The sequence below is a fragment of the Tasmannia lanceolata genome, unplaced genomic scaffold (assembly GCF_043159265.1).
Source record: "Tasmannia lanceolata isolate RefF3 unplaced genomic scaffold, GAP_Taslan_0.1 ptg000015l, whole genome shotgun sequence".
Classification (NCBI taxonomy): Eukaryota; Viridiplantae; Streptophyta; class Magnoliopsida; order Canellales; family Winteraceae; genus Tasmannia; species Tasmannia lanceolata.
This window is the reverse complement of record NW_027518692.1, coordinates 19,397,490-19,468,990: the sequence shown is the minus strand read 5'-3', so window position 1 is coordinate 19,468,990 and position 71,501 is coordinate 19,397,490. Positions and strand designations below refer to the sequence as shown.

The window sequence follows — 71,501 nt, the reverse complement described above, 5'->3', positions numbered from 1 at the left end:
CTGATATCCCTGGACGTGATACAGGGCTCTGAGCCTCTTCTCATCAATCATCTGCAACTCCTGATACCGGGCCCTTGCCCACTCTGATTCTGGCAAATCAGCTTCCATCATTACCCTTAACGAAGGAATTCTCAGCTCAACTGGTAGGACCGCTTCCATCCCATACACTAATGAATATGGCGTAGCTCCCGTAGAGGCCCTGATCGACGTTCTATAAGCCCACAAAGCATATGGTAACTTATTTGACCAGTCCTTATACGTCTCTGTCATCTTGCTGATGATGGCTTTGATGTTCTTGTTTGCGGCTTCGACGGCTCCATTTGTCTGAGGCCTGTATGGTGAGGACTTGTGATGCTTGATCTTGAACTCCTCACAGAGGTGTACCACTTCTTTCTTGAAGTGCGATCCATTGTCTGAGATCAGCTCATGCGGTACCCCATATCTGCAGATGATGTTTGTTCGAATGAATTTGGCAACTGAGGCTGAAGTCAGCGATGCGAAGGATGCGGCTTCGATCCACTTAGTGAAGTAATCGATGGCTACCAGGATGTACTCATGCCCACTTGAAGATTTTGGAAACACCTTTCCAATAATATCGATTCCCCAGACTGAAAACGGCCACGGCGAAGTCAGAGAATGTAACTCAGAAGGCGGCACATGAATGAGATTCGCATAAACCTGACATTTATGACACTTTTTCACAAAAGCAAAGCAGTCAGCTTCCATGGTTGGCCAGTAGTACCCAAGTCTCAGGATCTTTCTCGACAGCATCTTCCCGTTCATGTGAGGCCCACAGACTCCTTCATGCGTCTGCTCTATGAGATTAGCTGCTCGATCTTCATCTACACAAAGAAGTTGGATTCCATCAAACGACCTCCTGAAGAGCTCATTGCCACAGATAATGAAGTTAGCCGCCAACTTCTGGAGAGATCTCCGCTCTTTTCCTGACGCTTCAGGGGGGTGCCCTTGGCCTAAAATGAGATTCTTTATATCAATGTACCAGGGCTTTCCATCTGGACATCGGGCTGCTATCTCTATAGCGTTCACATGCGCTGGAGCCCATTGTAACCGCACTGCTAGAGGCTGAACTTCCATTGATGCAGAGATATCTAACATTGAGGCTAGCGTAGCCAAAGCGTCCGCGAAATGATTTCTTGTCCTCGACAGATGAGTGAATGTAACATTCTTGAACCTCCTGACCAGGGAATCCAGGTGCGTGTGATACGGGATCAATCTATCCTCCTTTGTTTTCCATTGACCATTGATCTGACAAATGATCAAGATCGAGTCCCCAAAAACATCTATCCCTTGAATATGCAGAGCCAAGGCTGCTTCGAGACCAGCAATGCAAGCCTCATACTCGGCCTCATTGTTGGTACACTTGAACTGCAATTTGATGGACACAGGGATGTACTCTTTCTTCGGAGATATCAACACTGCTCCAACTCCTTGACCTCGGTTGTTCACAGCACCATCAAAATACATCAACCATCTGGTGCTTTGGACCTCCTCTTCTACAGCCATGATCTCTTCATCAGGAAAATCTGCCGTTAGAACGGCATTCTCATCTATAGGCGCATCAGCCAACTGCTCAGCTATCACACGCCCTTTAACTGATTTCTGGGTCACATAGGCAATATCGAATTCAGACAATAGCAGCAACCATCTGGATGTTCGCCCGGTGAGAGCGGGCTTCTCGAACAAGTACTTCAACGGATCCATCCGTGAGAGTAAGAGAACCTTGTTCGATAACAGGTAATGCCTAAGCCTCTGAGTTGCCCAAACCAGTGCCAGACAAGTCTTTTCCAAGATAGAATATTTGATTTCATACTCCAGCATTTTCTTGCTGATGTAGTAGATAGGCTTTTCTTTCTTCGACTCAGGGTCTTGCTGGGCTAACATGCAACCCATAGCTGTGTCAGTGACAGACAGGTACAGCAACAGTGGCTGGTCCGGGATAACTGGTGACAGGATAGGAGGCAAAGTTAGACACTGCTTGACTTTCTCAAATGCTTCCTGACACTCATCATTCCACTTCTTCGGAGAATTTTTCTTCAGCAGCTTGAAGATGGGTTCACACGTCATTGTCAACTGATTTATGAACCTTCTGAGGTACTGAACCTTTCCCAGGAAACCCCGGATCTGCCTCTCGGTCCTCGGCGGCTCCATCTCTTGGATTGCTTTGATCTTTTGAGGATCTACCTTGATCCCTCTTTCGCTGACCATGAATCCCAACAACTTCCCTGAAGTGACCCCGAATACACACTTGCTCGGGTTCAAGCGAAGCTTGTACTTCCGGATCCTTTCAAAAAACTTCCCCAGGACTATGGCGTGCTCTGGTCGAGTCTTGGATTTAACAATCATGTCATCGACATAAACCTCGACCTCTTTGTGAATCATGTCATGCAATAAGGTGGTAGCCGCCCTCTGATAGGTTGCCCCTGCATTCTTCAACCCAAACGGCATTACTTTGTAGCAATATGTTCCCCATGGAGTGGTGAACGCAGTTTTTATCATGTCCTCAGGGGCCATCTTGATCTGATTATATCCGGAAAACCCATCCATAAAGGATAACAAAGCGTGACCAGCTGTATTATCCACCAGGCGATCGATGCTCGGCAAAGGAAAGTCATCCTTGGGACTCGCCTTGTTTAAATCTCTGAAATCCACGCACATTCTGACTTTTCCGTCCTTCTTGGGCACCGGTACTATGTTAGCCAGCCATTCCGGATATTCAACCACTTGAATGAAGCCCGCATCTAACAGCTTCTTGACTTCATCATGGACTTTCAATTCCCATTCTGGTTTTAATTTTCGAAGTTTTTGCTTTTTCGGCTTGGCGCCTGGGATTAAGGGAAGACGATGCTGGACTATGTCTTCGCTTAATCCTGGCATGTCATCATAGGACCAAGCAAAAACTTCTTCGTATTCTTTAAGCAAAGTGATTAATTCTTCACGCTCCTCCGGGGATAACGTTTTGCCAATCCGTATTTCCCGAATTAAGGTTTCATCACCTATGTTGACGATTTCAATTTCTTCTTCAAGTGGTTTAGCCCGACGCTGCTCCTCCTGAGTAATCATGTGTTTGATCTCAGGGGGAGTTTCGTCGACATCCTCGTAAGAGGGGGAGTCTTGATCATTGTTATTAGTTTTATCAATTTGAGAAGCAGAAACAGAGACAGGAAGATACTGAAACGAGTCCTTTATTTCATTCATAGAATCAAAGTTTACATCATTGATCAACTGGCCCACAGCAGGCTTTACAGTATGCTCAAAAAGAAAGTTTGCATCGTCAACTGAAATGCTGACACTTGACTCAACTGGACCATGTATGGACTTTGTAGTATATTCCATAACAGACTCATCTTCATAGACAACATCTATACCGGAGGACTCGCCACCCACACCAGGAATGTCTAAGCTTTCTAAGGTACCTGCATCCAAAGAATTGTTAGAAATAGCAGACTTTATATTTGACTCGGAAACAGACACATACTCAGAAACTTGAGACTCTTTTGGAGGAACATGACCACACTGAAGAACTAATTGAGGAATGACCTGAGAAGTCCAGTTATCAAGGGGTACCTCAGCTGGGGTAATTCGGCCCTTCGGATTCAGGAAGCGTGCATCTTTTCCGATCATAGCAATGACCGGTGCCTCAACCTCGAAGAGGGAGTCCAGAAGCTGCGACTCTAAGTTCTTAGCCCAATCAGATTCCTGCTTTTCGACGGCTACAATCTGTCCATGGAAGTATTCATCTGGCAATTCATCAGTGGAGAAGATTTCAAAACCTGGTAACTCTTTTCCAGACTCATCAAACCACGGCTCGGGAAAACCATAGAACGGGCGATCGGCTCCTTCTTTCCTGTACTTACCATTCATCAACAGACTGAACGGCCCCATAGGCAGCTCTAGGCCCCGACGACGCAGCTCTGCCCACTTCAGCATGTACTGCTTTCTCTCCTTGATCTCTTTCTGGGTGGGTTCATATCCTAACCCGAACAAATTGTTTGCAACCTTCAGCTCCGGCCACTCAGTTAAACCTTGCAGGCTTCTCCCCAGACCAGTTCCAGGAATATACCCATACTTGCGCATTATTCGGGCTACCTGCGCATTTGTACTGGACATAAACAAAATTTCCTCATTCATGGCTTCTTCCATAGTAATGGTTGAAACTTCAAGTGAAAATCCAGTCAGACTGACATCTATGGTGCTTGAACCGATCTGCTCTTGGGAAATCTGCCCAACCTCTGGTTCTGGATCCCCTCTAACAGTGATAATTCTGTTATTCTTGATGAACTTGAGCTTCTGATGGACAGTGGAAGGAACTACTCCGACTTTGTGAAGCCAAGGTCGGCCGAGAAGGAGAAAGAAAGAGGTCTTGATATCTAGAACTTGGAATTCTACGTCAAACACTTCACCTCCGATCTCAATTTCGGTGACCAAGGTGCCGATGACGTCTCTCCTAGTCCCATCATAAGCTAGTATCCCCTGCTCCGACGGAATATAGTCATTCGGCCCAAACCCCAAGGCAGTAGCGGTGCTCAAAGGACACACATTCAGAGCTGACCCGTTGTCGACCAAAACCTCTGGCACTTTCTTCTTATTGCACACGACGGTAATTCTGAGAGATTTTGTGTGATTCTTACCCTCCGGGGTCAAATCTTCATCCGAGAAGGACACGGTCATAGCTGATCTGGCCATAGATACGAGCCCAACCAGCTCATCAGGGGTTATATTCACAGACACCTGCGCTGTATTCAATTCACGAAGTATAACCTGCCGATGCTTAGGTGATGACATCAACAGACCCCAGATAGAAATATTAGCTTGGGTCTTTCTAAGCTGCTTCAACAGAATGTCCTCATCTTCCTCAGGACTCAACCTCTGATTCTGATTCTCAACAGCTCTGGCAATCTCAGCGGGATTCTCTGCTCTCAACTCAGGGGGCTTAAAGAAACGTCCACCACGGGTAACATGGCGAACCTCATCACACGGATCGTTCAACAGCAGCAAGTCCTCGTCCTCAAGCTTAAGGACATATGGGACTTCGCTTTTCTCCTCCTCCCCCTCGAATCTGAGGACATAAGGACATCCAGAGGATTCCCCAACTTCTTGCGCAGAGGACAAGACATAAGGCTCTTCGCGCTTTAATTCTTCATCATCGGATTCCCATCGTAAGATATACGGCTCATCAGAGATAACGGCGCATATACGAGAATGGTCCAGGACAACCTCTTCAGTGAGAATAGCGTAGACATTTGGAGGAGGCATAGTATGCGTCGGCAATGGATTCCTGGTGACATTGGGAAGAGCTTCCACCACAATTTCTTTTGTCTCGATCTTATCCTGGATCCTATGCCTTAGTGCCAAACATCTGTCAGTCAAATGCCCAACACTCTGGTGATATTCGCAGTACTGATCTTTTCTCCAGTATTTCGGGAGAGGATTGGGAACTTCCCGGGGTTCTAGTAGAGTGATCTTCTTGTCTCTCAACAGCTTTTTGAGAGCTACAGACAGGGAATAAGGTAAAGGAGTGAACTCTCTGGGCTCATTTCTTTCCGGACGAACTCCTCCGGGACCTTCTCTCCTAACTGGACGAGCAGTATTCATGTTGTTAACTTCCTTCGGAGGCGCCATAGGCCTTTTTCCCTCTCTGACATCTGAAGTGGAGGCCCTAGTTCTCAGGCCGCCCTTAGCCAGTATGTCCTCGATTCTTGTCCCGGTCTTGATCAGGTGATCGAAGTCATTGAAGTACTGGATTGACATATGAGGAAAGTAAAAGGGGGAAAGATTCTTGACGGCAATCTTGATAAGATCGTCATCCGGTAACTTGTGGGTCATTTGTGCTGCCTTTCTCCTCCATCGTCGAATGAAGGAAGTAAATGTCTCATTAGGTCCCTGCTTCAGCGATTTCAGATCCCTTTTTGTCACGTCAATCCCCTCTTCCATGGAGAATTGCTGAACAAATTTGTTAGCTACACCTTCAAGAGTCCTGCTTTCTTCTGGCTTCAGATGCAAAAACCACTTCTTGGCTGTCCCGGTCAAAGTTCTAGGGAACACCAAAGCAATCTGCTCTGGGGATAAACCGTGCTGCTGCAATAGAGGAATGACTGACTTGAGATGGCTACGAGGGCACCCCATTCCGTCGTATTTGTCAAAGTCTGGCATTTTGAACTTGGGCGGAAGTACGACCCCTGGAGCTATCATGAATTCAGACATATCCAAATTTTTGGGACCTTGGCACTTCATGGTTTCCATATCCCGGGTCAGCTTTTCAATTTGGCCAGCCAATTCTTGTGCTTTATCAGGATTTCCCAGGTTGGGAAGACAGTTCTCTGCTGCGTACTGGCCCTCATCAAAGTCTTCGAATTCAGGCAATACAGCCGGCCTGGATGGAACAAGAGGAACGGAAGGTATGACTGGAGACTGCTGATTGGCATGATCTTTAGAGGTAGAAAGATGATCATTTTTCAAGAGGGTTATGTCGTCCTTCATGGCACTCAGCTGAAGAAGGATAGCCTTCATCATCTCATTCGTATCTGGATTGTTGTTTCCGGTACCTTCCATTGATTCAGATGCAAGTGAAATGGGTGAAAGAATTTCTGGACAACCAAGGAGAAGCGGCGCAGGAGAAGTAAAGGATTCTGGGGAAAAAGAAAGTCTATTCAGCCTGGAATCTGAAGACGGACGGGACCAGGCTGGTTTTGAATTGACTTTCTTGGGAGCAATGATGTCCCGCTAAGACTCCTGAATGGAAGTTAATAAGTTAGATTGCACATTTGACAATTGAGATGGAACACTTCACACAAATTCCAGACAAGAGAAATTGAAAAGAACACATTTCCATTAATCACAAATCCGACTGTAGTTACGATTCACAAATCCGACTGTAGTTACGATTGATAAACAAATAGATGAACCAAATGAGCATAATGAAACTTGAAATTAAAATGACAATTGCATGAAAATGGTCTTCAATGTTCCATGATCCGAGCTCTCTTTCCCGCAGGCTTTTCTGGTAACTCCTTCCGATGAACTTTAGATGATAGAGCAAGTCTCTTAGTGGTAACCTTGTTTCCCCAAGCAGCTACTATAGACTTTATGAGACCGGGAGTAAGCTTTTCGCAAGGAGGAGGGGTTATAAATCCGGGAGGACATGGATTTCCCGTGATCTGGTGAAGCAGACGAGTGGGCGCATAAAAGGTTGACTTTTCCAAACCCATAAGATACACAAATGGGTGTGGGTAGGTGCTAGTGATAACATGTAAGCATGAATGACTCACCCAGTGAAATTGATCCTCCTCCACGTGTTGCAACCAATTACGCCACTCATCAATGGATTGAGGTTTATTGGCCATTGGTTGCCACGAAAGATGATCCTTGAGGGTGTACTGAAGGGAACTCTGTGGCCGAAGGATGGTGAGTTTTTCACAGAGCCATAAATAAAGTAACTTGACGCACCCATGGAAATTATCTTTCACCTCTTGCCTAGCAATAAGATCCAGCCCAGAGAAGGTTTCTGCTAGCATGAGGGGGACAGGATTCCTTCCTTCATGAATTTGATCGACTACACTCAATAAGGTCACAGGGGCAATACTGGAGTCTTCACGGACAACGTGACGTGCAAGGACACCAAAGATTAAGGCACTGCGTCGACAATTTTGGAAACGGGAATCGATAGGGTCAACGTTTTTAGAAAAACGCTCAATGAGGTCATCGAATTGCACGTACGTGTCTTTGAAATAGGGCATAGCATCAACAGTTTGGTTCTCGAAAAGCTTACAGAAAATGGAACGAGGAGACGCTATACTCGAAGGTTGGATCCAGAGTCCCTCGGGTGGGAGTTCTAACAGGGCGCACCAATCCTCGAATATAGGACAGATTTCAAAGGGACCAAATTGAAAAACATGAAGAATAGGATCCCAGAGTCTTGCAGCTGCTTGAAGAAATTGCCAATTCACACCGGATGCGCTCAAATTATTAAACGTGCTGATGAACCTGTCGGCCGTACTCCACTGTGCACGCTCGCGCGGGAGAGCTCGAATTGACTCACTTATCCAAACCCTCATCACTTTGTTCGACATGATTTAACCTAATCACAGATAGGATAAGATCAGAAGAGAGTGAAGATAACCCTGAATAATGAAATAATAGGGATAAATTTGACCGATCATGGGAAGGATACAACTGGTGACACAAATTTTGTTCATCAATAAACGTGGACTTTCGAATAGATCAGAAAGGTAGACCACGGCCACAAAATGACAGAAGTAGGTCATAGACTGGGTCTCAAATATGATGATGGACATTGACAACTGTATGATCAAGAGGATCGATAATGATAGATCATGGTCACAGAGACAGCGGACAAGCCGTCGACCACATCTAAGACAGAACATGCAAATAGCAAAAATCTAACCCAATGAGTAATATCTACACACAGTACGGATCTATGACACATCCAAAGAAAGGGTACACAGTCGAAGGGTAATATACATCTATGTCATGGATCTGTGTACACAACATGAATGAACTCATGATAAAAAAGGCAATGAATAGGTCATGGTCACGAGAGTGACGAGTACAGACCACTAATCAGGTGACTCTGAAAGAATGTACATATGATTGATTAAACCAGGAATCCCTCACTGGAAAAGAGGGTCCTAACCTAAACAACCGACAACACTGAATATACAGAAAAGACTCGTACAATCTGAAGACAAAACGACAGACATAATCTCAACAAGGTAAAAGAAATACTATCGACTGCATCGAAGGAGTGCAAATAGGATGGATCAGACTTGGAACGCCTACTGCAAAAGGTGGCCTGATCTGAGCGACTGACTCAACAAATAGGGTACGTACAAGACGATGGCAAAACTGTACATCGACTCAGCGAGTAATACATGTACAAAGAAACAACACCACCATAAACTCTGGAGACAAAACATAGACCATGATCAGGATAAAGACCAGAGAAAATGATTAACCATTTTGAAGACTAGGGAATGAAACTATGTAGCTGATAGTTAGACCAGAAAATTCTATTGATAGACAGACCCCGGTCTAACAGGTTAGCACACAGACCGAACAGGAAAATAAGGAATCAAGGACTGGACCATGACCATGAAAGGTGGTGAACAAAACCGTCGGCCAGACCCAAACTGAAAGAAGGAATAGACTCCACCTGATGATAATGGATCAGAACAATTCGAACACATGAACCCAACACACCGGGGGACCATATGATAAGAGATTACGGGGTAAATCATTGATTTGGCTGACTGCCAAGCAAGAGTAAGGGTCATCGATCAGATCTGAAGGAATGCACGACTGCGACAGACATAGAAACCTAATCTAGGAGACAGGTCCTAATCTGAGAATAAATATAACACGTACACGTACATATATACATACATATCCTAACCAGGGGCACCGGCCCTAACCTGATCTAGCGGAGCCAAAGAGGTCTCGACTCGTGACAGACTGATGAGTGTACTAGGACCGCGCTGTAGCCACACAAGGTGAGCTACCCTAGTCTACAAATCGGACAAGGCTCCTAACTCTAGGCTTCACATGTGTAAGCAACATATGTTCGTCCTATATGAGTACATATATATAGTGTCCTAGCAAGGGTTCCCTAATTTTGGTTCTAAAGGGAGCAACTAATATATATACATAATATAATGAAATGAAAGTAGGGCCCAGGCATTTCTGCAGGGTACTATGCCTATGACCATACCCTTGATGTATAACGCCAGCACACCCAGCATTATACAGAGTATGTTCATTGCTCATCGGCTGCTGTAGAACACCAGCACACCCAGTGTCTACGGCTGCAGCTCCGGCGCATAGCTAGGAAATAGATACAACGGCTCCCATCTGGTGCGCGTCCTATCTATTCCCTGAGGCCAATAAGGAAAATGAAAGAAATAAAGAATATGACAATGCATGATGTGCAGTGTGTGAATCCCTTGTTTTATTTACGCACCTACTTGGTGCCCCTGGATTTCTAACGATAAAGTTCCCATTTAACTCGATTTTGGCCCAAATTTCCTCAAAATTAGTAACAATGGCATTTTTACAGAGTTAGGCAATGTTTCAAGAGTTCCCCAGCAGAGTCGCCAGTCTGTGGAACCAGATCCGGGACGGGCGTGAGGGGACGGGCCCCCGCGCGAGTCTCTCTAGATCGTCCACGTGAAGGAGAGCCCCACCAAGGAACTCTCGAAAGAGTGCCCCTCACAGCATGAGCGGCGATGTAAGGGAGATACCTCTCGATTCGAGGACTAGCCCGGATTCGAGACGCACCTCGAACAAAGAAAGAGTCGCCATCCAAGGAAGTGGGCCCTGGATCCCATGCTGTGCTCTGTTGCAACGGATAACCAGAGATATAAAATAGGGTTCGTGCCTGATGACGAATGGGGAAGGGATTAGGCGCCCCCAATTCGCCCAAGTGCTAGCACCTGGTCTCTTATGCCATTTATTATTAATTTTGAAGAGTTTTGGGCGAAAATCATGCGAAATGGGAACGAATATCTCCGAGATAACGTCTAGCTAATCATGCATGTCTCGGAGATGAATAAGAAGCACACACAAAAGAAATGAAAGATATGTCGCCTAAGAATAGCTAGGTTATGAGTGCCATGCCTAATTGGTGTCTAAGTTCTGGTGGACAAGCACATGCATGTTACAGCTAAAGGTATAGGATCTGTACATAAAAATAAGAAAACACAGCAAAACACACAACACAACACGACTCGACACACGACCCGACACGACAAACCCTAGACTCTAATGCAATACTTGACTCGGACCAGAATGGCCATCCATCCTAGCTGCACTACGTATCCCGGCCTCGGGAAGAATCAGAGCCAACGTAGTTCGGTGGCCTATGCTAAACTACGATGCCTAAAACTCTAGGACCGCTATCCTAGACTCGATCCACTAGACTCGACTGATATTTAAAGCTTTTTGTGCGATTGCTTAAATTCAAGTGGATTGTAATTTTTAGGACTCTATATGCCCTAACTAATGCAAGTTGATTAGCCTTAAGCTAATGCAGGTGGGCCCTATATCCTATGTGTATCTAGGCTGTGCATTCTAAGGAAAACCATGGGTTGACTATATGCTTCCTAGTCTAGCCATCGGTTCGACTAAATGTCTAACCGATCGACTTGAGGCCTCCTAACTCTAGGGACACTCACACGACAGGACACACCATATCAATACAAATCAAGACCGACTCATAACTCTAAAACACCCTAAATATCTAGGACAGACTCCTAACTCTAGGGGAAGATCTTTTTGAAAAGGTTTTGAAGTTTTTTGTATTTTTTGGAGGTTTTGAAGTTATGAAAAATGGTGAAAGTTGTGAGAAATATTTACAAAAAATGGTGACTGAAAATGGTGAAAGGGTGTAAAAATGGTGTCTAAAAATGGTGACTGAACTCACGGTGCCAGCAGCACGCCTGAGCTGCCTACGTACCCCTCAGCTAGGGATCAAGCCATCCGTAGTTCGGACTGAATCCCTAACTACTCTGCAAATGACTCAAGATTTTTTGAAATTTTGATTTTTAAAATGTTTTTGGATTTTGAATTGTTTTTGAGATGTTTTTGAATTTTCAAGTGTTTTTTGGAATGTTTTTGTTGTTTTCAAGTGTTTTTGAAATGTTTTTATTGTTTTTTGACACCAGAGAATAAAATCCTATCATCATAAGGGTAGGGAGACTTCTGGAATCCCGCAAAGGTTGGACATCATCCTATACTTTGCGGGGGAACGAACAGGAAAATAACTCGGCAAGGGTTGGACAGCATCCTATACCTTGCAGGAGCGGGTAAAGATCACAACTTGATGGGAGGATGGACAGAATCCTAACCCCTATGATGACAGGAAAAATTCCTGGACTGACTGAAGGACTGACTCCTGTGCTGAAGACTGTTATAATTACTATTTATAATTACTATACAAGATTACTATTCAAAAATACTATTCATAATTACTATTTATAGGTACTATTCAAAACTACTATTCATAATTACTATTTATAAGTACTATTCAAAACTACTATTCATAATTACTATTTATAAGTACTATTCAAAAACTACTATTCATAGTAGGACCCGCTGATGTGGGACCCGCTGTTGTGGGACCCGCTGATGTGGGACCTGCTGTGGGACCCGCCGATGTGGGACCCGCTGTGGGACCCGCCGATGTGGGACCCATTGATGTGGGACCCGCTGTGGGACCCACTGATGTGGGACCCGCTGTGGGACCCGCTGTTGTGGGACCCGCTGTTGTGGGACCCGCTGTGGGACCCGCTGTGGGACCTACTGATGTGGGACCCGCTGATGTGGGACCCGCTTGTGGGACCCGCTGATGTGGGACCCGCGGATGTGGGACCCGCGGATGTGGGACCCGCTGATGTGGGACCCGCTGTGGGACCCACTGATATGGGACCCGCTGTAGGTCCTACTGATGTGGGACCCGCTGTGGGACCCGTGTAGTGCAAAGAATGAATAATTAAAAAATAAAAAAAATGAACTTACGCCACAAAAGATCCAGGAAGGTGTTGACAGAGTCGTGCTTGTGTGGGGCCCGCTGATGTGGGGCCCGCTGGAGGTGGGGTGGAGGAAATGGGGATGCCGGTGGAGCTCCGGTGGTTGGTTGGGAGGATGCCGGAGAAGGTGGCCGGAATCCGGTTGGGTTGCCGGAGGAGAAGACCCTTCCTCTCTCTCTCTGCAGATCTCTGTCTCTCTCTCCCTCTCTCTGCAGATCTCCCTCTCTCTCTCCCTCTCTATCTCTCTACCTCTCTCTGCAGATCTCTCTCTCTCTCTCTACAGATCTCTCTCTCTCTCTCCCTTTCTCTGCAGATCTCTCTCTCTCTCTACAGATCTCTCTCTCTCTCTCTCCCTTTCTCTGCAGATCTCTCTCTCTCTCTACAGATCTCTCTCTCTCTCTCTCCCTTTCTCTGCAGATCTCTCTCTCTCTCTCTCTGGTTTTTCTTCTACTGTCGTTTCTTCTTTTTCTTTTTTCTGTCTGCAGAGGGTTGGCGACCAGAAGAAGGTGCTTGAATGGTTTTTTTTATTGGGGGGTTTTGGGTTGATTTTTTTATTTTTTTATTGTTTCGTGGTTGGACTTTATGAAAGAAGGCCTGGCCGACGAAGAAAATGCGGAGGAAACGAAGAAACATGAGGAGAGGTGGGGACAGTGACGATGATGATTTTGGCATCTTCTCTGTCTCTCGTCTGTCTTCGTTTTTTTTTTTTTTAATATTATATATATATATATATATATATTTATATATGTAAAAGAAAATGAGGAGGAAATAAAGAAAAATGAGGAGAGGTGGGGACAGTGATGATGATGGCTTTGGCATCTTCGCTGTTTCTTTGATTATCGCACATACTTTGCCTGTCTTTTTCTTCATTTTTCGCCCGATTGCCCTGAAATTTTGCCGGGGGGACTCTCGAGAATACTAACAACCTCTTGGGGAGTTTGTACTCACAAATACGCACAATAAGATGCTCCAAGACTCAAACCTTCTTCTCATTTTGGGCTCAGTCCCCAGGAATTTGCGGAGATTAATTTTGGGATGTCTTGGGACTCGAAATTTGGGAATTTTATTGGATATTCAATTTTGGGGACTTTAGGGCCTTGTCAAAATGGGGTGTCTACAGGCATTCAAGTCCGTTTTCACATGGCATTCAAGTCCGTTTCCACGCGGCATTCAAGTCCGTTTCTACACAGCATTCAAATCCATTTTCTCTCCAAATTTCAAGATCATTTACAATCAAATCTGTCATTTAATGTTTTGCAAGAGAGGCTATCTCGTCAATATGTACTGAGTTAAGAGTTGGAGAGAGGCTATCTCACCAGCGTTCGCAGAGTCAGAGTCTGGTGAAAGGCTATTTCACCATGTATCTTGTGGATATCATTTTCAAAAATCAAAAATCAAAAATTTTAAACTCTTTAATCTTGGGCCAGTCAAAATGTGCTGTCAGTTCAGCTTTGACATTCGCGCGACAAGCACGCTCTGCCAAAGAGGGGCATCTGTAGACACCCCATTTTGACCGTGCCCTAATCCCTTCATGTTTGAGCAAAGCCTCATCAAATAAATGAGATAGAACCCCAAATTTCACCCCAAGCTAGCTTAGGGTCCCAGCTAAGCCCCTGCAAAGTTTCAGGAAGAGCCGAGCGCGTTTGTCCAGCAAACGGGTTGAGAGAGTATATGTAGTGCAATCAAGGGGTGGCCCACTAGGTTTTGATTTTTATCCCAAAATCCTTACTTTTTAATGAAAATCTAGGTCAACCTAATGCTTCAAATGCCCATGAACACATATTTAGAAGCCTTAAGACCCCAGAAAAATCCCTGCAAAATTCCAGAAAGATCCGACGAAAAAATTCGAAAAAGACAAGCGGAGTTAGTGCAGTTATCAAGCTGTAAGGGGGTGAATCATCCGGTCAGGGTCGCACATTTGTGCGCTTATCAGTGGTAGTGCCAATATCATTTCCCAAATTTTCTATAAAAATGAAAAATCACCAGCTTTAAAAAAAAAAGAGAGATTTTCTCATTCTCGTTAAAAACCGAGAAAGAGAGAGAGAAAGAGAGAGAGAAAGAGAGAGGGAGCTTGGGTTTTTCCATCGCCGGCCATCTCCTCCGACCGATCGGCAACCTTCTTCGGCGACTTTCTCCTCCACCATCGCTCAGCCGCATCCGATCCACCTCCTCTCCGGTCATCTCTGCAAGTCCGGCCGACTCCATTCCTTCGTCTCCGGCAATCACAATCTCCGGCAACGATCTTTCTCCGGCCAATCGATCCTCCTCCGGTCTATCTCCGGCACGGCTCCGATTCTCCTTTTTTCCTCTCTGTACACCTTTTTCATCTTCTCCGACTCCTGCTCCGTTCATCTTCTCCGATTGCCTCTCTGGCAATTTGCCAGAGCTCCGATCTGTAATTTTTTCTCCGATCGCGTGTATAAGCCTTCCTAGCTTTACTTTTTTCCTTTTCTATCATTTTTCTCCAAATTACAACCCTAGATCTGAGGTGCGGATCTCCGGATTTGAGTCATCGCTTCTTTGATTTGTTCAAACCTCATCAAGATCTGTAAAAGGAAGCCGAGACGAACTCCTTTTCTCGCCTTCTCCGATCATCTTCTCCAGCGGATCCGGCAAGGCTCCGGTCATATTCTGATCAAATTCCGCCTTCTTCTCCGAGCAGATCTGGTTAGATTCCGGTCAATTTCTGGTAAGCCTCTTGCTAATCTTTCATTGTTTGTTCGTCGTGAAGATTCTCAATATATTTGTTCTTTTGAAATGATAATAATCTGAGATTTGTTGTTTGCCTCTTTGAAACCCTAACTTCTATAAGATCTGTTATTGATTTCATTTTTTCTTTTTCTTTTCTTCTTTCTCTCCTTGCTCTGTTTTGTGAGTAGCTGTTTAATTCAGAAATTTAAATGAATAATGCTTCAGTGATCGCAAGAGATTTTAAATAAGTTTAATTGTTTGAATCCTCATCTGTTGGATTTTTGAGCTTGACTGAAGATGTGGAGTTTTCTGTTCTTTTTTATCTTTGATCTTAACTTGAATTTCTATATGCTATTCCTTAGCTTGGAAAATTTAATCCTCATATTCTGTAATCCATAAGATTAATTTTTGCTTTGTGTATAATCTCTAACATGATGCGTATGTCTATAAAATATATGTATTTTGTAGTTGTACACTCTATTTGTACAAGTTTGACAAAGAAATAATCTTAACTAGGGTATGTCTGGAGAATGATCATTATACGTATGTGCTAGTTGTTGGATGACTCTAAAGAAAAATGTAAGGCTCTGATCTTGTCATTGGTTTTAAAAAAAAAAATTAGTGTTGAGTTCTCGAGTAACACATTTGGATGGCATAATGAAGCAACCGAATATCATGACTTGTTCTTGCATTAATCTCGTGAATCTAATAATGTGCATGCTTTTCTCAATGTGGCTTATATAAAAAAAAATCTTTTGAAAATAACAAATATCATTGGACGACCTTTTGAGTATTAAAAGTTAGGTTGGGACAGTGCAATTTTGGGGGCAAGGTCATGGTGACAATATCAATGTGATGAACTGTCTCATGATATCAGTACCATCTTTTCATTAGTTCCATATTCTTGAATTTGGCTTAATTTGCCTCACTTTGTGAGAGTCTAAAATTTGCTACAAGTCCTAGGCATTTGGTAGGCCAGTCCATTTTCTTTTTATTATTGTTATCATTTTGCTGGAAAGAGGTAGCAGCTATGAAAGAGATGCTTGGGTTTTAATGATCATTTATCCTTCCTGTGTTTAAGATTGAGTTAAGAAAATGTTGCTATTGAATAGTATTATGATTGGAATAAGATATTGTTGGCATATGGGAGTGCAGATGTAGGTGGAGCTTATTTTTTTCATACTCCTACCATAATGTACAGGAAGATACTTTTTGACAAGTTATGGATTGAACTATAGCATAGGTTTATGTTTATAAAAGCTGTTTGGGATTTTAATTTGTTTCAGTTTTGAGGGTAGTCTAGACTAGACTTGTGAGACCAATTAACACCCCTGTTCAATGTCATTTTCTTGGGACTAGTTAGTTCTAATTGGTTACATAATTGTTCGAAGTTAATCCTCATTTTTCATATAGTGTTGAAAAGAGTATAGGTTTCAAATGGCTACACCCACTGATTAGGATTGATTGCTTCTATGGAAACATCTGAAAGGAGTTTATGGTTTTATCTAACTGTACCTTTAAATTGTGCATGTAAAGGAGGTCATGGGTTGCATTATTTTGTGTCGCTGTTCATACTGTTGTAGTTTCTTCTCTCTTTTGATTTGCAAGAACTTGCATGGAGAAACAGCCTTTAGAAATTAAGGCTAAGTCAGTACAATTGTTGGGGCAAGGTCATGATATTTTCATTTCCTCAAGATGATTATGAAGGGTTTGATGAATATTATCCAATTTTTGTAACTGTATTACTAGTAATTCTCTTCCGTCCCTTTTCCTTAAGTAGGGATTTCTTACCCCTTTAGGTACCTTTTGAACTTTAGGTCCCTCATTCATCGCCAGGGCGATGAAGGCGCTAGCCTAAGCCCATCTTTAGATGGATTTACCTGGTCGTGGTAGTCCCCCCTTCTTTCTTCTTCACTCTCTATAGACTTACATAGTCTTTAGAAACCTTTAGAATTTGTCCTTTCATTGCAAGGGCAATGAAAGAGTTATCTAGAGCCTTCTCTTAGGAGACAAGCTGTGTCTCAGAAAAATCAAACTCCTTTTGGAGATAGGCTTTGTCTCATCGGCCCCACTATTTGCACAAATCTGCTTAAATTTCACTCTCACAGTTTTTACATTTAAATCTGCACAAGTTGATGCCCTGTTATGTATTAAAATTTGTACAAATTGAAAATATCATTTAATGTGTTTCTATAATCTGTTGGAAATTTACTACTTCTCTTTCATACTAAACTTTGAGTTAGGGTTCGAAGACGGTAATAAATGGATTGTTCAGGTGAGATTATCTCAAAGCTTATTATATTCATTCCTTATTATTTAAATGAATTGTTAATAGGAAGGAGGAGATCAGATGACTACTCTATTCGATATCATCGACATGAGTACTGTCTGATCTCAAGGCGGGATTAGAAATATTATCATGTGTATTTGATATCAGATGATTACTTTGGCATCATCTGATTTCATTGGAGTCCCCGTATTGGGGTTTGTGGTTGGTTTTGAAGTGTTTGATATTGTTTTTACTTTATTAGGCTATCCAGCGGCTGGTCTGGACTAATTAATGTTGTTTATCATTTTATAATTGCTATAGATCATGTATTATTTTTATTTGAAAATTCTTCTTCGCTTAGCACTTGATTTATTTTTATAAGAATAAAATGGAATTTGTGATTATCTGGTAGCCTTTTCCTCTCTTTTGATAGACTAACACAGTCTTATAGATTTCTGTTAAATTTTTCTAGATACTAGAATCCCCTCTCTTTGCAAGGGCGATGAAGGTGATAGCCCAAGCCCATCCTATGAGACTTGCCCAGTCTTGCTAGCATTTTTCTTTATCCTACCTCTATGTCTAAGAGACTTATCCAGTCTCATTTTCTTGCTAAACCTCCTCTTTGTGCATCATTTGGTTTTGGGAGAACATCCTACTCGGCTTGGCATCATACCCCGACCCTTATGGGTATTGGGTTGCACATTTGTTGCACCCTAGGGCTAGGTAGCTGTCCGGCCCGGCTGGGTGTTTTACCTTTGCCAAATATGCACAAGGTCTCTTTTTCCTTGTTAGCATTTTTCTTTATCTTACCTCTGTGTCTAAGAGACTTACCCAGTCTCATTTTTTTGCTAAACCTCCTCTTTGTGCATCATTTGGTTTTGGGAGAACATCCTACTTGGCTTGGCATCATACCCCGATCCTTATGGGTATTGGGTTGCACATTTGTTGCACCCTAGGGCTAGGTAGCTGTCCGGCCCGGCTGGGTGTTTTACCTTTGCCAAATATGCACAAGGTCTCTTTTTCCTTATTACTTGTTGAGCTTTATCTTAGTCTGATAGTCCACTAGCATAGGAATCCATCCTTAGTCTAGAGAGTCAGTCCTCTTGTTCAGGAATCAAATTCTATCATCATAGGGGTTAGGATTCTTTCCAACCTCTCATCAAATCATGTGTTTTTCTATCCACTCTTGCAAGGTATAGGATGCTGTCCAACCCTTGCAGAGCTGTGTTTCTGTTCTTTTCCCCCGCAAAGCATAGGATGCTGTCCAACCTTTGCGGGATATCCGGAGTCTGTCCTCCCCTTATGATGATAGGATTCAATCCTCTTGTGTAAAAAAAAAACACTATAGAACAACCAAAATATCAAAAATATCTTAAAATCCAAAAATCTCAAAAATTTTGAGTCTTTCAGAGTAGTTAGGGAATTCTGTTCCGAACTACGTTGGCTTGATCCTCTTCCACGAGGTACGTAGTGCAGCTTGGGATCCACATCCCAGGTCCAGCCAAACCTTTAAAAATAAACATTTCGAACCTTCAAAAATACAAAACTTCTTCAAAACCTTTTCAAAAAGATCTTCCCATAGAGTTAGGAGTCCGTCCTAGTTTGTTTGGGATGTTTTAGAGTTAAGAGTCTGTCCTGATTTGTATTGATATGGCGTGTCCTGTCGTGTGAGTGTCCCTAGAGTTAGGAGGCCTTGAGTCGATCGGTTAGACATTTAGTCGAACCAATGGCTAGACTAGGAAGCATATAGTCAGCCCATGGTTTTTCTTAGGTTGCACAGCCTAGTTACACATAGGATATAGGGCCCACCTGCATTAGCTCAAGGCTAATCAACTTGCATTAGTTAGGGCATATAGAGAGTCCTAAAAATTACAACTCACATGAACTTAAGCAATTGTACAAAAAAAGCTTTAAAAATCAGTCGAGTCTAGTGGAATTGAGTCTAGGATAGCGGTTCTAGATGGTTAGGCATAGTAGTTTAGAATAGGGCATCGAACTACGTTGACTCCGATTCTTCCCGAGGCCGGGATACGTAGAGCAGCTGGGATGGACGGCCATCTTGGTCCGAGTCAGGTCGCATTAGAGTTAGGACTCATTTTTGTCCAGTCATGTATAGAATTGAATTGTGTTCTATGTTTTGCAGTGTTTTCTTACTTTGTTGCGCAGACCTTATACTTTTTTGGTGTGTCATGCATGTGTTTGTTCATCAGAACTTAGACACCCATTAGGCATGTCACTTATAACCTAGTTTTGCTTAGGTGACACATCTTTCATTTATTTTGTGTATGTGTTTATTATTCATTTCCGAGACATGCATGATTAGATAGACGTCTTCTTGGAGATATTCGTTCCCATTTCATATGACTTTCGCCCAAAACTCTTCAAAATTATTAAATAAATGGCATAAGAGACCAGGTGTTTGCACTTGGGCGGATGAGGTGCTCTTTCAACCTTCCGAATTCGTAACCAGGCACGAACCTTTTTTTTATAATCTCTGGTTATCCGTTGCAACAGAGTATAGTATGGGATCCTTGGCCCACTTCCTTGGATGGCGACTCTTCTTTGTTTAAGGTACGCCTCGAATCTGGGCTAGTCCCCGAATCGAGAGGTATCTCACCTTTGTATCGCCACTCATGCTGTGAGAGGCACTTTCTTTCGAGAGTTCCTTGGTAGAGCTCTCCATTCACGTGGATGATCATGAGACTGTAGCGTGGGGCCCGTTCCCCACCGCTCTCTCGGATCGGGGTCCACAGTTCCACAAAAAAGCGAATAGTCCCACATCGGTAAAGTGATGGGGATGGGGCTGAGTTATAAGGGAATGGGCACCCTCCCTCTATAAAGGCTTCAAAGAGAAAGATCAAATTAATAGAAAATGAGTAATGATCCCATAACCCAAAGGGCCCTTCTCTTTATTTACGCTCCCATCTTGTATGAGGGCATGATGGAAATGTAATGAGCAGAAACAGAAACCCTAAAAAATGCCGGACTATTACCACTCGTGTCCATGTCATTGTAACACTGCTTATGAAGTTATGATACGTTACCTTGTAGGTCCTACTTCAATTTGGTCTTAATCCACTAAGTGCAGGCTGTAAGGCAACGATTACGCAGTAAAAAAAAGTGCATGTCCCGACTTTGATCCTTCAATTGGATGTGGCTAAGATTGACCATGTTGAAGTATAAATGGTTAAATAACACCAACTCTTGCTAACAGCTAAATTTTTATAAGTAATTCGATGTTTCAGATGGTATGAGTATGAGAGCTATTGAGTTAACCCAACAACTCCTTCGTATTAAAAAAAATCCGTGTGTACGGATAACCCAAAGAAGGTTCACACGTGAAGTATGAATGATTAAATCATACAAATTCTAACAGCTTAAGCTTTTGGACCCACCGTGAAGTCCCATGTGGGTGGTACGATAAAAGCACCACCCTTGATGTTTGACCCAACAGAGGCTTCACGCTCGGACACCATACAGTATGGTTCGTGATTCATCCACCTTTTGAGTCCCAAATGGTATAAATTTTTTTTCCTTTTTTGAAATGATGAGATTTTATTAGAATGAGCACTCGACCAAGGAAGTCAAGGCAGCAAAGATTACAAGAGAAGATTAGGGATAGATCTAAAACAAAAATGTAGTCTTCTTCATAGGGGTAGGATATCAAAGATCTCTTATACAGATCTAGTCACATCCGGCATTTCTAGCCTATCCACCTCTCCGTTAGCCGATCTCCTGACATGGTGGAGTTGGACTAAACAAGCCAATGAGCTGATTCATCTACCTTACCACTAGCATATTCTGAGAGGTCAAACAAGAAAACAATTCAACCTTTTCTTTTCTACAGTTTTTATAGGGTGGGTGTACCTGGTCATAATCAAGGTGCCACCCTTTGATATTTGATCCAACAATAGCCGACTTAATAAGAGGATTTTCTTACCCGGAAAATAATGCCGACTTTATAGGAAACTACTGTTTGGATCAAATATCAAAGGTGGGACTTTTAAGCAAGCTACAAGGGTGCCCCGTTGGAACATCTCACCAAACTGCATCTACTATTCATTTAATTTTCGAATTTTCTCTGCCATTATAAATGCACTTTGGAGAGATAGTCCAATGAGGGCGTCCTTTGTAGCTGTTTTTGCAAAGGCGCCCTTCACTTTAACATTCTTTTTTAAATAATGAATCCCTTTTTCATCAAATCATGTAGTTAAAACTAAAAGAAACTTTCTTTAATTATCTACAAGATTGGGTATGGCTTCTAATCATCCATTCTCCACTTCCCATATTATTACAATACACACTATTTTAGTCTATAAAACCCTAATGTCAAAGCATTAAAATCTTACTAATTAAACCCCCCTTTTTTTACAAAAAAAGAAAGAAAGAAATTAAACAGAAGAAAAGACCCTGATATCTCATATCCTCTTCTTCATCTTCCTTTTGTAACATTTTATTCACTAACAAACCCTTCATGGATAGTGCTCAACCTTGCTCTAAAAGACCGATACACCATTTTCGCTCGTCTAGACGCATTTGTCTGCAACTTTCTAACAGAACCCGATCTCGATAACCCGGAACTCGCCTTATTAAATCTCTTAAATTCATCATAATCCCCAACTCCAATAGACCCTTGATCCAAATCCAAAACTGGGGAAATCCTAATCTTTTTCCTTCCTCCACTCTTCTTCTGCCCTTCCATAAGAGCCAAGCTCGCTTTAACCGCCAACGTGGCCATATCGGACGCTGTTAATGGGTATTTGATCCTACTGATCGGAAGGACGAAATAGATTTGATCAAGTTGAAGTTGTTCGTCGCGGTCCAACGGCGGAATTTCATCGTCAAAATATAGTTTATCTGAGTTGCAAAGGAAACAAGGGGTGGTTTCTATTTGGAGAACTTGTGATACTTTGATGGGGACTAAGTATTCTTGGAGAGTACCATTAAGAGATATGACTTTGGCTGTCAAGAGGGTGAGGGATTCGTTTGTTTGGGAAGAGAAACAAGAGCCCATAAGGGAGAGAAAGAGAATGGAGTGGAAATGAAATGTAGGGGTGTTTATAGATAAATGTAGGGGGGTTGTGAATGTGAAAGGTGCCGACATTAACGAACTTATCGGGAGTACACGTGAAGAGATTTTTTTGGCTTTTGCTTGTAGGGCACGAAGCTTTGTTGAAAACCGTACGGTTGACTTGGAAAAAATGTGAGGTGGCTTTCTTATCCGGACACCCCCCTGGTCACTCTGCTTCTATATGATTTAAGGAGTTTAGGATGCCCTTCTCCCTACGTACTACAATAAATAAGGAATGTTTCAATGGGGCGTGAGCTCATTTTAATATAATGCCCTGGCACGGTATAGCATCATGGGCCCCAGCATTAATTGATCCAAACCGTTCATTTAAGAGGGCATAGTTTTTAGGCCAAAGGAGGTCTAAACCAAGAAATATCGAGTGGGTGGATCGGATCAAATTTTGGCGTACGTACATGTTAGTGTATTTTCAAAAGTTAAAAGAAAAAAATAAGATAGTTATAAAAAACAAATGAGACAAATATCGAAAAGAAAAGATACTTGGGGAAAAGGAAAAGACTGTAAATAGTAGGGATGCAACTCGAGTCGGGTTGAGGCCAACCCTGACCCAACCCTAGATAGCATTCCCTCAACTCTAACTCGAGCCTCGGGTTGAGGATGGTCAACCCTAACCCAACCAGCCTCCAAATCAGGTCAGGTTGATTCGGGTTGAGTCGAGTTGGTATCGGGTCATCTACGACCAAATAGAAAAATACAAGAAAGAAAAACATAATCCTGAGAAAGTCATGATAAAATTAGAAGACGGAGGTCGGGTTGTGAAGGCCTCAACCCTCGCCCAACCCGAATTTAAATTGGGTTGTCATTTCCCAACCCCAACCCAACCCAACCCAACCCAACCCGAGAAAATGCCAACCCAACACGAGCTAAAATCAGGTTGAACCCAACTGAAGTTAAAGCTAAGAGATTTGCTAGAGTCCATCGCAATAGGCATTTCGTGAGTGCAACAGGCCACCCGTGAAATGCTAACTTAGGAAATAAAATATAATATTTATATTATAAGGGATTTGATAGGAACCATCGCATAAGGTATTCACTGACCGGCTATCGCATGCGAGAGCAGCCACACATGCTAACTTTTCAAGAGATTTAATTTTATTCAATTTATTCATCTGAGGTGGCTGGTCTCCGATGCAACAGCTGGTCTGCGAAATGTGTTCTGCGATGGTCCATAGCAAATACCAGATTAGAAGAGAGCAGCCAACTCAGATTAATTAAATGAATAAGACAAAATTTGAGTCTATGTGACTGCTCTCTCATGCAACAGCCGGTCCGCAAAATGCCTTCTGTGATAATCCCTAGCAAATCCTATCTAATATATAAGAAAGAAAGAAAGAAATAGATCATTCAATCATAAAGATCAAGGGAAAACTGACCATTGATATGGTCGGATCCTTCGGAGTCAAAAAACAAATTTTAATTGCGAGCTTACTAATAACAAGTTTAACCGTTGAATGCCAACGACTGTAATCGAGTTTAAATCCGCGGGGCGGGGGGGGGGGGGGGGGGGGGGGCGTGGTGGGGATGACGTTGCACCAACTGCCTATGGAATGGGTGTCTCAAGAGACTCTTGGGGTGCATTCGTGTCTTTTAATTAGCAATAAAAGATTATAAAGACCAAAAGACCAGGGTATGAAACAGTTGTACCCTTGGAGAAATTTTACTGTTTCATTTTTTCTATTTCCACCCTTTTTCTTCTTCCTCGTTCTAAGTGCAGGTAGACCGGTTGTTTTTAACTCGGGCTGCGACCCTTGTTGTTGGCGTAGGCATTGTTTCCTGGGACTTATTTCCTAGTAGCCATCTGCATATATAAGTGGGGAAATTAAAGTTACAAGTAAAGCTTCAGCTTGCCTTGCCTACTTCTTTTCTGTTTTTATCTTCTTCTATTCTCTTTGTTTGTTCAAAACAATCACTTTGTTCATTCATCATTTCAATTTTGCCAATTATATATGGATTAAATGTCAGGGGCAAAAGTACGAGTGGGGCAACTTCCTCAACTATCATAGAGAAATGCTAAAATGAAGGGCAGCCTTGTAAAAACCAGCCACAACGACGCCTCCCGGGGGCTCAGTTTCTTATTCCTCATTAGCCAAACCATCTAATGCCCAGGACCAAAAGCCACGGCCATTGGGCTATTCTAGGAGTTCGTTTCAACTCAGTCTCGACTAAGTGTGTTGATGGAAAATCAACCATTCACTTATGACTGAGATCAATCCCACTAACTATTTAAGTTTTTCTTTTATGAATGGCTTCTTTTTAGAGACACTATTGTTTAATATAGACAGTTGCTTTTTTATTTTATCACTGCCCATTTAATAGCCATAAATTGGACAGTTAAAATCATCCAGTAAGGGTAAATTTAGGTCCTTGTTGAGTCTCACTGTTCTCCACTCCTGTAACAACACGGGAGACATTGTTCTTCTCTTCACATACGACCCTCCAATTAGTTCAACTACGAGGGTGAAGCTAAGCACTTGGGGAATAAGGACGGGCTTTGTACGGGGTTAATATTAACATTCTTTTTTGACCTGGACTTTGGGCCATAGCTCCTCCATAGCATGGCTTAGGAAATAATTGGTTTGGATCATTAAGGCCATTTTTCGATTGCACGAATTCTCTGAAAAGTTTAGAAAGTAAAAATATTTCTAAAATTTCTAACTTTTTTTACACGACATAAATATAATTTGAACCCGCTCTATTCAAATTTTATTTACAGATACCTTCAATTTAGGATGATAGGCCGGCCTCTACATTAACCATAGTCATCATTTCCCTCTAAAAAAAATTCCATTGGAAATGTTTTTCTTGCAATCCAAACAAGCCCTAAGTTGCCCTATAAGATCTACTTTTGCGTGATTTTATATGGTGTGTGTCGATGTGAAGTCCATTATTTTTTTCAAAAAAGTAATGTGAGGCCCTGGGCCACAACATAAATAGGTTCTATGCCGGAAATCATCTCCATAGGGTGATCCTGATAATCTGATCTATAGGGGCGCTGCACATTATAGAAACCTCTATAGATAGGAGGGTTGGGATCATCCTATGGAGGTGATTTACGGGGTACATCCTATTTACGTTGTGGCTCAATAAATTAACTGTTGGGATCATCCTATGAAGTTGGCCCCACATTTCTTTTTTGAAAAATTCTGGACTTAGCTCGGGAACACCGTATAAATTCTGGACTACTTGTAGGGTTCTTAACCCACAGATGCCCATCAAAATATGAGCGAGCAAAAGTATGTCATTGAACAAGTGACTTTTGTATATATTTTGGGAAATGTTATCAGCACTATTGTATTTTGATGAGGGCACTCCTCACTTTATTAAAAGTACAGTATGGCCCGCACCATTGGATGATCCAAACTGTCCATTAGATGGGTCACAGCCTAAATAGGTTGTGCCCCAAAAATTATTTTCATAGGTTGATCCTAACTGTCCAATCTATAGAGGGTTAGGATCAACCCTCTAACATTCAGATCGGAGGGTTAGGATCAACTTACGGAAATGATTTTTGGGGCACAACCTATTTAGTTTGTGGCCCATCTAATGGACGGTTTGGATCATCCTATGGTGCAGGTCATACCATACTTTTAATAAAGTGAGGAGTGCCCTCATCAAAATACAGTAGTGCTGATAACATTTCCCTATATTTTTCAAGAAAAAGTATGAGCATGAAAAAGTTAGAAGTGGGGCCACTTTTCTCAACCATCCAAACTATTTATTTTCTAGGCTTTGCTAAGGATGGGCCATGAAGCAAAATCTACTTACCCTCATTGGATGATTCTAAGGCTCCAATATGTGGCCACTAAATGTTTAGTGATATGGAGAAAATAAAAAATCAACAATCTGCATTATTCAAGAAAGCATCTACATGTTGGAGGGTAAGAATTGTCCAACTGAGGTAGATTTTGCTCAATGACCCTTCTATGCTAGGCTTACGTCATTCTTGTTTTGGATTTTGACTTTTGGGAATTGATTTTGAAGGGTTTAACCCATGAAAAACTATCTTTTGTTGGGGTCAAACAGAATGACTTTTGCATTGCTCTAAGGCTAAAGTCTCTTCACAATTAAGCTCCATCAGAACACCTCTCTGTGGCGTGTTGATGCATAGCATATATTGATTCTTGAGTGGTGTTGGTTGCCATCCTCTGTTGCATGACGTACAGTTGGTGAAGAGCGACATGATGTGACGTACCTAGGATGGTGAATAACTTAGGATTTTATCATGAATATTGTTTTAGTTTTTAGAGTTAATAACTCGTAAAGACATGGCCATGGGTTGTGGATAAGGGTTAGTTGGTCCTAGTTGTCTAGTGATTTTATTTGTATAAATAACTTATAATCAGCCATTTTTTAAACCCTATGAAGATTTTCAAGCTCAAAACTGTGTCTCTGCACATAAGAGGAAGACTCACCCTTCCCTCATAGCGGGTCGGGACCCATGGACTTACTGCCTTGATCGTCACAATGCCACGTCTGAGGAAGAATATACATTCTCGTGATTTGTATCCACAGATAAATTAGAATTTGATTAGGGAAATGATAAATGCGCCCCTTTTCATGACTAGGGAAACCCGGCTACGGTGTATCTATGACTGCAAAGGGGCTGATGTACTTCACATTTGAAGGGGTGAACGGACATGATTGCCACGTACAATGCAGCTGGGTGTCCCAAGTGATGAAAAGGGGCGCATTTATCATTTTCCATTTGAATAACTAAATTGGATTATGGAATCACGAAACCTAATTTTTTTTATTTTTTTGAGTAATTGGATCAACCGTTCCTTTTGATTTAGGACCAATCACATCGCAAAATGATTTCGGCTAGTAACAAAGGAAGAGGGGCTAGTGTTAGGGAACTTGAGGAAGACAACTTGTATAGTTGTTGAAAAAAAAAATCATCAAGAATTCGTAAAATTTCAGTCTAGGATTCAAGGAAGTGTTTCACATAATTGATGACGCTGTAGCTTAAGCGAAAAGGGTTGAAAAGTAAGCTTTCTCTTGGCAAAAGAGTTTTAATTTTGAGTTTGACGATTCCAAGTGCATTATTCTTGGTTTGTTAATTGAATATGATTGATGGAGAACTGTTCCATAACCCTAGCTTGTGTACAAATAAAGAAACGGACTTCTCCAAGACACGGCCCCTTGTAGATAAGTACAGATAGATTCTCTTGAAGTCGCCTTCTGCTTTCAAAGCTATTGCTTGGGCGATAAGCACCTTTGTAAAGCAAGAAAAATGAAATATTAAGGTGTCCATATCTACTTGACGAAGCATATAGTTTTTTCTCCTTCACTTGCCAAGGTGCATCCAAATTTCAAAACCCATCAAATTAAACTATTTTTTGTCTTTCATTGGCATTAGGTGCCAATGGTAAGAATGCTATAAAGAAGTTCACTATTAGGAAGTTTTTCCAACGCACCCTAGCGCCCCACCTGTCATGTAGACATGATCGGGTTTGTTAATCCGGTTGGAGAACACAAGTCAAGTAAATTGTTATTGTCCCCTCCTTGATCAGATAATCCTTGTCCCTTGATTTGTGAGCCTCATTTAGTTCGTTTGGGAATTGATTTAAATTAATTAGATTCAACTAATCTTGATTGATCTAAGTGTTTATATATAGAGAGCACTTAGGTGATAAATATAGAATCAAACCTAGATAACCATGGATGGAGACTATCCTAATTTAACCTAGTTGTCTGATCTATCTTGGTTATCTCAGCATCTAACCAACTTGCCTAATCTACCACCTAGATAATAAAACAACGATGAGATCTCGACTCGTTCCCATGATGAGATCTCAAAGAATTTTGAGTCTAAAACTGATTATTGAAATCAAAATTAAACACAATTTTGAGTCCAATTTCCAGCTTTAGACTCAAAATCAACACTCCCCATCCAAACGAACAAGGCCTAATGCTGTAAATGGGATTTCTGTTCGAGAAGGGGCTGCGATCATGTGGTTAACTCATGATGATCAACTAGATCAAGGGTTCTGATAACACACTGGTCTGTGGGACCCAGTAATATTGTTAGGATTCAATCCCTGTCCGACCCATAATATTATATGCTAAAGTCAAATAACATAAAATATTTCATTTAATACCCTTGACACTCCCCCACCACCCATCATTAAATGCCTCCATCCCTTGAATATTTTTTTTGGGAGAGAGAGCATCTCTTCTTTCTCTTTCCCTTTTACAACTAAGCTAGGTTAAGGTAAACATGCCAAAGTGAGGTTTTATATTAGAGTAATGATAGAGGGGGGAGCATGCTACACAAAAATAAAATAAAAAATTAAAAGAAAAGAGCAGGGCACTACCAAATGAGATCCACTGTTTCAGCTATTTGCAAGTGGTCCTGTCTGGGCTCTTTTATTTTTGTTGTAGCATTATTTTTTTAAGATGGAGAGAGATACATTTTCTTCTGTTGGGGAAACAGGGTCAGACGAACGCCTAATAGATTTTATTGTGCATGGAAAGAAGAAACATGAAACACGTGAGAAGGTACATAGTACATATAATTCAACACTATAACAACCATTAGAAACTTAGAGCCACCCTAATAGTGTCTAATAATGTGTAACTTTTCTTTTGTGGAAACCACCAGCTTCCGAAGGGGAATCCCACCAAGTATCAAACAAGAGAGAGAGAGAGAGAGCACTCTTTAAACACTTCCCGAGTTAAACATCAACTCGCATGGGTCGACTTCCATTTACTTAAGCCGTGTTCAAATGAGTCATAGTTTTGTCATACCAAGTCACAACCAAACCCCATTTGACTCACTTGAGTTAAAAGAAAATTGACCCTATCAATCATTGACCTTGCCATTAAAAAAATCAATCATTGACCTTCCCCACTCAAAACCCCTTTAATTTGAGCCTGAGTTCCCACTGGCCGGAATCCCTTACTTGCTCGAGTCAACCCCTCTTTAAACATTCACCGAGTTAATCATCAACTCACCCGAGTGGACTTCCATTTACTTAAAATTGAGTTCTCATGTCTTTCAGTTTTGATAAACCAAGTCAATCAAAACTCCTTTAACACAGGGAATGACCATGTCAATGTTAAACAACCAATTACTCCAATAGTGAGCCATTAGGAGGTCCGGTTGCCTCGAATCAACATCTCTCCCCCTCATTTCTATTTTCTTTTGGTTTATTTTCGTTACGGCCGATTAGGCATGTAACATTATACTTCAACACTAGCCATCACGTGTGGCCTCTCTTTTTTTTGGGCTGGCCATACACATGGCGGCACATGTGGCCCCTCTTTTGGGTTGGCCGTACACATGGATTTTTAATATTAAGGAGACTTGCTATATCATGTGTAACAAATAATTACTCCAAAAGCTTAACTGTAAGAGTCGGTATTATTTAATCATTTATTCTTCAACAATCAATCATTGACTTTCCCGAGTCAACTCCTTTCTGCCTTGTCCGAGTTCCCATTGGACTGAGTTTTGGAGCGCACACACAGGGAGACATCTTGGACCTGGGAGGGGCTGTCCATGATTTTGTATTAAAGAAAGTTACATGTAAACACTAAAGTTCTAATATGTTTATTTTTTTCAAGGTCACATGTTTGCATGTATCAACAATCATTCAAATGCCATCCTCTTCTACTCCAGTTTTAGTGCACTCTTGACGCGGCCAACTCTTGTAAAGGGAGTGAAAGTACGATTACTCGAAAACACCACATAAACACTTTACACCATCATAAAGAGAAGGGGGAGAGGGGAGATTTGATTGTTTAAATCCCACTTGATGAAATAATATCCATTGTTCCACCCTATTCTCTCCTTTTCTTTTTCGCTTTTTGCTCCAATCTCACCTTCTTGTGAACCAACCAGTTTACTCCGATAACTCATTGATATTAAAAATCCATGTGTACGGCGAACCCAAAAGTGGGGCCATATGTATAAAGTGTACGTTCAACCCAGAAAAAGACGGGTCACAAGTGAAATGGGATCGTATGGGTTATTTCATATAGTATCAAACCTATTGCCTCATAGCAGGTACTAAAACCCAACAACTCCTTGATATTAAAAATTCACGTGCAGTTAGGTTGCAAATTGGGCCGGGTCTGGTTGAGGTTTTGCTAAAAAATGATATTGAATAAACCCGAATCTGACCCGATTTTAATATAAAAGCTCAACCCAAATTCCAAAAAATCAACCCGAATTGCACTCCTACGTGTAGGGTCAACCTTAAAGAGGGGCTACATGTGCCATGTGTATGGCCAACCCAAATAAGAGGGGCCACACACGAGAGTTTGAAGTATAAACGATTATATAGCACGGGATTTTCTAGGGGCCATCCCATAAAGCATTTCGTGGAACGTCTATTGCATGAGAGAGCACACATAGGCTCACTTTTCAACAGATTTTGTCATTATTCATGAGGTGGCTGCTCTCTCATGCAACAGAGGTTCCGCGAAATGCCCTTTGCAATAGACCCTAGCAAATCCCATATAACACCATCATGAGCTTTTGGATTAATTGGTTGTTTCACACGCATAAGGTGAAATCTCCACCAAATACTCTTCCTCAGCCCGCATTTCGGAAACAAGCGTTACGTGTACGCACACGCATCTCTTCATCCTACCTTTTTCCCGATTACCAATTTTTAAAGGTAAATGACATATTCACCCATTTTTCTTCCCTGGGCCACGTACTGGTAGTATAAATGGGTGGGCGTAAAATAAAGACGCCAGATGGGGCTGGCCCAGGGAAAAAATGGGGGCGAATTATAGCTATTCCTTTTATTTCGGAGAACGTTCCTTTTATTGTTTCCAACACTCCAAACAAAAAAAGGGGGGTGTACATGGTAAAGTACGTAGCAGATTTATCATCACCCTTTACATTATTTTGCTTATTCACAAATAATCTCCTTTTAATGACACTAAGATATTCACCTATTTGAAACCATGGTGAATCGGGCTACCCTTTATAACGTCCCTTTTATCAAGATCCAATCTGAAAAATGTAAAACAAAGTCAATAGTGCCATTATCAAATTAAGGTAGTGCAAATTTCAGTCCACTAAAAACTATTGACCCATGACCAACCTTTGAATTCCCATGCAGCATTTCATAGTATCGTTCCCCCTAATTTTTATCTTAGAGCAAAAGTTTATGGCCATGTTTGGCAACCATGAAAAATTATTCCATGGAATATGAATTTAGGGCGTGTTAAGGAACCATTAAAAATTATTTCATGGATTATTTGCGGGCCCAATTGTAAAAGAGGAGCTGAAAAAAGAGGAAGGGACAGAGACTTTAGAGGGCATGGGTGGAGAGAGCATAGATAGAGCATGTGAGATCCCTAAAACAGTGTAAACAAATACATCACTTTAAATTATGGTTTTTCCCATGTTTTTCAAGGGCTTTTCATGCTCCCCCCTCTCATGTTCCTGTACCGTCTCTCACAACTCACAACTAGCCCCACTAAATGAATAAGACAAATTTAGCATCAAGGTGGCTTTTTTCACGTGAAAAAGAAAGGCGGCGAAATGGCCGTGCGAAATTGCATACACACCCCCATATTTGTTTGTAGTAGTGTCTTTGTCACCTTGTAGTAGTGTCTTTGTCACCTTATACCCTCATCTTTGATAAAATAAAAAACATAGGCTACTTTAATTGACACTATCATGTTTTGATAATTGCACTAAATCACCTTGTCTTTTACTTTTTAACCAGCTATCAAAGGTTATCATAATTTCCCAAAAAAATATCAGAAGCAAACTAAGAAAGAAAAGACAGGGTGAGTTAGTGCAGTTATTAAAACATGGCAGTGTCAATATCACTAGCAACATTCAATGGGAGAGCCAGGATTTATACAAAAGGGGGCAGGCTTATACATAAGAGGGGCAGGCTTCAAATTTTAAAAGAAGCTGGGCCTATTAAGGAGTTTGGCCCAACTCAACAGGGGAAGCTGCCCCACTTATGCTACATGTAGCTCCACCCGTTACATACATTTATTGTGGCACAGTTGGCAATATTAGGAGGGTTGTTCGGGACCACCTTTTTTCTTCTTTTATAGGCAACAAGAAATGATGCAAGAGCTGAAATTCATTGTGTCTATTACATAAACTGTAACAAAAACTGAATATTTCTTACTGAAAAAGAACAAAAATGCAGAGTTTATTCGGTGAAAAAGAACAGAGCTCAAGGCTTACATTTTATAGAATAAGATAAGAAACTAATTTCCTAAATAGAAGCAACAACCCCTAAGAATAGCAACAATCTGCCACCTGTCTACCAGATTTATTTGAATAAGATCATCAGTGATTTGATCCTTATTCTTTGCGCATGACTTGCTTCTCTTTCTTCATATCAGCAACACAAATCTCAACCGTTCTCCTTAATAGCAGCAATAGGTTGGTGATGTATCTCAACGTAAACATCAATTCTATCTTGCCAAAAATGTTAATACACTTCTCACTCGTAAGTGGTAACACATCTTAATTTGCCAACTTGCCACAAATGTTAAGGCAAGTGTCATATTCGCCCCCTTTTCTTCCCGTCGAGCGCCTCTAGTGTATTTATGACTACTTTTTTTTACACTACAAGGAGCTGGTCGGAGAAAGAAAAAGCGGCGAATATATGATTGACCCCAATGTTAATGCACCTAGACGTGTCACGGGGTAAGTGCATTGAGTGCACAGTATATTGTCAACACGTCAACATAGTATTTTAGGCCATGCAGAATCATATAATATGGTCCCTAGCAAATCCCAAATAAATATAGTAAGACTACTGATATTTGCACTACCATGTTTTGATAATGACACAAACTCACCTTGTCATTTCGTTTTTAATTGGCCTCCGAGAGTTTTGGGGAATTGTAAAGCTTTTTGAGGGAGGTTTTAATAATAATAATAGACAAGGTGTTGTTGCACCATTATCAAACTATACCAATAGGCTATAATAAATATCGGGGCCTGATACCCTCAGTAGCATAGTTTGATAATGACACCTACTCACTTTGTTTTACATTTTTCGGATCTGATGTTAATAGCATATTAGCATCTCGAGAATTGTAAGCTGTAACAGCGGAAAAGGTAATTAAAAAAAAGTGAAAAAACAAAGTGAGCAGTGGCATTATCAAAATATAATAGTGAGGATATCAGCCCCTATACATAAAATTAAGAGAAATAAGGACCCATTATGGCATTATCCTTGGTGAAAGATGCTGCCGAGTCATCTAGATAAAAACGGACATATTCATCCAAAAATGGTTTGACACGTGTCAAGTGCAAGTACGTCAAGATCAACACACGTGGCAGTGCACAAGTGGGACACAAGGTTAAATATCCACCGTTGCTTTTGAAACGTCACCATAGAGTTAAAGTCGTGAGTCACATGAGAGAGAGAGAGAAGAAGAAAGAGAAATGTCTCCACTCCTAATCGCTTGTAATGGCGTACAAACTACAAAGCCACGCCCTCCATTAAAATAATTTATTTTTAAAAAAAGAAAGGAAGTGGAAGATAAACATAAAGAAAGGATACAGAAAATAGAAAAATAAAGAAGAAAAGTTCTGGAGCACTTAGGGTTTCGGATTCCTCACGGCTCCTAGAGAGAGGAACGGAAGAAGAAGCCTATCTCTTTCATGGGTCTTTCATGTCTCTCAACTAGCTTCACGATGTGAAAGCTCTTGATCTTGACCGATGTAAAACTCGTTGAATCGAACTCGGAACTCATTGAACTACTTTCATTATTTCTATTCCATATTAAATTATTTTTAGGGGTGCAACTCGGGTTGCGTAGGATTGGCTTCAGGCCGACCCTAACCCAACTCTAGATAGCATTCCCTCAACCCTAACAGAAAACCAGCCAAAGAGCGTCGGGTTGACGATGTTCAACCCAAAATCAATCCACCTCTAAATCTCTCAACCCTTACCCAACCTATTTAGTCTAAATTTGGGTCGGGCCTCGGGTCGAGTTGGTTCGGTTCACCTTAGGACAAAAAGAAAAATACGATAACCGAAATAAAATCAAGATAAAATAAGAGGCATGCGGTCTAGTTTGGGTCAGGCTGCCAAGACCTCAACCCTACTCCAACCCGAAATTAAAGCCAACCCTAACCTAACCCAACCCAACCCGAGCAAGAATTAAATTATTTTATCCCAAGTTGAAGTTATCATAATTAAAGTGTAACACAAGTTGATATTTGGGTTGGACCCATACTCCCACAAGGGTCGATGTTGATGAAAAACTGTTCAAAAGAACCAAATTAAGATAAAACTCGGAGAGTCAAACTGAACTCGACCGAGTTGGACCACGCAATATTTTATGACTCGTGTTCGTCCAACGAGTTTAACTCGGTTGGAAGTATATGAAGAAGTCAAAAAAAAAAAAAAAGGAATTTGTGGCTAGTGTCTATGAGCAATGTCCACAATTAAAAGCCCTTTAAGTAACCGTGAAAATAGCCACGTAACCTCCAAAATATTTTTATATCACCACTAACTTTGATTTAATAACATTTAATTACAGTAAATTAAAAAAAAAAACGCCTATGGAGGGGACCAACATTGAAGTTTGTGAATCACGATATTTAATTAAAGGGTCGAATATTAATATCCATTTTTCTTCATAGATATTAAATGAATGAAATGCCGATAATTTTCATAATTAAGCACTAGTTACTGTTATAAAACTAATGTTACTCAAATGGGCATTTACCATTTAAATGGGTTTAATTTCTTCCTAGACAAAAACCGTTAGCCAACAGTATCATGTTTTGATTTGCGTGTGATTTTCTTTTCATGGCAACAGAAAGAAGAAAAACAGGAAAGAGAACACATTTCAAACAATTTCTTTCTTTCTATATTAACATTTAACTTTCTGTACATCTATGAGAATTCCACTCCCTAAATATAAGAGAATAACACATACAGAGATTTTCCAGCATACTAAACATGACTAGATTTAATGTCCTAAAAAGGCTACCCATTTCCCTTCTATTTACAAAACAAAAACTAAAGTTTCTTTCTACTTTTGTTTCTATATTTGATATTTCCTGAGGTAGTCTAAACTGAAGGGCGCCCTTGCACAAATGAGATGAAAGGGCACCCACATTGGTTTAAAATCACCAAAAGTGGCAACTTCCAACCAATGGGGGCGCCCTTTCATCTCATTTATGCAAGGGTGCCCTTCAGTTTAGACTTCCTCATATTTCCTTATATTCATCTCCTTTTTCTATATATTTTTCAGTATTTATTTCACAGTATCCAGGCCTTTTTCCCTTTCCTTTTTCTATTCTTTTTTACAGGTTTTTTTTTTTTTTTTTTTTTTTTGGGAGAATTCCTTTATGCAATGCTTTCAAAATGGGGCTCTGCGAGGGATACCCTTTCTCCTTCTCGCCGTCCGGTAATTGATGATTGGAGGAGTCGCCGGAGAAATGCTGGTACTGAAGTTTCCGGCTGCCTCGTCGCCGGAGCTCAAGTACTTCTCCCCATTAGACGAGATCGAACCGATGGCGACATTTAATGCTGATGTCTTCCTAAGCTTCTTTGGAGTTGATGAGTCTTCTGATTCCGATCCATTGAACAAGTCTCGGTTATGTTTTGGTTTAAGTGTAAATGTAAGATCTGGATCACGCATCATACCTCCCAACTGAAAAATGAAAATTAAGAAAGATATTGGACTCGAAAATGAGGAAATAACGCAAAATTAGAGTAAGGACTAGTGGTAACTTCTATAACCCAAAAATGATCAAATTAAGAAATGGGTATGACTAAAATCCCACAATGAAAGCCCCCAATATAATAAAAAACAACAAGGAAATCAATTGGAGATTCTTAAGACCAAAAAATAAGGTAATAGCATTGAAAGAAACTTAGGGCCCAAGATATAATAAAAATCAACCAGGAAATCAATTGGAGATTCTCAAGACAAAAAAAATAAGGTAATAGCATTGAAAGAAACTTAGGGCGCAAGATATCAGAAAAAGATCAAAACAAGAGAAGGGTAGTAGTGATCACAAGCTCAAGAAACTACAATTTATGACAAAATTGATCAAAACCTAGAAATGGGTATTGCTTATGAATATGAATTCTAACAATAGAAACATTGGGAAAAAAAGGGGAGACTTTGCCCCTGGAAATGGGCATTGTTTATGAATTCTAACAAGAGAAACATTGGTAAAAATGAAGGCGCTGACTATAATCTAACAAAATCAAAAGGAGATTTTTGTGAAAATAGGAATGATATTGTAATTACTAATTAGAAAATCACCTTGCATCCGAGAGAACAGAATCTGAATGAATCTAGAAGACTCCTGCAACAAATCTCGCATGTATTAGTAACACCCTTTCCTGGTCGTGGCTGTGGCCTCTCATTTAGGAAAACGATCTTTGCACTATTGATAATGTAGGTTTGTACACTAGATATGTCAAGGAATTTCTGAACTTCAGACACCCTTATAACATTATGGTATGAAGATCTCCTTATCTGATAGATTTCAAAAAAAAAAAACAGAGATTATAAGTAATGGTCTAGATAATTTAATTAAAGTACATGAAAAAATGGAAAAGATAATAGAGGATGGAAAACTTACCTGAACAACATGATGGTCTTTGTGATGGCTCAAACAGTAAGAACAGAGAGCATTACCCATGCAATTCAAGCAATACATATTGCATTCGCTTTTGTTGGAATCTCCATGAATTTCACATGGAACAAAGAAGCTCGTATTTAACATAGGAATCAACCATCGAGGACCCAAATCTTCTTTCATTGCTAATCGCATCATTGGACCGACCTGTTTAAAACCCAAAACCATCAAAACATTACCAAAAAACCAACAAAAAAACGGAGAAAATAAACATGGTTATAGACTATTACCATGACTTTTTGTTGTGTTTCTTCCTTAGAACACTGTTGATTTTTATAGACAGATTTCCAGGTAAAAGTAAGAAACGTGGAAACAAAATAAGGAGGGATTAGAAAAGAAATCAGAAAGAATAGCTTTAGCTTCCCTTTTTAATTTTGGTTCTATTTTCAACATCATAAGAAAAGAAACACCAAAGAAATCAGGAAAAAAAATGGAAACATGGGCCAAAAAATCAGGAGAGCTACCTTTAGAGATGAACCAGAATCTCTATAGAAAGAGGGTTTGGAGAGATTTAAAGCGGCGTTTGGTAGCGGCGGAAAATATATAGGACGGTCACTGAAAATATTCGCTGAAAATATGGAAACGTGCCGAAGATTTACGTCGGCGTAATAATCGACGGAAAGTGTGGAAATATCAAACGGGGTTCCGTCTCCTAACCCTTCAAAAAATTTATATTGGGAAAGGAACTCTGAAATGACGGAATTGTCCTTCTGAACGAAGGAAAATATTGCCCACTGGACACTTGGGCACGTGTAGTGATTGAATACGTTCATACCCTAGGCTAGGCATGAATTTACAATTGGGGGCCGGACTAATTTACACTTGCCTGTATTGGTCATTGGGGCCATGGCCACTAAAATAGCATGCATGCATGTACAGCCATGCATTATAAAAAGGATTTTGCAAGCCAGTGGGGGCCATGGCCCCCTCATGCTGTATGTGCCTCTGCCGCCTAGCAGAACTACTGGAGTAGAATGAGATGGGAAAATGCAGGAATCTGTTTTCGTCCCAAGAGTTGGTATTTTGATTCAGGCCCCATCGGCGTGGAATTCTTACTATTTTTTTAATTAAATTTTTTTAGAGAAAATTATTAAAAAAATGTGAACATTTGCTGAAATTATGAATCAAGGTCAAAGTTCTTAAAATCATGAGAAAGGGGGGTCAGGAGGTGTTTTAGGACAAGAATACCCTTCTCTTTCTTGTCCCTCCACCTTTTAGGAATGGATCCCAATGCACTCTACTAACCCTTCTCACCTTTTTATCTTCTTCTTCCTCAAGCCATTGTCATTTCCAAACAGTAAAACTCCATTGCCATTGCCATTAGAAAAAAAAAACTCCATTGGTTCTCTTTATTTTGCTTTGGATAATAAACCCTCAGAAAACACGTCTCTCTCCACTGCCAACCCTTTTCACCTTTTTATCGTCTTCTTCCGTCGCACCGGAAAGTAACTTCCCTTGTTGGAAAAGCACATCTCTCTCGCCAGAAAGCACGTCCTAAATATGAAGGAGTTTGTAACAAAACTATTAGAATCCTATCCGACGTTCAAAGGTTTCCTTCGGACTCACGAATGTGTAGGAGTTTTTAACAAAACTACTAGAATCCTATCGAAAGTCCGAAAAACTTCTTCAGACGTCCGAATGCCAAAATTCGCATCCCATTAAATAATGGGTCATAGGTTTTAATTAGTGGTCCAAATATCAAAAGAGTGGTTCTAAGGACAAAATAGTGGTTCCAAGGTTTAAACTGGTGCTTCCAATACCAAACTTGTGGTTCCAACACAAGACTTAAAGTGATTCCAAGGTCTAAAATAGTGGTACCACCATACAAATATATTATCACTGTCCAACACATGTACACCACCGACCAAATAGTGGCTACAAGATCCGGTCCAGAAAGAATTCATCCAACTCTGTACTCTTTAGTTATGTATATGCTCATAGAATTAAAGAGGCTATTCTCAAAAAGCATCATCACCATACCTAGGTCATCATCATTTCGAATGTCATATAATAAGATTTGATATGGATCCATGACATATCGACATTTTATAGATAATGAGACGTCGGTTCCAGTGGTACCAATTTTTTTGTGAATTAGAGACTGTAATTCTGAAAATTTTATATGGCAATTCACAATTGAACACATCTTCGTCCCGCCAATATATTGGAATGATACTTCATCATTTAAGTAGCCATCAACATGTAAGATAAAAAGAAGCCCTTATTTCCACCATTTTCGCAAACCCTATAAGGATAAGAACCACTATTAAACCTTCTGAACCATTTCTTATAAACTATAAACCATAATTTTGAATGTTAGAACCACTTTAGAATGTTAGAACCACTATTAATAAACTATAAACCACTGTTACACTCTCGAAACTACTAAATACTTATAAACCACTAAATAGTGGTTCTAAGTGTTTAAATATTGATGATGAGTGTTTAAACCACTATTGATACACTCATGATCACTTTTAGAACCAATGAAATAGTATTAGAATGTAGGAACCACTAAATTCTATCGGAACCACTAAAGTTTGGTTTTGAGGTCTAAATAAAGGTTCCAAGTGTATACATGGATGATCTGAGTGTTTAAATAGTGCATCTGATTTTCTTATAACGTTTAGAACCATTGAAATACTATTAGAATGCATGAACCACTATTTACACTCTTCGAACCATAATTTAGTGGTTCAGAGGTCAAAATAATGGTTCCAACTGTATAAATAGATGATCGGAGTGTTTAAATAGTGCCTCTTATTGATTAGACAGGGTCGTAAGTATATTTACACACTCAGAACAACTATGTATACTCTAGGAATCACTATTGATTGGTTTCGAGGAATAAACAGTGGTGCTGTGGTATAAATAGTGGTTCCGAAGTTTTAAAACTGGTTTTGAGTCCTTATAATTAGTGGTTCTGTCTGTATAGATACGAGTTCCATTCATGTTTTCCTCTAGAGAGAGAGAGAGAGAGAGAGAGAGAGAGAGAGAGATAGAGAGGTCAAACCAAACATGTAAGCAAAGAAATAGAGCACTGTAAAGATGATGAAAATAAATCATATCATTATAAGCAGAAAACATGTAAAGAACATGTCAAACCTAAGCAAATGGATGACAATGGACCTACCAGAGCGTAGGTTTATTACCCAAAACAAAATAAAGAGAACCAATGGAGTTTTTTGTCTAAGGGCAATGGCAATGGCAGTGGAGATTTACCGTGTGGAAAGGGTTGGCTTGGGGAAGAAGAAGATAAAAGGTGGAGAGAAAAGATACAGATGGGTAATGGCATTGGCAATGGCAATGGGTTGGGGGAAGAAGAAGATAAAAAGGTGAAAATGGTCGATGAAATGCATTAAGATCCGTTCCTAAAAGGTTGAGGGAAAAGATAGTGAAGGGTATTCTTGTCCTAAAACACCTCCTGACCGTACCTGACACCCCTTTCTCATGATTTTGAAAACTTTACCTTTGATTCATAATTTCAGCGAACTTTAACATATTTTTAATAATTTTCCCTTTATATTGTAATTTATTTCTCCCTCGGGTTAAACTAGCTTCATAATATGATCGAAGTATGATATCCTTTATGTTTACTAAAATTAAATTTTTATAAGGATTCTAAATCATATCTATAAGATGATCGATCCCAACCCTCACATATGTTGTGACCCAAGAAATGAAAGGTTTGGATCATCCTGTGAAGTGGGCCCTACCGTACAGAAAATCTCTTTCAATTCTTTACTTTCCTTCTCTTCTTGATTTGTCTTTTTCTCCTCTTTCAACGTGGTCATTTGCAGCCCCCGGATGGCATAAGTCTACGGCTAGGATCTATCCCTTCCACTTCAACGGTATAGATGCTCTTCCCATCGCCGACTTTATAGCTGCGCCTTTCCATGTCATCAAATCATCGTTTTGTCCCACTCATGACACGTGTCATGGTAAACACGTGTCTTACATCCTGGGTTTAACACGTGGCAGGTGTTGCGATCGTACCGGTTCTCAGTTTGTCGCGGTCCGAAACTTTTTATGGTAGCGGTCGTATCGGAAATTGGTCCATCAGATTCCCCTACCTGTGGGCTGTGGCTTAATTGAAACTACAAAATTACTCGCGTACCCCTACTATTATATTCAAATGACAAAATTAGCCTTAAATTTACCAATTATTGCTCTGCCTTACAAAAAAGATTAGCGAAAAGTCCCTTACTTTTTGGAGGACAATGACGAGTTGAGTGGACACCTAAGAGACGTGTTTAATGAGCCCTTGACATCTTCTCGTCTTTCATTTATCTTCTTTGCCACTTGTGAAGGTGGCTGCTTGCCACCTATATCTTTTTGGTATTTGCACCCCTAGTCACTTTGTCTTATTTTTATGTAGGGCCTTGTATTTTTATTTTATGGGGTTTGCTAGGGTCCATCGCAAAAGGCATTTCGCAGCTGTTCTGTCGCATGTCAGACCAGCCAATTCGAGAAACTTGTGTGGCAACGATAAATAGATAGCTAGGCATCAATAAAATAAGGGAATTGCTAGGGTCGATCGCAAAAGGCATTTTGCGGCTGGTCTGTCGCATGTCAGACCAGCCTCCTCCACCTTGTGATTGGAGACAACGGCTTTTGTCTCCACTCATGAGGTGGTTGGTCTGATATGCGACATACCAGCCACGAAATGCCTTCTGTGATCGACCCTAGCAATTCCCTTGTTTTATTGATGCCCAGCTATCTATTTGTTGTTGCCACACAAGTTTCTCTAATTTAATTTGGATGGGTAAATGAAAACATAGGGAGAGTGATAAGAAAGAAGATTTCTCTAAATCTTGGTTTCCATATAGTTGGTAATAATCGTCATTTATATAGAATACTCAAAAGGAAAAATATGTTAGCGTTCTATAATGAGTAACACTTTGAAACGAATCTTGGGCAAATTTTGGGTGATTAACTTTGAGAAAACACACATATTATCATTCTTATATAAATAAAATTTTGGGCGAAATGCTGGTCTGATATGCGACCTGTTGTTGTTTCGTGGATTCCTAGAGACCTTCCATGCTTTGTTTGTCAATGTTCTAAAGACACAAGAAACATGTGCAACCCGTGGTCTTCTCCTCACTTCAATTTTGAAGCTAATGGCCAACACGGTCTCTCTGGTTCAAGCTGTAGAATAGAAGAGTTGAGCAGAAGTTATGCCTGTATGAAAGTGACTGTGCAACCAGACCAAAGTGGATATATATAGACGAGGTTTGGAGTCACTACAACAAAATTGGGTTTTCCCTACGAACAAATCTGTAGGAAAAAGTACTAAAATCCGTAAGTTAAAGTTTTTTCTCTACGGATTTTAACGTGCATAACTTTCATCGGCTAAGTTGGGGTAGGGAAAGCCCTTTCCCTACGTATTTGAAGTTCCATGGGAATAGACCTTGTTTCCATGCGGAATAATCCATTGGGACGGGAATGGACTTTCCCTACAGAAGTTGATAAATACCGTACGGAAAGAGTGCCTATGGAAGTTAATAAATACCATATGTAAAGAGTACTCTTCCCTACGGATTTTTCTGTAGGGATAGGCCACCTTTCCTTACAGAATTTCAGAATAATCTGTAGAAAATATGCATTTCCAACGAAATTTTAAATAAAAATCCGTAGGGATAGTATTTTATCTACGGAATTTCAAAATTAACTGTAGGGAAAATGTTGTTTTTGTAGCGAATGTAAAAAAAAAAACACCATAGGATAGCCTTTTCCCTTCGGAATTTCAAAATAATCCGCAAGGAAAATATTCTTTTCCCTATATATATATATATATATATATATATTTTAAATTCATAGGGATAGCCTTTCCTATTATTTAATCAATAAATAACAAATCCGTCATCAGAAGGGATATTTTTGGCCTACTTTAAAATAAATTCCTGCGGAATGAAAGGTATGCTTATAGATAGTTCCGTAGGGGTAACTTTTTCTATTTTTTTTTAAATCCATTAAAAAGCAATTCCATGTGACCTGTTGTGCCTTTATATTCCACACAAAGCATATATAAAATCAAAATTTTCATTATTATAACATCCATTTTGCCACAACATCATATACAAATATGTAAAAATTTAATTACATTAACTGAATATCTTTAAAATTATAAAAATTCATCCATAACAAATGTCAATTCAAATGCTTCAAAATTATTCCATCAACTAATTGCATTGTTCAACATTCATCGATAATTTAATGATTTACATAACACCATATTCACCATCTCCTATTCATCATCTCTTTGTTCCTTCAGGACCACCTCGGTTCTGTTTTTACATATATATATATATATATATATATATATATATATATATATATTCTGTTGCCCTTTTCAAAAAAAATTTAACCTACAAACACATAGCTAGGGGTGCAACTCGGGTCGGGTTGGGTCCAACCCGAACTCGACCCAACCAACCATTTGCTCAACCCGACCCGACCCCACCCGAGTTCCAACCCGATGAGGTTCAACCCAACCCGACCTGAGGAACCTCATCTGGTTGATCATTTTGTTCCCTTTTTTTGTTTATTGATCATTTTGTTCTATATGATATGTGGTTGCTTTATTTTTGGCACTCTTAACAGGTATTTGCACTAGGGTCAATCAAGGCCGGCCCTGCCCAGCCCTGCCCAATCAGGGCCAATCAGGGGGCCGCACTGAGCCCTAGAGGGCCGGCAATGGGTTGAGGTTTTTTAGCCCTGACTCAGGGTTAGGGTGGGTCAGGGCCAAGATAATGAGATCCAGGGTTGGGCTAGGGTTTTGAAAAACCCGACCCTGTTGCAGCCCTAGTGGTAAGGATGGGGTGTTATGTAAGCTTGATATGGAGAAAGCCTATGATATGGTGGATTGGAATTGCTTGGATTACTTACTTGGGAAAATGGGTTTTGGTTGTCGGTGGAGAGGATTGATGAGGAAATGCATCTCTTCGGCTTGATTCTCTATTCTAATTAATGGCTCTCCTAAGGGTTTCTTCAAGTCATCTAGGGGCTTAAGGCAGGAGGACCCTCTTTCCCCCTTTCTATTTGTTATTGTTGCTGAGACTCTGAGTAGATTGATGTATAAAGGAAGCAGGATGGGTTTGTTTGAAGGGTTCTTTATTGGGAAAGATAAAGTGGAAGTGTCCCTCTTACAGTTTGCAGATGATACGCTGATCTTCTATGCTCCTGATATTAGTCAATTTCTAAACCTTAAGGCAACTCTTAGATGTTATGAAATGATTACTGGCCAACGCTCTAACTTTCTAAAGTCTAGGTTGTATGCTCTTAACACCTCCCCATCTGTTGCTTGTGGCTTTGCAAAGATTTTGGATTGTGCTTTGGATTCCCTGCCCTCCTCTTACTTAGGTCTTCCTTTGGGGGTTGGTAGACCGGATAAATCTTTATGGATCCTATAGTACAAAGAATTGAGAGAAGACTGGAAACTTGGAAAAGAAATTTAGTATCTAAAGGAGGAAGGTTGACTTTGGTTATGGCAATGTTGGCTAATATTCCTGTATATTATCTTTCTTTGTTTAAATGTCATGTGAGTGTGGTGTTGAGAATTGAGCAAATCCAGCGTAGGTTTCTTTGGGGAGGCTTTGATAAAAAGAAAGACATCCCTCTAGTGAAGTGGGAATCAGTTTGTCTTCCGATCAAGTGTGGAGGTTTGGGTATTAGAAGAGTATAAGAATTTAATCATGCTCTCTTAGGTAAATGGCTTTGGCATTTTGGAGTGGAGCAACCTCTTTGTGGGTTAAGGTGGTTGGGAGCAAGTATGGTTTTCTGAATGGGAACTGGCAATCTGCTTGTGTTCCAAAAAATAAAAAATTGACAATTTGGAGAGATATTCAAAGGCTGAGTCATGAGTTTGAGAAAGGTATTCGGTTTAAAGTTTATTTAGGTGATCGTATCAGATTTTGGTTGGACCCGTGGTGCTCGGCTGAGCCGCTTTTAAGGAGCTTTTTCCAGATCTATTTCTGGTTGCTTCTTAAAATGATGCGTTGGTTGCCGATTGTTTTGATTGTCCTGAGGTTGGGGTGGTCTGGAATCCAAGTTTTAGAAGGAATTTCTTTGTTAGAGAGCTGGCCTCTATTGCTCAATTGCGAAAGTTGATTGAAGGGTGTTATATCAAGAGGTCTGGGTCTGATAGAAAAATCTGGATCTGGAATCCATCGGGTTTCTTTTCAGTTAAATCTTTTTACTTTCAGCTTGTGCCCTGTGGTTTACCTTCTATTTCAGCCAAGGTATGGTCATTTCAGTGCCCTCCGAGGGTTTCCTTTTTTGGTTGAGCAATGAGTCGTGGTCGCATTCAAACTATGGATTTTCTTAGAAAAAGAGGGTTGTGGTTAGTGGACCATTGCCCCTTATGTTTGGAAGATGGAGAGTCTATAGACCATCTTTTTATCCACTGCAGGGTTACTAGAGAGGTTATGGGCCTTATTCTGTTGCGGTTTGGAATATGCTAGCTTTTTCGAAATCTATTCCCGAGGTGATTAAGAGTTAGGAGTCGAATCCTTGGAAGAAGAAAGGGAAGGTTTTATGGAAGATCTGTCTTTTGGCCTCTTGGTGGGTTATGTGGAAAGAGAAGAATTCTAGGGTGTTTGATGGGGTGGCTAAATCTCCGCATAGGCTTTACATCAAAATTATTGCAGTCTCCATATTGTGGGCTAGAAGTACCCATTTGTTTAGATTTATATCGGCTTTTGATCTCTGGGAGGGTTGGCGGATAATGTGCAATGATAGGGAGAGAAGATCCATGATTGTACAAAAGTGGGAAGCCCCTCCTAATGATTTTATTAAACTAAATTTTGATGGTTCTTGTTTGGGCAATCCGGGTCTTTCAGGTGTTGGGGGTCTATGCAGAGATTCTTCTGGTTTGGTCGATCATGTGGGCCTATTCTGGTCCTATTGGCATATGTGATTCTAGTGAAGCGGAGGTTAGGGCGGCTTTCCATGGCATCACGCATCTAAATAAAGATTCCTATAATAAGGTGGTTGTAGAAGGTAATTCCTTAAATGTGATCAGTTGGCTCTCGGGAAAGGTTGACCCTCCTTGGAGGTTTCTCTCCTTCTTTGATGAGATCTCAGACTTAACCTTCAGATCTTCTATAGCTTTTAATCATGTAAGGATATCTGCTAATGGTGAAACAGATGCTCTAGCTAGATCGGGTGTGCCTAGGTTGGGTCTGGAATGGTTCGACTATCTTCCGTCTTAAGTCATTTTATTTTGTTGTTTTTCTTTTAATGTAATCATTGAGAACCATCTCGGTTTCTCTTCCTTCAATATATAAATTACCATTTCAAAAAAAAAAAGGAATTGGGTTTGTTTTCTTACCTCAAGATGAGTGTCTGTAACTTTGTGGACCCCATTAAATGAGATCCTTTCTGATGGGATTGTTACTCCAGCCAACTCTCTTAGTAATCCATCGGTAAAACTGCTTAGTGGAAGAAGAATGATGGTTTCAGGCTTTAGCATAAAAATGCTGATTTGTAGTGACAATATATAATTTTAAGCTTCCAAATCTCAGAACATCTATTACGCCAGGATAAATATCTGCATGGGAACTTTCCGATTCAATTGCCAAGTGATGGAGACAAAAACGACTAACCAATCCTAGGGTGACATGTGGCAAGGGACAATCACGTAATCACACCATTTAAGGAAGGTTCTAGACCCTGCCTTACTCATTCATAGGTTGACACCTGTCTAAGGGCATCAAGGTAATCTCACACTTAAGGCCCAACTATAAATAGCCTTCCAAGGCTCAAAGGTAAGGGTTCCAATCACGAAACTTACTATTCATAGCATTCTTTACTTCATCTATTGTAGTCACTGACTTAAGCATCGGGGGCCTTCCCAGAGCACCAACTCCGGGTAGGTCGCCTGACCGTTTGCTACCTCCTGCAGGTCACAGCTCAGCTCTTCAGATGCCACTTCAGCAGATCACCAATTTTGGCCGGAACAGATTGGCGCCTACCATGGGACGGAACTAAAAGCCGTCACAATCCCAAAATGGCAGGCCGGAATAGCTCCCGCACGGGTACAACCCAAGGGGCTCGATTAGCTCCGAGGAGCGGCTCACACGGATGACGTCTAGCTTCATAGGTCGTCACCCCTCCACCTTTGATCAAGGGACAGCCGCCCGTCCCACCGGGGCCTCAAATCCCAACAGCCCCGCCCACGTCGAAGCAGTTCCATGCACTAGTTCAGCAAGTGACTACCTTAGCCAACCAATTCAAGAACCTAACCGAGCCCCCTCCACCTGGAGCTCATCCTGAGAGTCTGCAAGCACGACGGGAGAGAGTGGTCACAGAGCAAGAGGATGTACCTTTGTACTATGAGCAGCACCCAAGCTCATCAGACCGTCACATCCAGTGGACTAGAGGATGCCCAGCGTCCCCAAGTTACCACGCATCACCGCAGAAGCCGCTCGGGATCAGGTAATCGACAATGACCCTGGAATGGCTACCCGAACCCCATGGAACGCCATATTTGTAGAAGAAGCCCAGAAAGACAATTTGATTCTGCTTCCAGCCCACTCCAAGAGGGCACCGCTCGAAAGGGTGGCAGAGTAGACTAAAAGACATCACATATGCAACCAAGATCGATGAGATCGATCACCGCATCAAAGAGTTGGTAAGGGGCAATAATCTGGCTGATCGACGATCATTCAATAGCAAACCCCCGTTCACTGAAAGGTCCTTCTCGCTCCCGCTCCCCTGATATCTGGTCGACCACCTTGAAACCTTCAAGACAATGATGCTGCTTGACCCGTTCACTATTGTGGTGATTATGTAATCTTCAAATAGTTATTTGATTTTGTGAAATTATTGTTGTACTAATCTACTTGACCCCAAATCTTTCCAACATAATCGATCGCTTTCCACTTCCAAGCTACCTCAGTCTGTATGTTAAAAAAGGTCAAACATAGGTGAAGAACACGAACTTCAACTTTTGTGCCTGCGAAGGAGCAGATTATGTCGCCCAATGAATTCTTAAAATACCTCCAATACTTATTTTGCCTAGGTGGCCAAGAGAGTAACCGTCAACATTGAGTTCTAAGACATTTCTCGGAGGGAGTTTCCATCTCACTACCACTTTAAATTTATGAACGCCTTCTTTTAGAATTGTGTTCCAATTTCTAATGATGATATCCATCGATTATCCTAAAAAGAGTGACATTTGTTGATATGATAATCTAAACCACCCGATCAAGAGTGGATTTTTATGTTGAGAGAGAATGTATGATAGATTTGTAGATCTCTGTTCTTGATTGTAATTCTGTTATTTCTATTCTCATATTAAAAAAAATTGGATCTCGTCTGTGGACACTATTGCCAAATTACCACGTAAATTCTTGATGTTCGTATTGTGATCTAGCTTTTATTTACTGCATCTCGCAGAGGTGTTCTTTGCAAATCACAACATTTTATTGAATAACTACAAACTCAATCAAGTTAAGAGAGCTCTAATCACATTTTATTGAGTCACTACAAACTCAATCAAGTTCTGTCAGCTCTAATCAGTTTCAATTGATTCAATTTTTGAGTTTTGGATTCTAATCTTAGGCGTTTGTGCTTAATAAACTATAACAAGGTATAATGCACTAGACTAAGACCTTGTTTGTATTGCAAGAAAAATATATATATATATATATATATATTTTTTTTTTTTTTGCGTGAAAATTTTTCATAGGAAAATATTTTAGACAACTGTGGTTGTTCAAATTACTATTTTCCATTTGTAATCAATGAAAATACAAGAAAATTTAAAAAAATATATATACAACTTGTAGCCAACATTCCCATCTCCTTCCCATAATAATTACAACCCCACCCCACTCCCCCACCCCAAACCCCCCAAAAAACCATACAGGAAAAAAAAAAAAAACTAACAACAAGCCAAGCTTAGTTTATTTCCACACAACTTTGACACAATGTAACAAGCAAACCAGACGAAGTTGAGCCTATGCCCAAATTGTGATGCCCTCAAGTGTGAAATCTTTGAGGTCAGGACGAACTTATTATTTCTTTCACTTGATCCATAATTCCTGTTTGTTTCACTTGATCAAGAAGAATTCCTGATACTCCTGTCCAGCTGGAAGTTAATTCCATTCCATTGTCATCATCTTGGTTATTGTCTGGCCCACCCTCAGTCCCATCTCCATCTTCATCACCCTTCTCCTCTTCTTCTTCCTCGTTCTTCTCATTGTAGATCGAGTTCAAAACAGCCACCACTTGTGCCATTGTAGGCCTTTCATCCCCTTTCAATTTTAGACATTTCGCCGCAAGTGCTGCAACCTCTTTCAGTTGCCCTTCTTTTGCTTCTTCTTCAAGAATACTAACCTTCACAACTTGCTCCAATTTGTTCTCATCCACCATAGAAATGAAATCCATTGCGAGGCTAATCACTTTTTCATTGTTGTTCGCCGCTACGCCAGGATTTGTTAAGAGAGTTGTGGGGTCCAAAAACCCTACAAAGAGCTCAACCAAGATCACACCAAAGCTGTAAACATCGCTCTTTTCCGTCAGTTTATTAGTCTTTAGATACTCAGGATCCACATACCTCATTGCCTCAATCAAATACGATTTAGTATTCAGCAACTTCCCCACTCCAAATTGGACTATTTTAGGAGTGTAATTTTCATCCAAGAGTATGTTGGAAGGCTTCAAATTGGTATGAACAATGGCACACGAGTGCAAGTTGGCGATGGCACGCGAGTGCATAAACGCAAGCACTTGTGCCGTTTCCATTGCGATCTTCAAACGATTCTCCCATGAAAATTCAGATTCAGAGACAGCATTGCTTTCGAGAATGTCCGCGAGAGTTTGATCGGAGTAGTACTCGTAGACCAACGAAGGTTTGCTTGTATCCAGACTACAACCCAAGAGCCTAGCCTTGTTCTTGTGGGTGACACGAGAAAGAGTCCTAACCACTCTCATGAATGACTCAATTTCGCTCTTTTCTTCAATTTTGATGTTCATGATGTGCACTTGCCTCTGGTCTGATAGAGTTCCTATGGACATACTCTGGCGTATTCTCCCTACAATCATTTGAGTCTTCTTATAGAGCACAACAGCCTGTTTAGTCTTCTTATATAGATCCATGGCCTTTTGGATAGTTTCTGAAGTGAAGATTTCAGGATTCTGAGTAGGATCAACAGTACCACCTTGAGAGATTATGTCATTTAGAGTGCTGACTTCATTTCCAGAAAGATCAACACCACCAGTACCACCTTGAGAGATTATGTCATTTAGAGTGCTGACTTCATTTCCAGAAAGATCAACACCACCAGTACCACCTTGAGAGATTATGTCATTTAAAGTGCTACCTCCATTTTGATCGAATATTGCTTTTTTTAGAAGTGCAAGCTTTCTTTGCTGCAAAGACCCGTATTTCCACGAACTTGCTGCAAGTGTTGCCAATAAGGCAAACCCACCAGCTGAATCATTGTCACACGATTAAACCATATTAGATTAAAATGATACAAGATAATGATCAGATAAAATTAATAAAATTTCCTCTTATCGATCTCAAATTGAACGACTAAAACATTGAATTTTTTAAATTAACCAAAACCGCATCCATTCGTACCAGAAATAATGCTAATAACCATTGGTATTTGACATCTGATCATTTTCATGAAAATGAAGAAATAAATTTCAAAACAGTGTTGAAATTACAAAAGCATGAAAACCTTAAGAAGTTTCAAGTAAGCGAAAATTCTCTAAGTACTTTTTTTAACTTCATTACTAACTATATATACTTTCGAAAGTTCAAAGCATAGTTTTCTTGTTTCTCATGCGTTCCATTCAGGTTTCATATAAGTTTTTCATCTGTTTCTCACAAGTTTATCATATGTTCTGCATGCATTTTAGGAATGTATTCCCAAATTTTTTTACATTTTATTTTAGTTTTCAAAATGTGTTTTATGAGAAAGATGGAGTTTCCAATAACTATGGTTCGAAGTGTAGATAAAATTGAATCATAGTTTAAGTATTATTAACTACATATGAAATCATGAATAATAAATGTGTAGTATTATTAACTAAGGGTATGCCCGGCAGACATGAATATTATTTTCCTTGGAAAACAGTTCTTCTGAGGTTTACTGACCCCTTTTTTGGGGTGAGAATTATTTCAGCTAAAACTTTTCAAGTGTCTTTGCTAGAAAAGTTTTACCTGAAATAATTTTCACCTAAAAAATACATTATCAAACCTTGGAAAAATCGTTTTCCAATGAAAAAAAACAAGAAAAACAATTCAATGGTTGCCCCAAACATGCCTTAGAGATGACATGACCAGAAAATCCCACTGAAGGGATGACCTCAAGTTTCTCAAGGCACTTCTCTTGTTAAGTGTTTCTCATAGTATCAGTCCCCTTGGTGACACAAAAAAAGAAGGAGAAGAAAAGAAATCAAGATTAAGAACAGGAAATGTTATCAGCACAACCATGATTTTATATTTTGAATGTTGAATGGCAGAGTAACAGCTTTCTCACCCGACGAATGAACGAAGTTCTTCCTCTGTTCTCTGATGGGTTTTCTTGAAAACAATTCAAACCTCTGAAACCCATTCTCGAAACTTAATCTTGGAACAAAACAAGAGCTCAGACCCACTTGAGGGGAAATCACTAACCGATCAGCAGGAGGAAGATCTTAGGTGGAGACGAAAACTCAGATCTAGGTTTGTCTCGGCAGGTAATCAGGAGGAGGAAGATCTTAGGTGGAGACGAAAACTCAGATCTAGGGTTTTTCGATCTAGATGAGAAAGGAAAATAACCAGATCTAGGGTTCGATTAGAGGGGAAATCACTAGCCGATCAGCAGAGAAGGGGAAAACTCTAGCCGATCAGCAGAGAGGAGAGGAAGGGAGCTCCGCCGTCATCATCTCCGGCCATTTCCGTCATCATCTCCGGCCATTTCCCGGCTTCACTCGCCACCATCAACAGCCCTCTCCCATTTAATCCCCCTTTCTCCATCTCTTCCACCATCCAAATCCCTCTTTGCCTCCATCTTCACCTATTCCATTTCATCCATTCCAGTCAAATACCCCCAAACCCACTCCATCACAGACATCAAAACCCCAATTCCACCATTGCTAAACCCCATCTCACCATCATCTCCATAAACATATCCTATCCAACCACCACCTTTTCTTCGCTTGATCTCCACCTCCATTAGCAGCCATCATTTCAAACTACTTTTGAATTTGGCCCGAATCACAAGATCCGATCATCCCCTTCCCCCTCTTCAACAAATCCTCTGTCACTTCTTAAGGTCTGAGAGGAGTATGTTTTGACGAAGGTCAGAGCAGAAAAGGTTTACAGGGAGAAGGAAGAAGAAGAAGAAGAAGAAGACGATCTAAGACGGGTCCTCCGGCTTCAGCCACCTTGATGGAACAATCTTTTATCTCGCTCAGAGCTCGAATCATCTGATCGGATATTTCATCGGCAGGAGGGGTTCCGGTCTCCGAAGTCTCTGCCTGACTGATTTTTTCGTGGGTTTCTTGTGTTTCCTAAAACAGAGCTGCGGTGGCGAAACGATTATCTTTTATTCCTGGGCTATCTTCATGTGGAGAAAAAAAGGGGTATGTAGGCAAGAATTGCTACCAGTAAAATACTTCTTGAGATTTTGAGAGGGAAGAAGGTTAAGCAGTAGAATCCCAGGGAGAAGAGAATGGTGGTTCCTTGGGCGAAGCAGAAGAATCGCAGGGAGAAGAGAATTGATAGAATGGGAAAGAAGAGAGTGGAACAGCAGAGGGGAGATTGGAAGTGTTGCAAGTGTGGGTTCCACAATTTCAAGAGAAGGGTTGAATGTTGGCACTGCGGGGAGATCTGGTCGTCGTATGACTGTAATGTCGATACGAGTCCGACAAAACCAAAGTCCAATGCATTGAATGCATCAAGTAGTGGGAGAATGGAAGGGATTGATAAGCCTGAGTCTGGCAGTTGGAAAACTCCTTTGAATATTGTCTTTGGCGAGCCGGACAAAGGAGCGGTTCTTCCTTTGGTATCTTTGAAAGGGACAGAACGCAGTTTGTGGGGTAAAATCAGGGAAGGATGGTCTGGCAATGTTCAGGCTTTGGAAGCTTGGTTGTTTGAAAGGAAAGTTGCAGAAGGGGCTGTTAAAGTTTACAAAATGGATGAAAGGGAAGTTATGATAGTTTTAAAGGCAGAATCTGCTATTGAGAAATCGCAGATAGCCTGGTTTGCTGCTAGAAATTCGCCATTTGTTGAATTGAGCTCTTGGTCGAAGAAGTTTGAGAATCTGACAAGGGTGGAATGGTGGTTTATTTCTGGAATTCCACCTCAAGCTTGGTGTGTGGAGAATTTCAGAAACATAGGGCAGAGGATTGGTAGGGTTATTGAGATGGATGATTCCTGCAAAGCTGCTAGAGGATATCAGTGGGCCAAAGTTCGGATTGCCACAAACTTGGGATGCCCAGTTGTGGTGGCTTTTCCGGTAGGCATCGACGGAGCAACGATGTGGGTGAAATGCGAAATGGAGTTGGCACGTAAAAAGGTGGATGGGAGGGAGACATCTTCCAATCAATTCAACTCGGAAGATGATGAGGATGGGTTTGGTGCAGATGGATGTTCGGAAAATCAGTCCGGCAGAGGGGAGAAAGAGTCTTGGAGGATGAAGGAGCAGGTTAGCATGGATTGGGCTGGAAGGAATAGGGTGGTGCACGATAGCAGGGGGGCACTCGATGGCAGGGGGCGCACGATAGCGCAGAGTTTGAAAATCAAAATTTTCAAATTTGTGGTGAGGAAAGATTGGAAGGGAGTGGGCAGGAGTATCTGGAAGGTCTGTCGGCTGGTGATGTCAGAGGTAGGGGGGCTGAATTGATTGTGAATGGGATTAGAAGACATTTGAACCTGCTGGTGGAGAATATTATTGGGCTGGTGGAGAACAACTCAGGGAGAGGTTGTGGGCCTGTTACACCTTTCAGACAAATGTCAATTGCTCGGAAATATTGCAACATTGCAGATGGCCCGACTTTGATTGATATGTCACCAGATCAAGGGATCATAAAATTTGGGGCAGATTTGCATGGTGTTGATGGCAATGAAATTAGCCTGGAAGAATGGAGGGCTGATTCAAGAGCGGTGGATAGTGTCAATTCAAGTGAAGTTGATCTAAGGAGAACATCGGTGAGGCGTAGGGAAGATGCTAACACTAATTTGAGGGGAGGGTGTGGGGAATACTCTCGGAGGATTATCCCTTCGGAATTGGTTTTCCGGAGAATTAATGAGGGTTTGGGTAACTCAGAGCACTCTGTACATTTCAGCCTGGACCGAGCGGGAGAGAAAAGCAATACAAATGCCGTAGAAGATCCTATCTCACCAGGTAGCGGTGGGTTAATGAAGCTATTGCAAGTCAATCAATCACCACTGGAATGCGATGGTTGTAGTCTTGGCTTCAACTCCCCCAAAGGTATCAACTCTTCGTTTTCATTTAGTGGCAATGAGGTGTCTTTTCCTTGTCCAAATTTGCAGGGCACAGAAATGGGTTTATCTGTAGCGGACGCATTCAGTGAGTCTTTGGGTATGGATGTCCCAAACCATTGCTTGCTATCCTCTCCTATTCCTTCTTGTGATGGGCATCTTGATAAGAGGGCTTTGTTAGGCCGGGAAAATTCCAATAGTCCCGAGGAGATAGAGGGGGGTGAGGGGTCTGAGGGTAACATGGAGCTAGTGGAGAAGGCAGTGGATCAGGTGATAGATGTTAGTGGGAAGGTGGGGGTAAGATACTTCGGACCACTACCGGAGTTCCGTGGTATGATACGGTCGATTGAATTAAGGGATATGGTTGGGGGAGAGGTTAACGAGTCTCTCAGGAGTGAATCTTCGAAGAAGTCACTCAGAGAGTTGGCTAGATTGAAATCGGGTGTTAACTATGGTGATAAGAAGAGTGAGGGAGGTAAAAAGAGTTCTCCATTAAGTAGCGTCAAGTCCGGGAGAAAGGGGAGAAAGTACGTGAAAATTGTTTCCTTATGAAGACGTTATCATGGAATGTAAATGGATTGGGTTCTTTGGCGAAGAGAGCTCAAGTGAAGGAAATGGTTAAAAGATGTAAACCGAGTATTGTATGTCTACAAGAAACCAAATTAGAGGTTATTGATAAGGTTACTGTTCGGAGTCTTGGTCTCACAGGTCAGTGGAGCTTTTCTTTTGTGGGTTCTCTTGGCCTTTCTGGGGGGATTTTAGTTGCTTGGGAGGAGTCTTATTGGAATATGGTCGAGGAATGGAAGGGTATTTTCTCCTTGTCTGTTGTTCTGGAAAGGGTGGAAGACTCGGTGAGGGTTGTTTTCTCTGGGGTCTATGGGCCTTCTCAAAGGGTGGAGAAAAGGTTGTTATGGGTGGAGTTAGATGGGATTAGGGCGCGATGGTCCCATCCTTGGTGTCTAAGTGGAGACTTTAATGAAATTAGATTTGTGTGTGAAAGGGTGGCTTGCACGAGGTCTAGTAGAAATATGGTCTTGTTCGCTGATTTCATTTCTAAGCATGAGCTAATCGACCTTCCGTTATCTGGGGCTCGTTTCACGTGGACTAGAGGGGAGAGTCATAGTAGGATTGACCGCTTCCTTGTATGTCCGCTGTGGATGAGCTTATATCCTGAGGTGATACAAAAATCCCTAGTTCATTCGGTTTCAGATCACTGTCCTATTCTTCTGGATCCGAGGTTAGAATCTTGGGGCCCACCTCCTTTTCGATTTGAGATTGCATGGCTCCAGGATCCGAATATGGAAGAAAGGATGGGAAAATGGTGGGCATCTGAAAATTTTGAGGGGCCTGCCGATGTAAGAATAGGGAGAAATTGAGATTTGTTAAGAAGATGTTGAAGGAATGGATTAAGGAGAAAAGAGTGCATGATTCCTGTAGAAAGAATTGGTTGGAAAGTATGATTGTTGATCTAGGAGATTTAGAGGAAGAGGGATTGGGGAACATTGCTTCTAGGGAGGAATTGGGACGGTTGCGGGAAGAACATAAACGTCTTCTTCTACATGAAGAGATATCCTGGAGGCAAAAATCGAGGGTCAAGTGGCTGAAGGAAGGTGATAAAAATACAGCTTACTTTCATGCTATGGCTAGTGCTAGAAGAAGGGGTAATAGGATTGTCTCATTGAAGGTGGACGGGGCGGTGGTTTCCGGAAAGGAAGAGATTTCGAGTGCTATATTGAGCTTTTATAATGCCTTATATACATCAGATGGTATATTGAAGCCTATTCCAGAGGGGGTGGTTTTTAATCAATTAGATTGTGATCAGAGTAGGAAGTTGGAGGATCCATTTGAGGTTGACGAGATTGAGAGGGCTGTCTTCTCTTTGAGTAGAGATAAGGCTCCCGGGCCGGATGGCTTTTGTTTGGCTTTTTTCCAATCTTGTTGGGAATATGTCAAGGGTGATCTAGTGGTGTTTTTTCATGAGTTCCATCAAGGTATGGAGTTGGATAGAGGTTCGGGAGCTACTTTTATTACTCTAATTCCTAAGGTGGAAGGTGCTAGTAGGTTATCGGAGTTTAGGCCTATCAGTCTTGTGGGATGCCTTTATAAGGTTTTGGCTAAAGTTTTAGCGGATCGCTTAAAAAGGGTACTTCCATCAATCATATCGGAATATCAATGTGCTTTCGTAGAAAAAAGACAAATTTTAGATTGCTCCTTGATTGCAAATGAAGCTATTGACTCATACTGCAAACTTCATAAGCAAGGCATCTTGTGTAAGTTGGACATGGAGAAAGCTTATGATAGAGTGGATTGGGGATGTCTGGATTACTCTCTTGAGCGTATGGGATTCGGCTGTCTATGGCGTTCGTGGATGAAGAGTTGTGTGTCATCTGCTTGGTTTTCTATTCTCATTAATGGATCTCCAAAAGGTTTTTTCAAGTCGTCTAGAGGGCTTCGACAAGGGGATCCTTTATCCCCTTTCTTGTTTATCATTGTGGCGGAAATCCTTAGTAGGTTATTGGCGATGGGAAGCAGCCTTGATCTTTTTAGAGGATTCAGGATCGGCTTGGAGGAGGTGGAGGTCTCCCACTTGCAATTTGCTGATGATACATTATTATTTTGTGAGCCGGAAATTGGGCAAGTGCGAAACTTAAAAGCCATTTTGAGATGTTATGAGCTCATTTCAGGTCAAAAATCAAATTTCAACAAGTCTAAAATTTTTGCTTTAAATATTCCTGAGGAGAGAGCTCTGGAAATTGCTGGAATTCTGGGATGTCAGCTGGACACATTGCCTTCCTCATATTTGGGTCTTCCGTTAGGGGTTGGTCGTCCGAATAAAGATCTGTGGGTTCCTATAGTTGAGAGGATCGAGAGAAGATTAGGTACATGGCAAAGGAATTTTGTTTCTCGCGGTGGTAGGCTTGTGCTGGTTAAGGCGGTTTTGTCCAATATGCCTATATACTTCATGTCTTTATTTAAATGCCCTGTTAGTGTCTCCCTTCGGATTGAACAGATTCAGCGGAGATTTTTGTGGGGTGGGAATGAGGGTAAGAGAGGAATTGCTTTGGTCAAATGGGAGGAGGTTTGTGTCCCCATCAAGTTGGGTGGTTTGGGTATCAGGAGAATTAGAGATTTTAATCATGCGCTCTTGGGTAAATGGTTATGGAGATTTGGGGATGAGCATGATCGTTGGTGGGTCAAGGTCATTCGAAGTAAGTATGGATGTGATTTGGGGAGATGGGAATCCTTGGACTTGTTTGCAAAAAAAGGGCTATCGGTTTGGAGAGACATTCTAAAAATGTATTCTCTCTTCAAGTTAAAGGTTAGATTTAGAGTGTATAAGGGTGATAGAATATTATTCTGGCAGGATGTGTGGTGTGGGGATGTGTCCTTTAAGTGTCGTTTTTCGAGATTATTCAATATGGCTTCAAATAGGGAGGCCTTTGTTAACGATTGCTTTGAGTGGAATGAGGGTGGTCTTGTGTGGAACCCTGTGTTTAGAAGACCATTTTTTGAGTGGGAGGTGGAATTGGTCTCTAGCCTGCGGGCCCTTCTTGCGGGTTGTTACATTAAAAGGAATGGGGAGGATAAAAGGCTTTGGATTGAGGAACCTTCTGGGACTTTCTCGGTTAAATCTTTCTATAAAAGTATTGTGCCCATTTCTAACCCTTCATGTTCGGCAAAGGTATGGAAATTTCATTGCCCACCTAGAGTTTGTATCTTTGGTTGGGCGGTTTGTCGTGATAGAATACAAACTATTAATTTTCTGAGGAACCGTGGTATGTGGCTTATTGATCATTGCCCACTCTGTCTGCATGATGGCGAATCTGTGGATCACTTGTTTATGCATTGTTCTTTCACTAGGATCATATGGCAATTCATATTCATGAGATTTGGGATTTGTTGGGTTTTTCCAAAATCTATTCCGTCGCTATTGCACCAATGGGGAGGGGTTCCTTGGAAGGAAAAAGGAAAAACCTTGTGGAATTTTTGTTTACTTGCTACGTGGTGGTCTATATGGAAGGAGAGGAATTCTAGAGTATTTGAGGGGAAAGCCATGAATCCTCATTGGATTTACTTGAAGATCATCACCTTGGTTATATCTTGGGTGAGATGCCTCCCGTCCTTCCGGTTTGTATCGGCTTTTGATCTTTGGGAAGGTTGGCGGGAAATGTGCTTTAGTGTCGAGCGCAGAGATCTTATTTTGCAAAGGTGGAAGCCCCCTGCTCAAAATATGTATAAGGTTAATTTCGATGGTGCGAGTTCCGGCAATCCGGGTCCGGCAGGAGTGGGAGGGGTTTGTCACAATGATAAGGGGGATGTTATGTGGGCATACTACGGCTCTACTGGTGTGTCTGATTCCTCAGATGCGGAGGTAAGGGCGGCTCATTATGGCATTTTGAATATTGATAGAAGGTTGCTGGATCAGACAATTGTTGAGGGAGATTCGTTAAATGTGATTCGTTGGCTGCAAGGTGGGGTGGCTCCTCCATGGAGATTTCTTTCCATTTTTGATGAGATTGAGGACTTCACTGCGGGGTCCGCTATCGGCTTTCAACATGTTAGAAGATCGGCAAATGATAAGGCCGATGCGCTAGCTAAGCGTGGTGTCTCCGGTGGCTCTATTATGTGGTTCGACCACCTCCCTCCCTGAAAAGGGTTTTTTCTCTGCATTGTGTTTTTTCGTTCCTGTTTCTTTCTTGTTTTCTATTGTAGATTTGGGTGGTCCATCTCGGCCTCCTTATTTTGCTATATATAATTATTGCCATTTCAAAAAAAAAAAAAAAAAACCATGATTTTATAATTGAACAAATGCAGCATATATTTTCTTTTTTAATTGGCTTGCCAAAGCTTTTTGGGAACGGTAATGACCATTGACAGCTCTTTAAATAATAGAAGATAAGATTTTTTGTGCAAATATCAAAACATGGTTATGCTGATAACATTTCCCTAAAGAAAAATGAGTAAAGTGTGCCGTTTCCTACCTAAAGCGACTGGCACTGCCGGAAAGCTTCTATCTGCACAAGCATTATTTTAAAGAGATAAATCAGATCTGTGAGTGAAAGAAACCCTGTAAGCAACAGTAAAACATGTTAACTTATCAACTTCTCCAAAAGCTTAAGCTGTTGGAGAAAGGTAGTATTTATCTTTTATACTTTAACACAACATAGGAAAAAAGGTCATATTGTGCCACTTTACTAATTTTAAGGGTGACAATAACATCATGGGAAATGATATTCCCTATCATATCTCACCAGTTCCACCCCTGTTATTGTTTTTTTTTGTTTCCGAGAACGACTTTGTTTTCAGGGATAAGTAAAAGAAGGTGGAAATCGGGGCCATTGATAGGAAAGGACAAACAAGAGAGATAGAAATAATATAAAAAGGGGTGGGATGATCATTTCCCAACCTTCATCCCATAACCATGTATGAAAGGAGAAATTATACGGTGCCAGCCGGTGAAGTCCCATTTGGGTGGTACGATAAAAGTACCACCCATGATGTTTCATCCATAAAAAGTGGGCTGCTGTTGGATCAAATATCAAGGGTGGTACCATCCACATGGAACTTCACAGGCCGGCACCATATAAAAAAACTCCCATAAAAGAAAAAGTTGTAAAATATATATCCACTAATCATCGGGCATGGATCATGATTTAGCCACAAGGTGAGCTCCATTTTAGAAGTTTTGCCCAATTTTTTTTTCTGTAGGGAAGGATTTTTTTTCTATCGTACCAACATGCCCCCAGAAATTTGTTTGTTTTCGATACAAACATCAAACAACGCAACCAAGTTCTACTTGACTAATCCTCGTGCTGGTCTAAGGACGGAGTTTGCATTACGCAACTCCCCAATTTTTTACTTTAATTATAAAACTATTTCCAGTCTCAAAATGCTACTTACATTAATTAACATATCATTTCTAATATTACGAAATTCAAAGACTAAGGCTATGTTTGGCAATCATGAAATTTTTCTAGGGAATATTCGTGTACCCAATGGTGAGGAAGGGAGCAAGAGGAAGAGACCAGAGAGTACGATTTAATTTTTCCCTGTTTCTTAGCCACTAATTCTCACCCTCCTTTAACCTAAGGTTGCAACTTGGGTCGGTTTTTACCCGACCCGCTTCAACCTAGCCTGAAAATAACATGGGTTGGTTTAGAAATCATGGGTCCTGTGTAGGGTCAGGTTTCAAATTGAAAAACCAAATTCAATCTTGGGTAGGGTCTGGTTTGAAGAAAAAAAAAACCCTGGAACCCCCACCCGTATAGGTGTGCTATGACTTTATTAAATATCTTGAATAATATAGCAAATTATTTTCTAATATATTGATATATTTGTTTTCATTGAGCTGGTCATCTTTGTGATGTAAAAATATAATTTCCTTCTTAAATTTATATACTTAACGACATAAATTTAGAGATTTTTGCTGTGAAGAATTGTTTTTCTACAATACTTAAAATTGGTCACTATCCTACGCTAAAAAAATAAAAACCCAACCCAACCCGACCGGAGAATCCATCTTTGGTAGGGTCGGGTAAAAGAATCCCGGGTTTCCTATCAAAATTGACCCGACCTGACCCGAGATAATTTCTCAAGTAGGGTAGGGTTTTCAAAATATTCAAAAAATTCTCTTATTTTCTCTTCTGCTATATATATATATATTGGTACTAATCCCCCATACTACTACTCTTGGAAGTTGAAAACCAAACATTACTTACCACTACTATTAGGAGACTACTTGGGTTGTCTCCTTCCCGTGACTACTTTTAACCGCAGCAAAACTAATTTTAAAATATTTTTGTACTCAATATTTCATTGATGGTAAAATGCAAAAAAATTGCATTTTGTTTCTGAATTTACAGTTGGCCAGTGGTTTTAGGCCTACTGTCTATGGAGTAGCTCTGTACAATCCAAAAGACCATTTTGCCCTCTTCTTATCTATTTTTTTCAATTTTTTATCTCCACCATCTCTACAACTCGCATGCAATTGGAAGAGGAAGAGGAAGAACTAATAAGAGGAAGAAAAAGGGAAAAGAAGAATCCTCAAGGGAAAATATGGAAGTCGCTAAGAGGAAGAAGAAGGAAAAGAGAAGAATTTGTAAAAAGTGGGGTCAAATCAGCAAAAATTAAACCGAGTCGCCAAAAAAAAGGTCAACTTGACAAAGTTGGGATCGACTCGGTTAAAGCTGGGGCCGACAATGTAAAAGTTGGCGCCAACTTGGAAAAAGGTTGGAGTCGACTTGGTAAAAGATGATGTCGACTCGGTAAAAGTAGGGGTCAACTCGAAAAAGTCGGTGTCGACTAGTTAAAATATGTGGTTGACTGAGAAAAAGTTGGGTCGACTTAGCAAAGTTGGGATCGACTCTGTAAATGATATTGACAACATCTTCTATAGAGTGGACCCCAACCTTTTCGAGTTGGCATGAACTTCTACCGAGCCGACCCCAAGTATTACCAAGTCGACCCCGACTTTGCTGAGTTGACTCGATTTTTTTTCTGATTCGATCCGATTTGTGTCAATTTAACCCTATTTTATGTTAATTTTTTTAAGATTTGACCTGTTTTTTGAGCAATTCTTCTTCTTTCCTTATTCCTTCTCTTTTTCTTTTTCTATATTTTGGCGTCTTCCATTTTCCGGTGTCTTCCATTTTTGCGGCCGTGATTCTTCTTTTTCTTTCCTACTCCTCCTCTTCTCTTTCGCGTGCTCTTCTTGTGGCTTTTCCTCCTCCTAGCTTCCTCTTCCAAGTTTGCAGTTATGATTGGGATTGGTGGAGATGAAAAAAAAAATTAGAGAAGCAAAACGGTCATTTTTGTCATTTTATCATCAAATAATGCTTCGTCCACCTGTCAGAAATAAAACCCATTTTTTTTTTTTGTAGAAAACCCTATAGAACCTAGGGGTGCAACTTGGGTCGGGTCAGGTCGGGTTCAGCTTTTAGTAAAAAAATAATTGGAATCAACCTGAACCCGACCCGATTTTAAGGTAAAAGCTCAACCCGAATTCCCACAAATCGACCCGGGTGCAACCCATAAACTAGAACCTTCCATCATTGAAAATTATTTACCTTTGCAACCTTTGCTGCCAGTGAGATAAGGGTTTCCTTTGTAGTCATCCATGCACTGGCAAGTATAACCCCAACCCCTCCTCGAAACATTGCACACCGTATTTTCCCTGCAGGCTGTACAGATAGGGCACTTCTCAGTCCCCCCAACCGCCCAATCCGCCACCAAAGGAAGGCTCAATGAATTATAAACACTATTAGAGAAGTTCATCAACGCACTTTCATTAAACCCGTATCCTGCCTCTGCCAAAACAGCAAAGCCACAGTCGATCACGCACGAACTCTTAGCATAATTGTAAGAGTTTGTTACATTATAACAGTACTCTTTCTCCCCATCAGCGATCGAGCTTTGGCAATGGCCAAGTCCTCCATGCTTATTAACCCCACCCTCTCCTTTCATCCACTGGCAGTCGCACTCGATCGTAAACGAGCTGTTATTCGTCACATAAGCTTTAGTATCACACCCCATGGCCACGAACCTAGTCCCCCTCCCAGAGATAGTGAAAGGTTTTTCCAACTTAATGCAGTTATTTTGGTTATCTTTTGGCAGATTTTGACAGTCTACTGCCATCTTTTGGGTCGTAAGTAACCGAACTTGGTCAGGAAACAGAATCTCAACAAGTGTGAGGTTAGCATTAACCAAAAATGGAACCCCTTTGTCACAAGTAACCTCAAACCCAGCTAAGAAACACTCTTTTTTTCCTATTCCGAAAGGGTAAGTGATGGCAACGTTACCGCATTTGCTTGGGCAGTTTGAGGGTATTGCTTTTACAGGCTGGCAAGGTATTGCTTTTACAGGGTGGCAAAACCACAGATAAATCAGAACAAATAATATGATGAAGAGCATTTGGGTTTTCATTTTTGAAGTAGGAAAAGAAGGAGATCGGTGAAGAGTAAGGAGAAAGACTGAAGATTGTTGAGATGGGTAGGCTTGAATATTCTAACTGCTATTGTGGTCCTTAAAAAGGCTGCGATTAAGTGAGAAGAGAGGGTGTGGCTTTATCATTTTGAATAGAGCTGAATCCAGTTTTTGCATGCTTTGGTCATTTTGCTTACATAATCTTTTTACTCGTTATGCATAGACTCTAGTCAATCCAAAGCATCTACTGTTCTTAATTTATTGGAGATAAAGCTGAGGGTCTTTGTCCGGCGTAATGCAGAGGTGCAGAGGCAGTGTGTGTTTCTCTCTCTCTCCTCGTGAATCTCATGGTTTCCATGACGTGGTTTTTTGTCGGTTTATCATGTTATCGTGCCCTACCTTACACAATTATTGGTGCTTAAAGGCTTAAAGCAAAGGTATAGTGTGGCTTTCATTCTAAAAATAAAGTCACTTTTAGGGTCTTTCCTGACAACTCTTGGGCTGCATTTCTGCCACCTTTGAGGGACCAATTCCAAACATTTTAAACCCTAACAATATTAATTCAGTCCCATTGCTCGATCGGGCAATCATCAACCGTTGATCTTTCGATCTTCATTTAGTTTGTGCCAACCATAGTGTAAACTTCTGATTTTTTATTTATTTTTGGTTGGTGTTCTTCTTTATGCTGCAATATCTCTTTGGGAGGAAGACCATGTGGGTTGTCGGATCAAAAGATTCCCCATTTACTATTGAATTATTGATCATAAAACTAGTCTTTTGGCCTAGTCGTTCACATCTGCCTTTATAAAGTTGGGAATATAAATGGGACCCATCTTAGAATGCGTTGCACATTTTACCGGCCCCTAGCTTGGTATAACTCTGAAAATTTACTCCTAGTATGGGACATGGTATGTTTGCCCCCTTTTCTTACCTGGGACAGCCCCCTCCTAGTGTGAGTAGTCATAAACAAGGTTTTAAATTTTGGTTTCAGGGATAATTTCGGACCCCACCGAAACCGAAATTTCAGCCGAAATCCCGAAATTAGTTACTGGGCCACGAAATTTCAAATTTTTGGGCTGAAAGTTCGGCCGAAATTAAATTCGGTAATTTCAGCCGAAATTTGGTAATGGATTAAAAAATTATTATAATCTTTATAATTTCGCCAAAATTAATGAAATTTCCGAAATTTGGTACTTTTCGCCGATTTATGTTTCGAGCCATTTCGGTTTCGGTCTTGACCGAAATCCGAAATTTCGGACGAAATTTGAAACCTTGTTTGTATTGATTTTTTTGCAAGGGCGCCCTTCAGTCTATCATTCCTCTTTCTTTAATTTTTCATTTTTCTTGCCATTACAAAAAGTAGGTTTTTATCGGTGTACATTTACCAGCAGTCACCAAAAATCGGTAAATTTATAATAATTTAAAGATTGTAATAATAAAGCACCATCTACTTTGAATTTTTTCAAAACTTCCGAAGAATAGAAAACAAAACGAACTGAGATTCTAAAAAACCAAAAAAAAAAAAAAAAAAGTTTTGAAGTTTTTTAAGTTTTATTGAAAATGTCTCCAATAATAACATTTCCAACAGTGCAACAAAATGAAATGTAGATTTTGAAGAAAAAATGAAAAAGTTTGGGCGATGTAAATTCGCACCCCCTACAGGATAATTCACACCCCTTATACGTTAAAAAGCGTCAAAGCCTGCCACATATCCTCCTTTAAAGGGGAGTGAATTATCCTCCCTCTGTGCGAATTTATCATAGCCTAAACGTTTTGCTAACATATAAAAACATGCATCTGGAAAAGGGACTTGCTAGATAATTTCACATAAAGACATTTTGCAGCCAACTTTTTCAGGAGAGAAAAGCCATCTCCAATTAATTAAATGAATAAGACAAAATCTGTAAGAGGTGGCGGTTCTCTCTTGAAAAAGTGAGCCGCAAATGGATTTCTATGAAATTGCTTAGCAAGTCGCTTCAGAAGAGATTAATAGTGACTTTTGAGAGAGAGAGAGAGTTCCACTACATTTCCTCAAGACACTAATTTTGGTGTAAGAAAAAACACAAATATATGTGATGGTGTAAAGATTGAAGGTTAGAGCACATCGACGTGGTTGGGGGGTTAGGACTGCATTATTTTTGGACTAGATAGAAGCATATACTAGGAAAAAATACTAGGACTAGCTTAAGAAAAAAAGATAGAGGAAAAATATGTAATTTTAAATGAAAATGAATGAGCAAGGTAGGTAGCAAGAAAACCTTTTAAAAAATGATTTTAATCATAAAACTCTTTTAAAAAATAAAGGTAAGAAAATCAGAAGAGAGGGGGAAGAGAATTTTTAGATGAAAACCTGATGAGACATGAAAAGTTAGCGGTTTTGAGAGAGATCTTAGGAAAATACAGATTTTAATTAAGTATGTTAAATATGGTAAGTGATTCTCTATAATATATAGTATAGCCGTATTGTAAATTAGTTAATTTTTTTTCTTGGTTAATTGCCAGTCCCCTAGCTTAAAAGTAGAAGAGAGAGATGATTAAAAAGTTCGTTATGAAATAATAATTTCCTCGAATCAACCTTTCTCTGCACTGTTCTATCTTTTTCTTTGTTTATTTGTGTTACAGCCAATTGGGCATGTGACACACGCAAAGAGAGATTTCTTTTTAGAGAAATACTTAAATGGAAATGTTAAATGCGCCCCTTTTCATTACTTCGGGCACCCAGGTGCAGTGTACGATGGCAATCAGGTCGCTTCATTGCTTCCCATGTGATGTACAACTGCCTTTTTGCAATCATAGATAAAGTGCACCTGGGTGTCCCAAGTAATGAAATGGGGCGCATTTATCATTTCCCTAGTTAAATAGGACAAATCAATTATTTCAATAAGAGACAGTCAGGTGAGTTATTTTTAGAATAATGTTTATAAAGTCGAAACATATATAAGGAAGAGATTCAGGTTGAAAACCTTGGACCACGATCCATCCAAGCAAGGGATATGGTATTGAGAGTGTGGACCAATGGCCCACTATTCAAGTGTTATTTTCCTCAAGTTTGGTTGATGATGAGTTTCTCATCAATCAGCCCAAGTGAGTCAGAAATTCAGACTGATTCCAAATATATGAATATAGAAAGATGAGTGGGAGACAAAACTTTATGGGAAATGATATCCCCACTTTTCTTTGATGATAGAGGTAGGAGGTCAAATTTGGGGCAATTCTCTCTTGAAAACGTCTGCTTCTATTGCCAATTTTGACCAATTCGCTTGCGGTTCCTATCTCTCTCTTGGTTGGTGCAATTTGGATAAACTTCCATTGCCGAACCTTTTTTTTTTTTTGGTCATCTTGGTGATCGTTTGGTGCAAAATCAATTCATTTGGGATGAATATTGGTGGTCCAAAACCCATATACGAATTCAATTTTTTGTGTTTGTCCTTTTCTCCTCGGATTTTCTTTTCGGTTTTGGCAACCGGTTCTCGCACCGGTTCTTGCTCACCGGTTGCACCAGTTCTTGGTCACCGGTTCTCACGGTTCTGCCGCCAGTTTCTCTCTTGCAACCGGTTCACGCGGTTCGGTTACTTTCTACATGAGGATACAATGAGTGTAAACCGATTGAGACACCATTTCATTATACCAAAAGGCTAAGACCTAATGAAGGAGCCAGCGCAAATTAGTTGGATTATTCTAAACTGATTGGTAGTCCCATGTATGTGATGAGCTGCACTAGACCAGACATAGTTATTTCGGCAGGCATGTTGAGTCGTTTCACTAGTAATCCTGGCCATGAGCGTTGGAATGCCCTTATGAGGCTGATGAGATACCTTAAGGGTACTCTACATTATGCTCTATGTTATAGTGGCCATCTTCTTATCTTGAAAGAGTATTCTGATGCATCATGGGGCTCAGAATTAGGAGACAGTAAATCTACCAGTGGTTATATATTTATGATAAGTGGAGCAGCTGTTGCGTGGAAGTCAAAGAGACAGACTTGCATTGCTCTATCATCTATGGAATCATAACTTTATGCTCTAGCTTCTGCAGGCGATGAAGCAGAATGGATAAGAGATCTGATCATAGACATTCCACTGACCCGTTTAAAGATTAACTCTTTAAGTATGTTCTGTGATAATCAAGCTACAATTACGATTGTAAAGAACTCACTCTTTAATGGTAAGAGGAGACATGTCAGGCTAAAACATGACACGCTGAATTATCTCATAGAACAAGGTATTATCACTTTGGTTGATGTGCGATCGAATGATAATATGGTCATTGCTCTAACAAAGGGACTGAACAAAGATCAAATTTTCAAAACTGTGGGGGAGATGGGGTTAAAGACTGTATAGACATTAATTAACCTACATCGATGTTATTTTTGAATTTTTGAATTTCTCTCTTTTGGCCAAGATAAGCACTTGATATGTTTCAATGATGTTTACAGTTGTTTCGTGTCATTCCACATTTGATGACATGTCCTTTTTGGAAAAGTTGTTTCATTCTAAACTTGATGATACAACTTAACTCAAATTTGGATAAGATGACTGTAACATTCCAAATGGAAACATGAAATATTTCTTTGCAAAAGAAACTATTTTGGTCTTGTTCTTGTACCTAAACTTGACAATGATGCTTCTTGATATTTATTTTTTTAGCCAATATGAAATGTACTAAGTTCTTCTGATAGAACTAGATACTTTAGTATTTTACACAAATGATTGGATTCATTTTCATGAAATTCATATTTGGTAATTTACAGGAATTGGCGAAAATGAAGGAGCTTGCCTCGATCTGGATTTTGATGAGGATGACATACTTGATGAGTAAATCCTTATAGAGTCATGAGGGGACTATTTATTTTCTTTTCAGTTGAATAAATAGTTCACTTACATGTGAAACTTCTTTGTTTGAGTTTAGATTATTTCTAAAAGTCTTGATTATTCTTAAAAGTATTCTTATTTTCAGTTGGATTACGGATCTTTTTTTATATGGTGATATGAATGATTCAATATTTTGTTTGGACATGACATTATCTATCTATTGGATTGTGCTATATGTAAGACATAGGAGGAGATTGTTGGGTATATAGTATAACCCTATATATGTTCTAATATAAGCCCAATAAGATAATTGACTGTTGTAGTGGGCCTACACGGGCTAGAGTCCATTAACCAGTCAATAACCCTAGTGTATCTCTATATATGGGCTGGAGGCAACAGTCTAGGTATTCCAAGCTAGATACCTAGAGTGTAATGCTTCTAGCAACCTTGCTTGATTCTACAACTATGACCCATTTTCTAATTGAGCGAAGGCATGACATAAATCAGAATGATTTTTTGATCAAAAGTGAACTTCAAGAATTCCTCGTTCTTTGAGTCCTCTTGTTTCTTCTCAAACTTTTTAAATCTACCTCAGATGATAATTTCTAAATTAAATATAAGCTTAATATTTAAGTTGGAAAATTCCCAGAATGATTTTTGTATGTTTTTGAGGACCTAGGGAATTTTTTATGTTTGGAGAAACAACAATCATTTAACACCCCAAAAGCCAATAGGAAGCTGGCATGCCGCACTACCTTAAAGTTCAGTTAGTGGAGGTCTTGAATAGTCACGACCAAGTCCAAAATTGTAGTTATCCTATGGAGGGTTGAGAGTGAGGTTTAAGACAAAGGGAGGCAGGAGAATAGAAAAAAGCTAAGGTTGTGATCGTTTAAGACTATAACAACCAGTTGTGAGCATGAATTTAAATTTCGGTTTCGGTATGAGTTTCGGCCCTCACCAAGACTGAAATTTCGGCCGAGATTCCGAAATCCCCGCACCATTAAAAATAATACTTTATTCAATACCAACTTTTGGCCGAAATTTCAGTAATTTTGGTTGAAATTTTGGGAAAATAATATATAATTTAAAATTTTTGAGATTTTTGGGTTGAATTTCCTCAAATTTCAATTTTGGACCAAATTTCAAAATTCCGGACAAAATCTGGTAACGTTTCCGGTATTGCCAATTTCGGTTTCGGTGCTGACCGAAATCCGTAATTAAAACCATATTTGTGAGTTCAAAACCAATTATTGGACTCATAATTACATTCAATTTTGAGTCCCATAATTGGTTTTGGACTCCTGTTTGTCATAATATTAAACGAACAGGGCCTAAGTCGAAGTGACCTGATGGTTTGTAATGAAAATAACAAGAGACCCTCTCATGTGAGAGGAGAGGATGCCTTCTTAAAAGCACAAGTCCTTATCTTCTTTATGGGAGCAATTTGGTAGGGCCGGGCTGAGCTTTTGCCAAAAAAATGAATTGGAATCAACCCAAATCCGACCAGATTTTATGGTAAAAGCTAAACCAAAATTTCCTAAGAATTTACCCAAGTTGCACCCCTAATCATATTACATTCAAGAGATCAGGCCAATTACAAACCATGTGGGCTTGAGCTGATTGTATATGTGGCTGATGTCAAATAGGCCCAAATCCAAGGCCAAAATAGGACATGTTCACCGTCTTGGTGGTTTCTTGCGGAAAATGTGGGCCTGAATGGAATGGCTCTTAAGGGTGGAATGTGGGCCTGAATGTAATGGCTCTTAATGGTGGACTGAAAAGGCTGCAAATGACGTCAACAAATATGAAATGCATGCCCGCGAGAATACAGTGGGGCCCACATGGACTCACCCATATTTTTCGATGTCCCTGTTGAGTTTTTCCCAATGAAATATTGATTGCCACAGCGGAATATGGCAATCACGAACACTAACTTTGATGCTTCCAAGAGCTCACACAAGCACACACGACAAAGAAGAAGAAACGAGAGCAGAACAAAGTAGTAAGTATCTTGATCAGTATGTGAACCTCAAACGCTTTGGAGAAACTTCTCCTTTGAACTTTTTATTAAAAGGTTATTGTTGCTTTCTGCAATACATAACGTTGGATGCCCCTCTTATTTAAAGAAAAAAAAGAAGAAGCAAACTCCTACTCTACCTTTGACTCATTGTAGCCAATCAAAATAAAAACCTACTCTTATTCAATCTGACTTTCCTAACTTATCAAAAAAGATAAAGATAAAAAGTAGAATCCTAATCTAACTCTAATTAATTACTGGGCCCCACCAGCCCAACCCCTCTGGTGGGATGTTGTGAAGAGTCTCGATGACTCTCAACACTCCCTCTCGGTGCTGACTCTTTGCTCATCACGCGAAGTTGCCATCGGAACTTCGAGAACTTTGGATAAGACAATCCTTTGTGAAGATGTTCGTCGTCTGCTCTTCCGTGTTAACTGGGAGAAGACTAATGTCCCCTTTCAGTACCTTCTCACGAATGAAGTGGTGATGCACTTCAATATGCTTTGTACGAGCGTGAAAAACATGATTTTCTACAAATCGAATTGTGCTCTCATTGTCGCAGTATAGCCCAACTGAATAGTTTTCCTGCTCCTTCACGTCAGAAAGCTGCATAAGCCACTAGCGTTCTTGTGCTGCCATAGCTGCTGCCCTGTACTCAGCCTCAGTTGTAGAAAGCGAAACCGTTGGTTGTCTTTTACTACACCAAGATACCACTCCCGAACCTAAGTTGAACACATACCCAGTAGTGGATCGACGCGTTGATAGATCTCCTGCATAATCTGCGTCACAGAATCACACTACGTCACACGAGATTCCCTTTTCATATAGAATTCCAAAATCTAGTGTGCCTTTTACAAATAGCAAGATGCGCCGAACTACTTCTAAGTGTGGCTTCCTTGGACTTTGCATGAACCTGCTTACCACTCCAACTGCGTAAGCAATGTCTGATCATGACAACGCTAAGTAAATCAAGCTTCAGACCAATTGCCGGTACATGGTTCCATCGTCTAGTGCTAATATCAGTACATAATATATGAAAGTGAGAATGGAAACCCGAAAACTTTACCAATGGGACAAGTTGT

At 40.5% G+C, this 71,501-nt stretch overlaps 5 protein-coding genes across 8 annotated transcripts in view; all 5 read right to left on the bottom strand.

The window, feature by feature from the left end:
• Positions 1 to 3,173: 3,173 nt before the first annotated feature.
• Positions 3,174 to 6,777, bottom strand: LOC143846108 (uncharacterized). Of its 2 annotated transcripts, none has more exons than XM_077354524.1 (2): positions 3,559 to 6,777; positions 3,174 to 3,434 (listed from the first exon to the last, which is right to left on the bottom strand). In XM_077354524.1, the coding sequence occupies exons 1-2, from the start codon at positions 6,568 to 6,570 to the stop codon at positions 3,426 to 3,428; spliced, it is 3,021 nt and encodes a 1,006-aa protein (XP_077210639.1). In that variant the 5' UTR covers positions 6,571 to 6,777; the 3' UTR covers positions 3,174 to 3,425. The 2 variants fall into 2 exon arrangements, with proteins under 2 accessions (XP_077210639.1, XP_077210640.1); XM_077354525.1 differs by having other exon boundaries at positions 3,175 to 3,434; positions 3,586 to 6,777.
• A 15,196-nt stretch (positions 6,778 to 21,973) lies between these two features.
• Positions 21,974 to 22,534, bottom strand: LOC143891828 (uncharacterized). Its single transcript, XM_077396339.1, has one exon. It carries the CDS (start codon positions 22,532 to 22,534, stop codon positions 21,974 to 21,976), a length of 561 nt encoding a protein of 186 aa, XP_077252454.1.
• Positions 22,535 to 35,408: 12,874 nt separating this feature from the next.
• LOC143846188 (protein RGF1 INDUCIBLE TRANSCRIPTION FACTOR 1-like) lies at positions 35,409 to 37,875 on the bottom strand. Of its 3 annotated transcripts, XM_077354608.1 has the most exons (5): positions 37,685 to 37,875; positions 37,451 to 37,483; positions 37,164 to 37,367; positions 36,842 to 37,057; positions 35,409 to 36,220 (listed from the first exon to the last, which is right to left on the bottom strand). In XM_077354608.1, exons 2-5 carry the CDS (start codon positions 37,451 to 37,453, stop codon positions 35,927 to 35,929), a joined length of 717 nt encoding a protein of 238 aa, XP_077210723.1. In that variant the 5' UTR covers positions 37,454 to 37,483; positions 37,685 to 37,875; the 3' UTR covers positions 35,409 to 35,926. The 3 variants fall into 3 exon arrangements, with proteins under 3 accessions (XP_077210723.1, XP_077210724.1, XP_077210725.1); XM_077354609.1 differs by lacking the exon at positions 37,451 to 37,483; XM_077354610.1 differs by having other exon boundaries at positions 37,164 to 37,825.
• An 11,236-nt stretch (positions 37,876 to 49,111) lies between these two features.
• LOC143893098 (wall-associated receptor kinase 5-like) lies at positions 49,112 to 63,820 on the bottom strand. Its single transcript, XM_077398057.1, has 3 exons — positions 62,736 to 63,820; positions 59,652 to 59,684; positions 49,112 to 50,662 (listed from the first exon to the last, which is right to left on the bottom strand). The coding sequence occupies exons 1-3, from the start codon at positions 63,589 to 63,591 to the stop codon at positions 49,230 to 49,232; spliced, it is 2,322 nt and encodes a 773-aa protein (XP_077254172.1). The 5' UTR covers positions 63,592 to 63,820; the 3' UTR covers positions 49,112 to 49,229.
• A 6,619-nt stretch (positions 63,821 to 70,439) lies between these two features.
• Positions 70,440 to 71,501, bottom strand: part of LOC143846084 (LEAF RUST 10 DISEASE-RESISTANCE LOCUS RECEPTOR-LIKE PROTEIN KINASE-like 1.2) — a 3,609-nt gene continuing 2,547 nt past the window's right edge. The window contains exon 2 of the mRNA XM_077354495.1: positions 70,440 to 71,198. Within this exon, the coding sequence (XP_077210610.1) occupies positions 71,038 to 71,198 (161 nt within the window). The 3' untranslated portion in view covers positions 70,440 to 71,037. The remainder of the gene's footprint in view (positions 71,199 to 71,501) is intronic.

Coding starts and splice junctions, on each gene's coding strand:
- LOC143846188 (XM_077354610.1), bottom strand. CDS start 37,388: ATGGTTTTGGGTTTTAAACAGGTCGGTCCAATGATGCGATTAGCAATG. Junction 37,058..37,163: donor AAGACCATCATGTTGTTCAG/GTAAGTTTTCCA, acceptor GAAATCTATCAG/ATAAGGAGATCTTCATACCA. Junction 36,221..36,841: donor TCTGTTCTCTCGGATGCAAG/GTGATTTTCTAA, acceptor TTCATTTTTCAG/TTGGGAGGTATGATGCGTGA.
- LOC143846108 (XM_077354524.1), bottom strand. CDS start 6,570: ATGGAAGGTACCGGAAACAACAATCCAGATACGAATGAGATGATGAAG.
- LOC143891828 (XM_077396339.1), bottom strand. CDS start 22,534: ATGGGCTCTTGTTTCTCTTCCCAAACAAACGAATCCCTCACCCTCTTG.
- LOC143893098 (XM_077398057.1), bottom strand. CDS start 63,591: ATGAAAACCCAAATGCTCTTCATCATATTATTTGTTCTGATTTATCTG. Junction 59,685..62,735: donor TGGCAGCAAAGGTTGCAAAG/GTAAATAATTTT, acceptor ATGCTTGTGCAG/ATAGAAGCTTTCCGGCAGTG. Junction 50,663..59,651: donor GGCAGTGCCAGTCGCTTTAG/GTAGGAAACGGC, acceptor ACAATGATTCAG/CTGGTGGGTTTGCCTTATTG.